General features: G+C 42.0%; 2 protein-coding genes across 6 annotated transcripts; one reads left to right on the top strand and one right to left on the bottom strand.

Moving 5' to 3' along the window:
* Positions 1–270: 270 nt before the first annotated feature.
* On the bottom strand, positions 271–2,866 carry LOC128888499 (insulin-like growth factor-binding protein complex acid labile subunit). The gene has a single exon (XM_054145395.1). It carries the CDS (start codon positions 1,929–1,931, stop codon positions 924–926), a length of 1,008 nt encoding a protein of 335 aa, XP_054001370.1. The 5' UTR covers positions 1,932–2,866; the 3' UTR covers positions 271–923.
* A 2,512-nt stretch (positions 2,867–5,378) lies between these two features.
* On the top strand, positions 5,379–34,980 carry LOC128888494 (uncharacterized). Of its 5 annotated transcripts, none has more exons than XM_054145384.1 (13): positions 5,379–5,789; positions 7,250–7,908; positions 8,453–8,648; positions 10,745–10,909; positions 21,647–21,774; positions 21,840–21,965; positions 23,086–23,440; positions 24,459–24,630; positions 24,704–24,803; positions 24,897–25,071; positions 25,135–25,290; positions 25,528–25,764; positions 26,545–34,980. In XM_054145384.1, exons 2-13 carry the CDS (start codon positions 7,525–7,527, stop codon positions 30,927–30,929), a joined length of 6,579 nt encoding a protein of 2,192 aa, XP_054001359.1. In that variant the 5' UTR covers positions 5,379–5,789; positions 7,250–7,524; the 3' UTR covers positions 30,930–34,980. The 5 variants fall into 5 exon arrangements, with proteins under 5 accessions (XP_054001359.1, XP_054001357.1, XP_054001361.1 ...); XM_054145382.1 differs by having other exon boundaries at positions 7,461–7,908; positions 26,545–34,968; XM_054145386.1 differs by having other exon boundaries at positions 5,379–7,908; positions 25,591–25,764; positions 26,545–34,968.
* Positions 34,981–60,948: the final 25,968 nt, after the last annotated feature.

The raw sequence follows: 60,948 nt of genomic DNA, 5'->3' as shown, positions 1-60,948 counted from the left end.
TTTGAATCGAGGGATAACGAAATTAGTTTTGGATGGATTATTGTTAAACTATGCTTTTGTCCAGTTCCGTGTTCAAGGAGCGATTTCGATACATTCCGCCGCGCGCCTGATTTTCACTGAAAGAAGTACTTCGTGGATAATATCTCGTTGGTACGGTGTGGATTGTCGGTGCGTACCATCCGTAATCCATGGACGTGCTCCTGTAACAGGGATGCGGATGTGGACTCTCGTCCTGGCCATATCCCATGAAGACCCCTGGAAAAACAACTTCTATCGGATAAAATATCCTTCGTCTCTCCACGGTATGAATCCTATAAATTCATCTACGGATTCGACGAATAGTATATTTTTCAGAGACTCAACACTCTACATGAATAAATGACATTATTTTTCGGTTCCCTAATAAAATCATAAAATTAGTGTCGTCGATTAAAAATCTCACATCAAACGTAGTATTTTAAGTAAAGTAGTAAGTCGTTTATTCCGATGTAAAAATAAGTGTTTCTTATATTATAATTAGAAATTCATCGTCAGTCATACGAGTCCAGATACGCAAGTTTAATGTAGTATCAGAAGCCAATAGCTAATTAATAATTAACACTCTCTGCATATTCGTACATATTTTTCTCAAACACACGTCGAAAACTCTGAACGATTTGCTATATTCGATCAAAACACGTATTTTGCAGCACACCAAAAAATTAGCATAAACTTTCATAACTCTACGCCAAACTATAAAAATACATGATCAGAAACCAAAGCTAATTAATAATTAACACTCTCTGCCTATTCGCACATATTTTTCTCAAATACAACGTCGGAATACTTCGCTATATTCGATCAAAACAGTCGTATTTTGCAGCACACCGCAAATTTTGCATAAACTTTCATAACTCTATGCAAAACTATAAAAATCTCCGATTCTATTTGATCTCCGCGCACTGATAAGGCAACTCGTACGCGATGTCCCTGCACCGAAATCGTCCGCGCACTTTGTGAACCTTCTCCACGATTGATCCCCGAATGTTGAAGCCAGGTTCAACCGTGACGTTCTTCATCCTGGCAAAAACCGACATATCCACGAAACTGAGCTCGTTGATGTTCAGAAACAGTAGCAACAGATTGTCCAATCCGTCGAAGGCGCCAGGCCGCAGGGCGGCGATTTGATTCCCATTCAGCCACAAGGAGTTCAGGTCCTTCTGGTATCGAAACGTCCCGACAGTTATCGTCCTCAGCCGGTTCTTGCTGAGATCCAGCTCGTTTATCGCGCTTAGACCGCGAAAACACTCGGGATGGAGATTGGAAATCTTGTTCTTGGCCAGATAGAGGAGATCTATGTGAGGCAGGCCATTGAACGCGCCGATCGGCACCTCGGTGATGTTGTTCGAGTCCAACGCCAGCGTCTCCAGGTTTCTGAGACCTCTAAACATGTTTTTACTCAGGGCAATGTTGTTGTACGTGGCATACAGCTCGTGAAGATCGGCCAGCCCTTTCCAAACGCCTGGTCTAAACGTGGTAATATTATTGCAGTCTAATACCAAGGTCTCCAGGCTTTGGAGTTTGGCAAACGCGCCATCCTCGATGTTCTTGATGGTGTTGTTCTTGAGGTCCAGGTACGTCAGCTGGTCCAGGTGGGAGAAATAGTGTCTCGATATCGTAGACAGCTCGTTGTCGCGTATGTAGAGCGCCGACGAATTGGCCACTTCGAGGAACGCGTCCTTGGCTATGTCCGCGATCCCAAGGCTCTCCAAGTGCAATTCTATGTCTTCGATGGTCTGTACAGCGTTGACATCCTCGTAAGCGACGCTATGCAACACGCCGTTGGCCATACAGACGTAAAGATGGTTGTAAACTTGGCAGTCCACTTCCTCCACGCTAACGTCTCGAGCGGCTACCGATAAGACGTGATAAACTAGCAAGAGGAAGCACATGGTACGCTCAGATGCTGGATGTGCACTGAACGCGTGAGAGAGCAACGTTTCCACGTTCAGCCGAGGGCATAAACCGACGGTTACCGTTCAAGAGATACCATTGGATACGCACCGGGTATCAGCTACAATGTCCGCGCTGTAAACTCGTCTCCAGCCAAGTCCAGTTTCGTGGAAATTAGATGTTTTATTCATTTTCAAACGCGCTCGTCGGTCGCTTGACTTTATTAAAACTTCTGTATCTCTTTCTCGATGAGTTTGCGTAACGGCGGTTCGTCTTGAAATTCAATTTCATTGAAATCGGGTCTCACACGCTCTTCAAAGTAGCGGTTTTCGTGGCTTTATTGAAATTCACCTGTTCACGCGAGCCTCCCACGATCTCCGGCGACAGAATTTTCCCTACGAATATTTCGCGGAAATTTTCATCGACTCGAGTTTCATATTTTCCAACCGACTCCTGGATCGTTCTTTATTATTCTTTGACAGCTCGCGCCGTCGGTATTCAAAGCGAAATTTTAGACTGCGAGTACTCCCTTTGTTTTCCCGTGGGGGCATTTTTTATCGTATCAAAACATTGTTGCGTCGAGACGGTGGAATTTCAAATGTTATTCTTGCGGAGCTGATGTCTTCGGAGATGAATGCTTAGCTTCGGATCCGTTTCAAAATGTAATACACTCGCGGGAAATTATTTCTTGTCATCTCTGTGCAACCAATTTTATAAGTGATAACGAATGAACGAATGAACAAAATGAAGGAATTCAGTTCTTCTTGTTTAAGCATATAAAACTTTCTTCAATTTACAAAAAAAAAATATTATTCCTACGTGCTTAAAGAAAGGAATCACATTTTTTTTGCTAAAATTTGGGAATAAAAGTAGTACACTTACAGAATGAAATTTAATAAATCAAATATTTTTCCACGAATTAATTTTTGTCCTCTTTTACGAAGAATCCGCTAACGAAAGAGGCGTGTTGAAAGAGAGGAATTGTATACATTCCTAACAATGCTTATTTTGTGAAGGGTTGATGTGACATATGCAAAAATGTCTGCATTACCGATAAGCCTCGACGAGAATACCGATCGTCAGCGCCGACTTATTAATAGCAGAATGTTATCGTTTTAGCACGAAGAAGCTTCTTGGCGCGGAGACTACCGAGAAATGTGTTACTCTGACGACAAGGAAAGTCAATTCTCGAGGAAATTCAACGAACTGGATGAGCATATTCCCTTAGCAGCATGAATCGAAGCGTTGTGAATTAATTTGATTAATTACAACGATTAATGCTTGAATAATTTGAACTCACGTGGGTACAGGAATCGTTTTGGGAGGTTACATGTTCGATAAACGTCATCGGTGCGTGGACCGAAAGAACTCTCATTTTCCTGCTCCTCCGTCTTCCTTTCCACGCACACACACGGCGTTTCTACCATTTTCGGATTACGAGCGGATCAATCGAACCGTAAATGAATCGCGTTCCCCGAATCGTGAGGCAAAATCTTCGTTGTGCACCATGCAATCACGTTTTATTTTCTGTCGACCATAAATGTTTGGTTCCTATAGCGACAATACCTTGTACACGAGGAGGAAATCGATCAAGCAGGGTGTGCTTTACTGACAGATAGATTTCCCTGCGAAATTGAGAAAGTCAAAGCTCGAGCATTTACATTCCAAAATAGACCACTACATCCATGTGCAATACTTGGTGATACGATTTAGTGTATGACAAACTTCAAGTTGATTAATGGTTTGAAGTCCTTCAATCTTGGTTACATTGATAATTCTTATCGTTACAACAATATGAATTGCCATAAAGTTTGTTTAAATTTTTCAACGTTTCCACCACGCAATAAGTCCACTTCAGATTTTAATTGGCTCGATAAGATTAAACCTTCAATAACAAATATTAATCTTGCAGACCAGTGAATTTGTACAATTTTCTAAGCTTGACCCTATAAGCAAATTAATTGAATACATTTCCATTCAAATATATATTCAAATTCCTGATTAAAAGTTCCCATTGAAATGCATTTTATAATATTTCATCTCGATTGAATTATGATTGAATGGAGCTTGAGAAATAAATTGGATTCTAAAAGAGATTCGACGACTTTCCGTAATTATCATATCGTATATCGTAGCGTTTGTTGTTTATTTTACATAGATTGCTTCGCCTGGATTTAAGAAATAATTGGATTCGCGGACAAAAGGATAGGGGCAGTGTCTCCTCCGAGCACTTTTTCGCGAGGAAAAGGGTTATTGAACCAGCCCAGGTGAACGACTACCGCGCACCCACCGAGCATTTAAAATTCTAGCTGAGTTTGCACTACATTACATCGGTCGCGCTATCAGCGACACCGATAACAGTGGCGCTTTCGTTGACCGGCTTAAAATCGCACTTCCTACCAGGGGATTATACGAAAAGTGTGGGAATGCAACGTGACCGGTAAGTACTCATTGTTTTTCGAAAATTGTCGGGATCTAGAATCTAAAAAAATACAAAGACAAAAGAAAGTTACACTCTAATCTAAAAACTTCAAATTTACATAAACATTTTGAACATAATTTTAATAGGTCTGAGTTAGGCTTGGGTTAAAGCGATCTAAAAAAATACAAAGAAAAAAGAAAGTTACGTCAAATTTTCATATAAATATTTTGAACACAATTTTACTAGGTCTCAACATTGTACTTTAGTTATGAATGACTATTTTAGTTTAAATGCAAAAAACCTGATACATTTTTAGAGTTATCTATCATGAAGTATACCTACGACATTGGCATTAAATATACATAATAGTTTTAAAGATATAGACTGTTTGTGCAACCGTCATTACACAGAACTATTTATAGAAAAGAATGAATAATTATCCAAGTAGCAGCTTTTTGAAAACGTGTTAGTCAAGTTCAAAAATTAAATAATATAATTTGAAGTTTCTAGTACCATATGACCTTTCGTTAAATGTTTTAATATTTTCCATTTGTATGTCAAGGTATCTACATATTTGGTGTTCCATGAATACACAAGTTTCTCCACTGATTTAATAATATCTTTTTGCATTTTAGAATTTCATCCCTGCTTTTAATCTATACTTAACATTCAGGTCTTCACAATATAGTTCAACATTTAACAAAGCTTATAAAGCCTTAGTGTTGCCACCTGTGATGTACCTATAATTGACACCTGCAAGACATACATAGTTCCATTGTTTCTAAAAATTTTTTTAAATTCTTCAGAAGCCTATCTTTATGACTCTAAGCTTTTAATAAACGCAAAGGAAGGTAATTTCTCAATCGTCCTGAACTAGAATACCTCTTTAGTTAAACGACAGCTAGTACGCGTTTGCATTCTTAAATATACGTGAAACTTGCCGCATTTTCACTGGACACGTGACGATTCCATTATATAACAGCTGTTTCATTTGCTGTGCACCACCTCTGCCAACGTACTCAACGACAACGTGAGCGTAGGTATGGACTTAATGAAACGATTATCATCGCCGGCACTTCCAGTTGCGGTCTGGCCACCAGAAGTGTATTACTGGCCGCCTGATAAGGGTTACGACGCATGGAGAATGCAATGGAAAATGTTAAAAATATTTTTTACCGTAAACGACGACTTCTAAATCCGTACATTAACAATGAACGCTAACCGTAAAAAACAGTACAATAAAATTGTTAAGTGATTGTGTGTAACGAATCTAAAATAGCGAAGTGTCAGTGAACATATTTACACTTGTGACAAGCAACGTGTGGCATTTAAGTTTTCATAAAAATTGTTTTGTGACCGTTCTAGTTGTACATTATAAATATAGTATGTGATATTTCTTAATTCTTCGCAAGGAAGCGCGATACAAGCGACTACAGTATGATGCAATTTCCTTTTTATTACATTTCAATGTGTATCAAATAATTTCTGATTTATTTAGAATTTAATAACACTTTCATTGTTTGTGAAGTAATTTTCAACTATTAACATTTATTTAGTTTCAAACTGCTGATGTTTTGGGACAATTCATAGGCCTCTTCCGGTGTAAAGCAATATTTTAAAATTAATAGAAAGTACAATGATACATTTTTTTATATAATCTTGTGGTGAAAATCACTATTATTATTAACAGTGCGTTAATCTGCGTCGAATCATCGATATTTTCCGTTTAAAACGTATCGATAGGGAAAATAAAGATCTATACTTCCATTTGCCGTTTGACACAGTCGTAATTGCATTACCATCGTATCACTTGCAAGTATTGTCAGCTAATTTACAACGTACGTGCTGCTTGCTTCAATAACCATTTAATTTTTCAAGAACAACAACGACACATGTTCAGACGATACTTCCCAAACCTTGATTTTCGTATTGGTGGTAGTACTATGTGTGTAGCTGTTAAATGTTAGATAATTACAATTGCGAAGAAGGCCGTTCTTTATCTCTATCCGCGTATAAATGTCAGAGAAGTATCGTCCAACAATTTATCTGCCAGACTAACGACGGACAGGGCAAGGAAAATATTGTTTAATTATGGTCATTTTCATTGCCCTCTTTATATCTGTCCTCGCCGACTTCTGAATTTACGGAAACTACTGGGTACTTATCTTTAGTTAAATTTATACCACTTGTGGTATCGCACAAGACTTATCCGCTCTCACTTATTAAGTCATTAGTGCATAAAACAGTAGATAATACTGAGTTTTCTGTACCATTCGTAGAATTAAATCAAAACTTTCCAAGGCTTTTTAAAATGTCACTCACTAACACCACTATGCTGATTTTATGTTTATGCTATTTACCAATTCGACTGGCTTGTTTGAAATAATAAATTCAGTTTGCTAAGAATGCAAAAATAGGATCCGTTAATGAAACTTTGAAAAGCAACGTTAAAATTACTGCGCGTTTAGAACTGTCTCGCATTTTCTGTCTCGAACTTTCTAATTTTTCGCGTTGAAGTTGTTCAATGATGCGAATTTTGCGACTCAAGTGTAATAACCAACAACCGCTAATAGCTATCGCCCTGTCGCATTGACGCGTCAACATAACGTGAAAAGTGTTGCTCGCGAGACAGATAACATTATCGTAAGTGGATAATGTGAAAACGTTCGACGAACGATGAAACCTTTCGCCAAGAAGAATTAAACTATTGCATAGTCGATTTTAGCTTGACTACCTCCTTGTCCTTGTGAACCTCAACATATCGATTACAAATTTCTCCCACTATCGCTTCGAAGGACAAACAAATTTTAACTCGTTCGTAACAACCTTCATATTATTTTCTTATTTGTATAATAGAATCTTCCAATCGACTAATTTCACTCTTCCTCGAAAAAGGAAGGTACTTTCAATTCCAATCACGAATTAAAACTCTTACACATCTGAAGGCGACCAGTAAATCAGTCCCAAGCATCTATGCTTTAATGACAGCTACCAAACATTCACGAATAAATTTCGTTTGCTCGGAAAACCCACTTGTTATCGATTGGTTTCAATCACGAGCAAGCAAGTTTATTCTTAATTGATATAATCTCGGTTACGTGATCAGTATCGAGACGACTGGCCGTGACTTTTCGTCGAATTCAAGAGCCAGTTAACGACACCGATGGAACATGAGTTGCAACGTGACGCCTCTGAAAAAGTACGCGGAAATCAGTTACCGCGTGAAATGCGTGTCAGTGGAGAACGAGAAGGTGTTCGGTGACGTTTACGTCACCCAGCAGACGAGGAATCTCCTCTACTGTGCTGACGGGTATCAGTTTCCCGCCCTATACAGGAGACGAAGATACAATCTGACACTGAAGAACTGGAAGGGCCCCGATTTTATGGAGATAAACAAGAAGAAACCGATCAGGAGGGCCAGCGAGGCGCAGGTCAAAGTAGCGAAGAAATGTTTCAAGAGATCGAAGTCGTTTGGGGATGCGAAGAAGGAAGTCGAGCACGATTGCAACAGCATCAAGAGCATGAAGACCGAGGCCGATATCAGGTTCCCAAAGGTAACTTAAAAATACGCAATTATTCGTGTGAAAATTTTGATTCTTTAATCTCTTCAAGAATGATTTTTCTTCTCGCTTTTCTTGTATCTCTAACTGTACATCGGAAATAATTATCAGTGGAGTGAAATCATAAAATTTTTACTCCTCTTGTTGAGGGGATTCTGTAATAAATAGGTTATTATCAAGTGTTGTTCTTTTTATTATTGATAGTAATTATAAAGATTAAAAATGAAACCATGTGGCCAAGCGCGTAAAGAGGTTAAATACGATTATAGTACTTTGAGAATTTTCTATCTATATTAGGTGGACTGAAAAGTAATGTCGTAATTTTCACATTAGATGGCAAAAGGCTGTTGATAACGAGGGTGATTACATAATTGATTAAAGATAGAAATTTATTAAAAATTTGTTTAAATTTAATGTAAAAAAAAAACAACATTGTTATAATAAGCCAACTGCAGTTTTTAATCGTGAAGACATAATAATTTTCCGTGTGCATTCAATTTTCGATGGAACGCAACACTAGCAATAATTTTATTTTCAGACTTATCCACCGCCTCTACCCGTCTCACTCGAGAGAAAAGAAGGAACAATTTCCTCGTTGGTGGATCAGTTGCTGCAAGATATCTACGGTTTGCCAGACGGCGACAGGGGACGATCGGAAAGCGACTCGACAGCTTCATCCCCGAAGACGCGTCCGCATCATCAGCATCTGCAAAAGGCGCGTCTGTTATGGAAAAGTAAGTGTAATTCAATAAGAGACAGAAACGTCCATAACACGGAAAAGAGGAAGGAACGAATGTGGGCGTCTGATAAATACGTTTAGCTCGAGGACGTTTATTGTGGATGCACGGAGAACGATCGTTTAATAGTTAGAAATTCAGAACAACGAGAGAATGCCGGTACTTGTTTTCTGACAATTGTGCAATTTTCACGCAGAAACAACTGAATGTAACGTTAACAATTGTAACAACAATATGACTTTGCTTTCTATACAAACATTAATGAAAAAACTGACCGTGACAAAAAAATAAATGACGCAAATGGGAAGGTGCAAATGCACGTCGCGTTTTCGAGTAAAATGTTCGCCCCATTGGCACGTGTAACGTCCGCGGGAACAGTGTCGCAACTTTATTCGCGTTATCAGATTTATACTGTCGCGCAGAATTCGAAATCCGGTCGAATTAGGCGAAGACACTTCGGCAGGAGCTGACGAGACAAGAGGTCGTAGTGCCGAGACAGACAAGCGACCTCGTTGACTTCGAGGCAAGAAGGTTCTTTGACTTGGAGTGCTGCTTTTCCTTCCTTTTTTTTCAAGGGGGAACCACTTCTTTTATCTCTATACACGATGCTACTTCGTTTCGCCTCGTTGAACATGCATAGGGAAAAACAGGGGTGAGATCCTCGCGGACTTAAAAAACCCATGAGGAAATGCCGTTTTATTTCGTATAAATCAACCCCGCCAACGGAATTTAAATTTCGTTTTCATTACGGCTACCTCGACGTTGAAGATAACTACAAAAGTAATTATACTGAGTCAAAAATTGAAATTGATTAACCCTTTAAAATTATTTAAAAATATGTGTTTGAAATTATGGGAAGGGGGGTCTTGATTATCCTCCAGGACATACGTAACACATCTTCCACTATTGTTTTGTCCAGAAACCAGTAGGCATTTAAAAAGTTAATTTTAAATTTATGGCTAGCAGTAGTAATCAGTTGCCTTGAAAGAGTGGAAATTACAGAAGGTCATGTTTTATTTAAATATATTGGAATCGATAACAATAAATTCAGTTAATGAGACCAATAGCATTTGAAACATATTTTTGATTTTGATAATGTGACAAACTACTTGATTTTGTTTAAGTTCGATTGTATTCTATCAGATTTTAATAAATGCACCCTCATACTCAAAATTAAATAAAAAATACACAGAGCCTCCCATGTTGGTAGACTGTATTAGAATCTCGATACCCCGAGGGATAAATTCGCAAGACGTTACGCTAACCTCTGACGATCATACGATCAGGATCACGCGATGTTGAGGAGACGTGAGCGAGGTATAAATACGCGTAACGTAATCCCGACCAAGGATAGACTTCTTTCTCAACATTTTACATCCAGGATGGAGAAGCGTTTCAGGAACTTCCCCAATTTAAATTTTAACGCGAAAGTTAACGCGGTTAACTCAGTTAAAGAGGGCTGTACGCGGACTTTCTCAGGACCGCGATTAAGAACATCTGAGCTCGTGATCGGAATGATCAAAGAAGATAGTCCTGGGCGAGATCGTTCCTCTTCTAGCGGGATCGAGGAACTCAGGGGGGCATAAGTAACAGCGGAAAGAGTTGGAAAACTGCAATCTTCGGCGAGTGTGTACCCAGGGAGAGCCCTTTCGGGCCGTTATCAAGATTGCGGCTTCAATTCAAAGCCTCCTCGACGGTGTCTCGTCTTGTCTCGCCCTAACCCAGACTGAAACAAACGCGCCCTCTTCAATTTGAAAATATCTCGTGCAATCTCGACTATCGTGCGTACTCGTTACATTTTAGATCTCGCAGGCTGCATTCGTTGCTTCCTGTTGGATGCAGACGCGTTCGGAGCTTTCATTCTTGAAAGATTGTAGCAACCTTTGGAACGGTTACCTTTTTCAGGTCGATTGTACATTTGAATTTGTATCGTTTTTAAAACTTTTCGATTTGAAAGACAATTTGTAAAGATCAAGGTCTTGAAGAAAATTATGTGTATTCCATTTATATTATTATTCAACCGCAAATAAATGAAGACAATTGAAGATTTCGTTTTACGTTTACTATTTATTGATTTGTTTTGAACTTTTCAGACAAAACCGAGCTTCAAGTTCTGGTAATGAACTTGCAAGATCACATCAATCATACCGGTGCTATACTTATCCGACAGCTGCGTCGAAAGGATTATCTCAGCATCAAACGCGAAAAACAGTGGGATATTATTACAGCCTACCTTCAAGCCCACAGTCAGAAGCGTGGTAAGTATTTTCTTATGGACTACTTCTCCATAATTAAATTATCCCTTTTTGTGCCGAGAATTTTTTCAACATAAGCAACTGGCAACTACAAAACATTTTTACGATTTTATTCCTAAAAATTTGATGTTCCTATGACCAAATTGATCAACGATCGTATTTTAAATTTGAGTTCTACTTAAAAAGAAACGCATGAGGTTTATAATTTATCAGTCTAGACAGAATTCTCGAACAATACATTTTTGTTTTCTGTCTACCTTTCTCACACAATTCTGAGACACCCTCTAATTCGTCACTTCCGTTTAACGAGAAGCTACTAGTGTCATTGCACGATTTGCTCTTGACATTTACACGAGTAGTTTATACTAGCGGCGTAGGGAAAAACGGTTAACAAACAGCGGCGTTCTATCCACGACAATGGCGCCCGCTGAATAAACAATAGGCCGTCGCATAATACGGAAACAGAACTGTTCGTGTGGACTCGCTTGCTGAAACTTCGCGTTCACGTTTTCAACAATAAAACCGTCGTTTCACAAAAGCGATCTTCGTCCCGTCCGACGTTAAAAACAACGACGCGATTTATGCCGACTTCCCCGTTACCGCTGGCAGCTTATTATTTATCTTATCGCTCCTCCGCATTTATAAATATGGAACAGCCGAAGCGGTAATTTACCTGGCTGTAAGTACCGAAACGAACGTACGCCACGCAAGAAAGAAACACAAAAGTGGCCGTAACATTGAGAATGCGTCAGGCTATAAAGCTAAAAATTCCTATGCCTTGTTTTTTAAAAATCTTGTTTAAGGTGGTATTGAGAGTGCGTCAAGCAATAAAGTTTTAAAAATTCCTATGTCTTGATTTTGAAAAATAAACTAAAGTAACTATAATATTGCAAGAAGATCAAAGTATATTATTATAATCTTAAATAAAGTGATGCTTGAATTTTCGAATATTTAAATCACCAAAAAGTTTAGGATATTTAAATGGAGAAAATTTCGATTTTCCGTTTCGAGTTGAAAAGAATAAAAACAACCTGTACATCTCCACCTGCGCATGCTTAAAAATTCAAAGTCGTCTTCCAATTATAACCATCATTCCTACGTCTGGGCGCATTTACATAATTTCTCCAAAATAGCTCCACTTTAAAAACGGCGTACGTGACCAGTTGACGCGAAATTTCACGCTAATACGCGACGGCGCGATCTACAATCCATGGTAATTCAGCCAATGGGGTTGGCGCATCCAGTTGGTGGCACTTGAAAGCGACCACTTCAGGTAACGTGTTATCGATACTTTTAGCGCGGTATCAGCATCGCAAACACACGGGGCGCGTGAGTCGTTCCCAGTACTTCCGGAAAACGGAAAAGAAGGCCCCTCTTTTACGCGTCCATAGCCAGCTGATCAATAATTAGACTTTGCCGCGCCGCGTGCCGCGGGGAACACGCATGCGTGCGGTAAGCGCGGCTAGGACCTCCGACGTGCCGTCATTGATAAAGTTTTAATGATGTCACGCCTGCGAAACGGAAATGCGGAACTTTCCTCGGTCTTCGACCAACTTCGGGGTCTGCACTTAGCGCGATGAACTCGACGCATCAAGGAGAATGACGCGTTCCGACGCTGAGGAAGCCTGGCGGCGACGAGGGAACTTGTATCATGGAATTCTTGTTGTATTTAAATTAATAAAAATGATTGGGTTGCAATCGACACATTCGCGGCCGCTGACGTGACTTTACGTCACTTCAAATTCTATTCCTTATAAATTAAAGAGAGAATTAAAAACGAAGCAAAAGTTATTGGAGAAAAGATGAAAATAGAAAGAGAGACTTGATGGTGAATGTAAATTAATTGCAAATTTCATGTAGGTATACATATCGTACTTCATCTTTTCTAAATCACCACCTAGCCAGAGTCTCTATAAATCGATGGTTGATTTGTGTTCCTTCCGAAGCTCCTCTTTTTCCTCGAGGCAGTCTTTTCGAAGTCTTCCTGCGGTTAAAGCGTCGGGGATATTTTTGAGGTGATTTTTCATTCTTAGCACCCAGAAACTTATTGACCTCGCGCAATTTTTCAAACGCTGCTAAACTCCTCTCTGGCGGAGTGCTTCTATAGTTCACTCGAGCGTTGAAAATATTAAGTAACTGTTTCCGAGCCATTACCCCTGTGTGCTTAGACGGACGATACAAAAACATGGTTTGGCGAAATGAGCGTATCTGCTGAATACATATGCGAGGATTATGCGTTGATGATTACATCGATTTTCCCGAGGACCTCGGCTTACGTACCATCGGCGAATTCATTTTTTAGTAGACAGTGGATATGAATACAATGGTTACTCACGTCCAACGTTCTCGCTCGCGTCGTTCTTTATTTATGATCAATTTTTAAGGAAAGCAATTTTTTAGTAAAATGGTTCCAATACCAGCGAATCCCGAAGTTAAACTTTTATCGCAGCAAACGAGAAAATAAAAGGCTGATGAAGAAGAATTGGGATTACGAGAATCCCATACTCGGTGTATCGGTCCAATGGGAAATACCCATGTTGATCATTGTGTATTGAAACACGAGCGCACTGACCGCCAGCTGTGCGCGGAATCTGAAAATAATCGATCGCGTGAATTTCCTCCTAGATCAAATTGAACCGAATTGGATCGGATCTCGCAAAGAGGGTAGGCGTCCCTCTGCTCGGGCGCAGATATGCAATTTAGCTCTGTTGACAGCGAAAAAGGTAATTCTATCCGCAAACGAATAGCCTTTCCTCGTCGTTAATCAATATTCAACTAGATTTCCTTACTTTGAGATTGAACCTGGCAAGATGGAAAACGTCGATAACGCGGGATTTTTATTTTCGTCGTTCCACGAATCGCCTTCAAGAGCGAGAGACGTATCGTCGATCTCTTGGCAGAACTCCTAATTATTTCCGCCACCTAACCACGCGAACGATAACGTCCCGGTGCTTGGGTTATCGTGGCTCCTAATCGGTGGAAAATGTAACGATATCGTTCGACTGCGTTCTCCTGTGTTTATTTTAAGAGAACGTTCGTTTGATCCGGTGTCTCCGAGCATTTAACCCTTCAACGACTTCTGACAATTTTGGAGGAGATCTTCTGGGGACACTTCAAACGCCCACGATCTTGGATTCTGTCCAGCTTCGACGGAATAGACTCATGCATATTATAGTATTCACTGGCAGCTGGAAAGGTACACTTTTTGTTCGATTTGAGAGGCTGTTTTTGGTGATTGTAAATAGGGTAGTATCACATGTCCTCCTTGAGCTTGATCAATTGTACTACTACAAGCTCTATTCTCACATTTCTGCTTACATATGAAATTTTGGAAAGCTGAAATATAAAAAAAAAAATTCCAAGGAAGGATTTGCATGCTGCTGGTGAGCTAAGTTCATGATCTTGAGTGAAGTGAACTTTCTCTTCAGGGTTAACTATTTACGTACCGAGTGGCCTTCGTATACTCGTGGCATAATAATTGCCAAGCAGGCAGGGTGGTTAATAACAGCAGAACACAGAATGTATTACAAGTAATCTAGGACCAACCGAGAGCCCTGGATGCCTTGCAGAGTTTAATATTTATATAGATCGTTGATAGCTCGTTATTTAAATCGATAATGGGCTATCTGGGGCCATTATCGCTTTTTAGCGATAAATCAATTTTAAGAGATTAATGGCCGAAGGATGATTTTACATTGGGTACACGATTGCCCTGGGAAAAATTCTGGAAGCTCAATTATTCTCAATTATAGTTCGAACATCCGCTTAAAAGTTCATATTGGATCTTTTTCTACAACGTGGGACATCTGAAAGATAGATAGATTCTAACAGATAGAAATTTTTGAATAAACAATCATGAGACCATATTGAACGAAATAGAGTACATTTATTATTTCTGTTCAGAGAATTTTCCTCTGCACTCGACGGGAAGGGTGCGCGGATACACGCTATATCCACGAATGTATCTGATGGCCTTAGTCTCTGCCGTGTTGCTACTGACTCTGACGACATTTCCGACTGACCCATAAAGGGACCGAGTCGATAAGTTCATCGATCCATAGTACGTGGCTTTATTATGAACGCGGATTAAAATCGACTGCTGCACCACGATGGCGGCACGATACAATCTTCTGCGTATGCGATACTGGCGTACATACTCGCTGCATAAATAAAAGCAACCATGGTTAAAAAAAAAAAAACAGCAACCATGGTTACATCTTTATCCAAGCAAAATAAAAATTCTTAAAATCAAAAGTTGGCCTTAAAATATTCGTGCCAATATATCTGTGAAAGAATCCATGCATCGTCTAATGGCAAAGCACTCACCCTGTACATGATACGGTACCTACGTGGATCAAAAGATTGTTCACCCCAAGAAGACCGAGGAAAGGGAAGGGAAGATCATAGCAAACCGTGGGTATCACTCAGACACCCACCAACAAAAGGAATGCTCCTGTTTGCGATGTGATGGAAATTGCACTTGAAGGAACTATTATGTTTTTTATTAGTTGAACAATCTAAACGTATTCTTCTTTGTTTTCGAACCATGTCGTCAATGATACAACTTTTGATCGATCCAATAACAAAAATAATTGAGGTGGACAGGTCATCTTCAACCTGTGTACGTCGTGGCAACTGGAGCGTAAAACACTTCTTTACATGACCTTGATGATAATACTTGGTAAGACGTAACAGTGATGTTCATTTTTTATTAACCAATTGAATCAATATTTGAATTGCTGCTTCTTTATATATTAAAAAATAGACTTCACTATTCCTACGATTGCATGGACTAAAAGATAGTTACCTTCGATAAAAGAAGCGAATAAAAACAATTATAAATAAAACGTTTCGAAAGCCATCCTTAATTTAATTGTTTTCAGTAATCAACTCTTAAAAATTGCAACTTAAATTTGACTTCTAAAATACTATTTCCACAACGATTACCTGGACCGAAAGTTCGTTCACCCTAACGACCAGAAAAGAGGGTTAAAAAGAGTCCGGGGTGAAAACTGTGAATTTCGTTCCAGACACCCGTCAACAAAAAAAGGAGCCCCACCCCCCTTCTCTCGCGATTTCTGCGGTACAATGCAAATTGCAACCAGGAAGGAACGAGACACCGCGGTCGCGATGAAAAAAGTCAACAGAACTGGATTCGAACCACCCCTGCGGAGGCAGCCGCGGTGTTCCTGTCGGCCACCGCGAAGACGAGGCGCACGCGAGCAACCCCCCAAATGGATACAAATTCCTCTCGGTGGGGTGGTGCGCGGCGTGGGCGTCCACGCATGCGCCAACGACACGAGCGTACGGATCGCTAAGGCAGCTGGTGGTGACGGTTCGTGGAACGGCTTCAGTGCCTATTGCAGGGTTCCAACGGGACGGCTACCCCTCCCCGGTAAGCGTCCCTGTCCTACGTTATTATTACGGTGGACGCACGCGCGCACCAAGTCTCTCCTACCGTCGGCGTAGTGGTGTCGTTCAGCTGACTCGACGTGTGCCTGTTTCTCGACGAAGGGGTCGTCCAGCTTCGCGACCCTCACAACAGCTGCCGAGAAACGCGGATAAAGGCACGATCTGGCTCATCCCCCTTCGGTGTTTCTGCGCGTGTTGGTTCGATCGTCTCGCGTCGTCTTCTCCGACCAGTGCGTGCATGGAGACGAGCGCGTGAACCGAGTACGCGTCGCAGGGGTTGCAGCTAGGGGATGTGCTTCTGGCGAGCCATCGCGAACAGTGCGCTAGCCACGATGACGGATGCGTAGTCCGAAGTGCGGTTACCCTGGGGACACGGCGTCAGCATCGTTTGCACGACGTCGTTTCGCTCGCTGAACATGGTAAGACGACTGCGGGGGCTGGCTCGCTTGGGGGATGTGTTTTGATAGCTCCCACGGCCAGCATTGACGTTTCGTCGATGGAACCGCTGCTCTCTTCTGCAGTCTTCAGTGTCAAAAGACTCGTAGAATTCTTGAAGCTTCGTTGATAAGCTTGTCAGGGGTGTCGGAACTCTTCTTCCAGTTTTGGAATGTTCTATTTCGTCGCAGAAACATACCTAAGCGAGAAGTTGAGAAATCAATGCTTCACTCGAATAGAATTAGATAAATCAAAACGTTCGATCCGGGCTCGGCTGACGTTAATGGTTTCTTTCGTGATAACGTTGCGATTGGTGTTGAGTGTGTGTACGTGTGTGTGTTAACCGTGTTGTGTATCCGTGCTCGCGACTGTGGAGAGGCCAGCAACCATATGCAACCCTCTCGACTATGTACTTTTTAAATAGAATCTGCACGATGTTTGTCACCCTGTACCAATGTTCGTTCTCTTATTCGCCCTTACTCCAATTTAGGAAAATATTATTTACTTCTAGTTACTGACTGGTGTGCACTTGATAAGTGTTGTGTAACGATGCGGAATAAAGTAATTTACAAAGAACGCCTAAGTGGTTTGTCAATTTTAAAGCCACTGTTCGTACGCACAAAATCTTCACCAGACTGTGGTTTAGGGGTTAGTTTTGGGCTATGATTATTTTAAGAAATTGATGCTCCTATGATTTGTTCATCTCTTTCATGACGATCCATCTTAGGCTTAATTATGTACAAATGTGTGGTTTGAATAGATTCATTCGTGAGATCTTTTTTTTATACGTTGGGAGTTTTGCCCTGTTGTACGTTACGCTCCGTGCGTCACACACTTTCAATTGAGCCGCCGATAAAACCGATCGATTAATTTCGCTATCGCGAACGCGGATTTCTTTGCAAAATCGACCGACGCACCACCTCCACATTACATGCCTCGTAACAGGTGGTACGTCTCCACAGACACGGTTAAGGAAAAGTGCAGCGGGAACGGTGGTGTCGTTTGTTGCTAAAAGCCTGGAACGAGCTCTTTAATATCGTAAGTGTGCTGCCTCCCACCTGAGAAATTAATACTTCAAAAGGAGCCGGTCCAATGCACCGTGAACGATTTAATACCGTCATTGTCGTCTTCGAAACGGAGCATCTGTTACAAAATGCACGGCTTCGCAACAGTGCAATCGCTAATACGAGTAGTGTACATCAGTGTCTCTCAACCTTTCTCTGGACTTCTTAAATTTATTTATCTTTGTGTGCTTCTTCTTATTCACGATAGTCTGTATGTATGATTCGAACGAAGATGGAGTGAATGGATCGTTTTATAATTATTCCTTATCGACTTGTGAAACAGAAATATTCCAAGACGCAAACAATGAAACTTAGAACAGTTTCTATAGATAGACCTTCTACGTTCGATTTCCACGTATAGTCCTCTAAATATTAAACCAAACTTCACCAATTTCGTGTACTACTAATCTCGCGTTAATGTAGAAGCTGGTAACAGAGTAAAATTTCATTAAAACTCTGTCATCTTGTTTAGATAAACATATTATACTTGTGCTTCAAAAATTACTATATAAACGTGAAATTAATTCCATTCCATTTTACACCAATATTTAAATACACAACAAGTCTGGAGAAGTTAACTTACATGTGACTGTGTAGATAAAAATAAACCTTCGCAAGATAACTGAAAATGTTTATATTCAAGTACTTACGTAAAAATTTCTTCTATAGCTTGAGAATGGAAACTATAGCCGTTGAGATATGATGCTAGCGTTATTATTTTTGAATGTAAATGCCTGTACATAAATATTTATAACACACTTGGAGAGGTTTGTCTCTCGCATCAACGCATTTACATGTAAGTTGAATCTCCAGTGACCAATATGTTCGTCCACGATGCCAGAATCTATAATTGCAATCTGTTTCATAGCCGTAGTCGTCGCTAAATAAACATGGAAGACGAAAATAAGAGAGATAAAATTGTTCTTCAGAGCAATAAACAAAGGGTAACTTTATTAATATTGCGAACGACGGCGTTTCGTCCAATTGAATTCTGGTCCTATTTAGGTCAAGCTTAAATACTTCGAAATCAACGAATAATACCAGAAATTTAAAGAAAAAAGGAATTTCATAAATATTATTACTTACAATAGAATACTCCAGTGCACCGGCACAAAAGCATTGAATTTATGAACACGATTAAATTTATGATAAGCGTGGTTTACGCATCTCTATGCTTATGGATTATTAATAAACGTGGAATATAAATTTTAATGCGATACCAGGATCGGAATTGCCATGTGTTCGCCATCGTATTATACACGGTGAACCACATGAACTGTCCAACCTTATTGTTAGTTTTTGTAAACGACCAAAATTTGTACGTTAAAATATGGATGGGCTGTAATTTATTTTTTAATGGAAGAAATAACAATGCCGTTGAGATAGAGACACTCTCTCCGTGACCAGGGTTCTCATTTTTTAGACGAACATTCGCGATTTACCTTCCACCGACCAACGCAGCGCTCGGGGTTTCAGAAACGCGATAAAAATGCTCCCCGCAAGGAAGAAGCTTCCCAACGCGCAACGGTCGAGCACAACTTCGAGAAAATGAACGCGACGGCGACGGATGATGAATCACGAAAACGGTTGAAAGGCGGCCGCACGCAGTACAACAAGAGGCAGGAGAGGTGAAAGTGACGATGAAGAAGAAAGAGTGGCGTTCCTAATTGGAGAATGAGCGGATTTTTCAACTCCCTCAAAAACTTCGCGTCAGGAGCCGCGTACGCCGGCAGCTCTGCCTCCAAGTACGAAGAACTGGAAGGTGAACAATTCTTTTACAATGCACGTGGAACGTTGCCTGCTCGGATCGTCGTTCGATTCTCTTTCGTTTGCACGAAATTATTTGCCACGTTCTTTATTGTTTCCTGGGAGCAATTCAGCTGATCGTTTTTGTGCTCGATGTGTACGTCTTCATGCTTGAGAGGCTTCACACAACCCTCTAATTTCCAGCACGAATTGTAATTCGACGAGAACGATTTTGGTAACTCATATATATATATTTGTGATGTTTGAAAAAACATATGAACGCTGTAAGGTTTGAATTTTTTATTTCTAATAAGAGATAAGAGATATGGTCTCTATGGAAACTAAAGGGTTAGGGGTAGTCCGTTATAAAGAAGAATTTAACCACCCAATTCTTAGCTGGTTAATATAATGAAACATTAATAGACTAATTAATTTTTGAGTTTACGTATTTATTTACGTATCTTTCAATATTGTTAATTTCTCCAAGCATTGATTATTTATTCCTGAACTACGTGTTATTGATATTTAAGATTTTTTTTTGAAGAGACAAGTTAGGAAAGGTTGATGGACAGTCGTCTACAATGTTCATCGAATCGAATAAAGCTCCATTAAATGATCATCATACCAGAATCTTAGTACTCGAATGAAGATTAGGTTACTTGCTCTGGTAACTGAAGATAGGGCATTCGAGTAACGTATCCTCGGACAACAAAAGGATAATGGAAATCAATTTACGTGTATTTGTAATGCACTCCAACAGACGGGGTCGCGAGTTTGCGTTATTCCGGTAGAGTTGTAAAATTTATGACGGGACAAGTGCGCGCCTCAGCTCGCTGATGCGAAATAGTACCGTGGGTAATGAACTCGTAGTATACGGTTAACTTACAGTTGAATGCCGAGCATTTGAAAAGAAATTACACGATAATTGTGCACCACTCCAACTACATCTGGCCGTGTTCTTCCCGAGAAACGGACATTACCATTTTAATCAGTTAATATTTCCTCGTGAAATTACTAATCTCGCAGATCTCGAGACAAAAGTAAGATAAGGGAGCAAGTAAGGTATAATTTCATAGCTATTCATTTATTATGCACGGTTCTTTATGCTACTAGTATGTTTGGTTAATTCTTCAGAAGCTGCTGCGAATTATAGTAGAAATACATCTGCTTACTTTTATTTAAGAAAAGGGTATTCTGCAAAGGAAAAATGACTGCATGTGTATGAAAAATGTTGGTCGTTCTCAGAGTAACTATTTATATGAATTTTGGTATTTTCGATAAACGCATGAACGAACTTTCGTTCAGTGAACATCTAATCATTTGTTTTTATTTAACCGTGGGTACCTTTTGCTATCCATCAGGTGCGTCATTAAGTGGAACAGCTAACTATAAAACTTTGACATTTCAATCGAGCTAGACGATACAGTTTCCGTTTGTTTAACGCAATTGAAACGACTGCAGGCGTTTAACAAGTGTCGCTTTAACTATTTACGTTCTTCCACGTCGTTCTACTCTCTGACATTTCGTAGAATGAAGTTTTTAGCAAACACGATTAAATACTCCCACTGCGTTTCGAGTCCACGAACAATTTTCTTCTTACCTCTTAATACCTCCCAACCCTTCGCGTTGTCCATTACGTTTCATCTGCAGGAACGAGAAGATCGGTCGAGTACTTTCAACCCTTAAAAGCTTCGAATGAAAAAGTTCGCCAAGAGTAAAAACTAACCTCGTGTAACTTGCCTGGAACATTTACTTAATAATTAATTTAAGGAATAGCATGAACGAGTACCTTGCAAAAACCTATCCTTAGAATGAGTCGACTGTCTCTAAAATGCCCAGACCTCGGGAACTATTTGAACTATTTAAATCAAATGATATGAGTTGATTAGAAATTGATTGAGCTTGCAGAAACATATCCTAAGAATGAGTTGACTGTTTCTAAAATGCTGAGACCATGTGAACTATTCGAACTATTTAAAACAAATTATGTGAACTAAGAAATTTATTGAGCTACTTTGTGATACGTGTTAGTTTCCATGTGAATATTTCCTTGAGACATTTGTTGAATTTATGAAATTTTCAGTCGAAGACACGAAAATGAGATTTAGCCTGAAGCCGCAGCCAGGGGAAAGCGGTTTCGTGCAATGGCTGGACGCGATGAAAATGGTCGCCAGGTTGCAGGGAGGAATACCACCGAAATTTCGAAAGGAGGTGGGTCGGTACGCGAAATTTTCGTTTGTTTTAAAACGTTATCCTCATTTTGGAATGTTTCGCAGTTATGGCTGACGCTGGCAGAACGTCATCTGGAGCAGCGCGGTGTAGATTGGAAGCAGGCTGAAAAGGTCTGCTTCAACGAGTGGAGCAATCCTGACGATGAAGAGCTCGGTATACAAATCGTTAAAGTAAGACTGTAAAACGTACATCCTTTTCACGATTGTTTTTCGCGAGCAGCGACGTCCTCGCGAATTTTTCATTCGTCCCGCTTCAATTTCTGCGTCGCTGCTTTTCTTCTTAATGTCGTGAGTAATAGGATTTTTCGTGAGGGTGGTCGATACAATTGAACTTGAGAGGTGTTAATCATTTTGAAATGCTTCTCGAGTCGCATGTCAGGGATAAATTGCGTCGTGGAAAATTTTACTCGAATACGTTCTATTTCTACTCGAAATTCTATATGAAACAGTGTTTACAGTCAATCCCGTAAATATTCGTACCCTTATGTCTATTGAAGATGTTTTACTAAATTAAATAATAGTTTTGATATTACCAAATGAATTTTTCATTGTAAATATGAATAAGAATAAGCATATGCATGTATATCATAATGTATCATCATTATGTATAATCATAAAGTGTACGAATATTCATGGGACTGATTGTATATACTCTTTCAACCGAGTACAAATCATTTACGTAGAAGTAAGAAATAAAATTGGCGCATTTGCATAAAATTTGCACGAAATTTCGAAGTGAGTGAATATATTAATCGAGGCAAGTGGAATATTTAATACTCCAGAAATACTCATCTAGCAGACTATACGTGTAGCTATCCCAGACAGCGCCAAATTATTCGACCAATTTCCAAGTACAGGACGAGCGATGCTCGGCAGAATTGGTGGGGTAAAGGGGATCTGAAAATGTCCTCATTCTTTCAAAGAAGTCGATTAAAGTTACTGCCTTCGTCTTGCATAATAACTCGTTGGCAAAAATGATCCGTGTGACGCAATCTCGGCTCCGCGACGATATCGCTCCTGGAACGGTCTCCGTTCGGTGTATAATTACGCGCAATTAAATTTGGATCATTAATCACTTCGACGCCAGGGCAATTAAGTGTCGCCGATGAGCCTTCCAATTAGATCCCTAACGCCCGCGCGCCTCGGCAAAGAAAGTGACCTTTAACGATACCCGCGGAGTCGCTTGAACCTCCCTGCTCTACTCGCCTAACCGTTTGCTACGTTCGCGGAGCGTAATTCAAGCGATGGCTCGCCGTGGCAAAATCCGATATCGTTGCTCTGGCCCTTTCAGGATTTACACAGGACAGGCTGCAGTCTATTTTGCGGCGCAGCTGGCAGAGACAATCAGGCGGTGCTTCGTCGGGTTCTACTTGGCTTCGCTCGATGGAACAAGTCCGTCGGCTATTGCCAAGGCCTGAACGTGCTGGCCGCTCTCGTTCTGCAAGTTATGGATCGCGCCGAGTCCGCCGCGGTGAAGGTGATGATCTACTTGATAGAAGGTGTCCTGCCCGAAGGTTATTTCGCAGACAATCTACGCGGCCTCTCCGTGGACATGGCGGTGTTTCGCGATCTCCTGCGCTCCAAACTGCCCAAGCTCTCGAAACACCTCAAGGCGCTGCAGAACGACGCGAAGGACAAAGCCACAGGTCATTCTTTCGCGAAAACCATTATTCTCGACGCGTCCACTCGAGCATTTTACCCTCGACGCCTGCTGTCGTCCAGCGCTGACGTTGGATATCCTTTAGGCATCGAAAAGCCGTGTGATATTTAGAGAATTTATCCTCGCGCTGTCGTTAGGGATTAGGTTTATCTTTAACTCTTTGATTGTCAAGAAGCGATATATCGCTGCTCGAAACTGTAAGTGCTGTAAGTCGTTAAAAAATCAATTTTGCTTTACGAAAATGACGTCAATATCCAATGCACATAAATTTATTTGTGCACTTCAAAAAATAACTGAAAAGATTCATTTTAACAGACAATAAATTACGTTTATTTACAAACAAAAATTCAAGTTCAAGTTTTTGTGAAAATATCTTCATTATGTAAAAATTTCATGAACCTTAAAATAAAATCGATCGAAATATATATTTTCGTTTACAATCATGCATCTTTGCTTAAAATTGTCTGGCATTTCTCGGATATGTATGAAAATTTCCTCTGGAAGAAAAGCACAAGGTAATCATAATACGGAGAATGGGATCTGTCTGAAAGATCTCTCGAAGCTGATAGCGATTGTCGAGAGTAAATCTTTCGAGTGGACACGTAGCATTAGCCTCGCTTTAAGTTTAGTAATCTTACGGATTTTTCGAATGGACGCATCGTTGCGTATCCAAGGTCTAAATAGTTAGGTATGAAGGAATCAAGGAAAGAATCGACTTGTGAGAGTTCCAGCCAGTTGGCCTCTGGAGAGGAATACTCCCTCCCTTACCGCCGTTGCTGATAAGTTGGATGCTTGGACTTCGACGGCAGACGTGAAAGTAGCGATGGGATGGAGCGTACTTTGAGCAGCCAGTTAATTTAACGCTAAAATAATAACCCTATAATTTACCCATCCATTCACTAACCTACACGAGTACTGTCAAACGTATCTCTAGAACTTGATACTCGACCAAATTATTTCTAATTCCGTCCAATTGTCCCTATCCAACTTTTGTTCTTGTTTAGGCAGCAGCTACGAGCCACCTCTGACGAATGTGTTCACGATGCAATGGTTTCTCACTCTCTTCTGTCACTGTTTACCCCAGGACGCGGTGCTCCGTGTCTGGGACTTGATATTCCTCGAGGGAGACGAGATCCTCCTCAGAACCGCTCTGACCATCTGGGAAGGGCTATCGGAGTAAGTAAACGATCGTGGGGGGTTTCGTAGGTTGCTTGGATTTGTTTTGCTAAAACGTCGTATCTTGCTTTAGCCGTATCATGACCGTGACGTCCGCAGACGAGTTTTATAGCATAATGGGAGTCCTGTCGAGGGAGATGCTGGAATTCACGGACACGAACAATCTCATAAAGGTTTGTCTGTTCCCTCGTTCGAGATAAATACCAGCTGACATGCTTGGCAGATCTGTACCGAGTGAAATTTTTACGTACGCGTTATTGCCGTAGAACATAGTCAGTATGGAACCATTGCATGGCGTGAAAGCTTTGAGAGAAAAGCACAGGTACAATATCACGCCGTGGGCTAGGAAGCTGAGCGACGACGACGACAGCGACACGGAAGAGGAGGAAAGGTTGGCCGTGGCCGCTGCCATGTTCAACATGGCACAAAGGCTGAAGAAAGGTAGGCATCAAAACATATGACAATGGAGGTTGTTGCGATTCTTATTTGTTTGCGTCACGAAAGACATGCTTGTAGATCGCATACCGCAAACGATTGGCGCCCTGCAGGCCATGGCGCCCAGCAGCGACCGAGAACGCCTCGCTCTGGACATTAGTATTTTGAAACAACAATACGCCAAACTGCGCGAACGTCAACACCAGGCTCACATTATACTTTCCGGTAAATGTTGATTGTAATAATAAGGTTAAACGTAATCGCTAAATTCGAAGGTACGGTAAATCACTGGACCTTCTCGAGTACGCTTCGTTGACTCGCGAACGACTATGAAAGCTTCGCGCATACTGTAAATCTTTCTATTCTATAGGAGTCGGGGAACTAGAATAAGAATTGTGAAAATATATTTGCTTGCTTGGAATAGAATGAGTGCAAAAATGCATAAATTCTTTCTTGACGCAGCCGCATGTGCAAGGCAGACCATGGTACCACCTCCTACTTCTCAGGCCATGAATCATCTTTTAGTGGGCAAAAATGCGCTCGTGAGCGGGAAGAATCGACCTCTGAGTCTACCTTCTGGCACCTCAGCGGCGAAGACACGACCTACACCTTTAAGTCAGAATCGTAAGGACAGGCAAGGCGTCACGCTCCATTGGAAGGACACGAAGAAATCGAAGCAGAAATCTTTAAATTCACCAGGTACAGACAAACTGTTGCAACCTGCCGTGGGTCTAAAGATCATGTACATTCGAAACGTACCGGGAAACGAAATCCAAACTTTATTTTAAACAAAGTGGTGTTCGCAAAAACAGGTCAAAAGTGTCCATCCTTGAGCGTCAAAGAATTATGATGAAATTTACAGGAGTTGAAGATTCGTATATTGAAATTTAAATGTTAATATATTAAGTTATGTTACTGTATTTCTATCCAGCACATATGGTAACAGTAGAATTCGTTTTGCACTGACTGTTGGTAAGAAAGTTGTATTGAATGCTGGTAAGACAGCGCGCTACCTACAGTCAGTAAACACATATCGTTCACTGGTATAGGAGAGTACCTACCTTACCAGATAAACTATGTTACCAATAGGAGCTCAAGAGATATAACTCTGAGCAAACACCTTGCTTGCATGAAACCACTTTCTAAACTCTACCGCTCGTTTCTAAAATTATATCAGCCGCACATTGCACCAATCGATTAACTCCATAAAACAGAAAGTTGAGAAATGTGGCGAAATAATGTACATTGTTTTTTAAAATTTCCTTTATATAAATTTAAAATAAATGTAAATTCAGTTAGTAATGTTACAATTTTTATGTAACAGGTGAATCGATTTGTGTAGTGAACTGCTCAAATATAAACCCAAGTCTCTTCGGAACAGTAGATTGAAATTAATTTGGAACCTCTATAATTTCACCAAAAAAGTTTCCACATTCCGAGAATGTCTATTCATTGATTTTCTATTCCAATTTGCCGTAGAAGCGGCAGAAGCCACCGTGGCACCGGTGCAATCCTCGGAAGCTGACCTAGCATCTCCAAAGCGCAGCAACGGTGACAGCGACAGCGACAGCACGTCGACGGAATTGTGCGACGAACCTGATCGTCTCAGCGACGTTGACAGCGAAGACCTCACGTCAGCGTCCGAGTCCTACGCCATGGCGACGGACGAGGACAGAAATTTTCGAGTAGGGAGTTCCCCGTTACCTGAGAAGACACTCGATCGTGCGTTGCCCGAAGACAAGAGTAACGCCGAAATATCACAGGACTTAAAGTCACCGGAGGAAAATTTGAGGGATATATCGATCTCCAAAATCACTGATCAGATACGAAGACTGTCGGCGGAGGATGACAATAATTCGATGGTTCCTCAGAAATTCAGTTTACAAAACAAAGAGACAGACTTGTCGACGAAAACGTCCCCTTTGAAGAAGGAGAAGTCCATACCTGATCTTGCTGTTGAATACACCTCGACTGTTGAAACTGTCAGGAAGTCCTTGGTCCTGGATGAGTTCGATTATCTGAGCTTCAGCAGCAGCAAGCTCACCTTGAAAGAAGAGGAAGTGTTGGTGCACGAAACGCATCGACCCAAGGAAATCGTAAAAGAAACAGCGATCTCGCCTCGCGACGATGCTGCGACGAATCAGGAGGATCGAATCGAAGATATCCCTTCCACGGTTATCCGACTAGACACTTCCACTGTGTTTCCAGAGTACTCGACAACGTTGGACGCGAAGTACGATAAAGTACCAGACAGGGTTACTCATGATTTAGAAACGGACAGTGAGGACCGTTACAAAACGTCCTTCAGTTACTCCAGCAGACTATCTTTGGACCCGAAGACGTACGACAGCTCAAAGATGGACATTTTGATTAGAGACGCGACGACGGTGGACATCGAGAAGAAACCCTACTGCAAAATGTACGTGGGTCATCTTCCAATCTCGCCCATAACAGTTGACCAGAAGCTGAGTCAAGTGACGCCAACTATTCACAGAACGAACAGTATCGTGGGATCGATAGCAGACGTCGATAAGGATGCTGAGATGTCGTTGGAGAACATGTACTTCAGTGAGAGGTCGCAGCCAGCGCAGACGAAGATGTATTCAGACTTGAAGAAGAGTCCCAAGACACCCGAGAGCAACAAGTCTTGCAGCTCTGGCGAGACCATGGGCCCCGACTCGAAGCCTTCCAGTTTAACGGTGAGCCCTAGGTCTCCTGCCAGGTCCGACTCGCGAGACCTGTTGATGGACAAATCGGTGTGTTCCTCGGTCAGTTCCGACTCGAAGACCCTGGTCTTCCGTTCCATGGACTCTGATGTCGCCAAAGATGGCGCGAGGAAGGCATACGAGAAATCTGGCTCCTCGACGCCCATCAGCATGGACTCGCTGAGGATCAAGTCGGAGGCGAGCCCTAAACTGGTGGTGAGCAGCTCCAGCGACTCATGCAGCCCAGGTAAACAAAAGTCTTCCGAGAGGTCGTTCAGTTCGGACCTTCAATCGCCAATAAGTGCCAACTCCATAAAATATACCTCGAATTACAATCGACGGGGCCAAGACGACGTGTCTGGCTCGTCGATCGACACAGCCACGTCGCCATTCTACCCGATCTCGAATCCCAATCAAAAGACTCCATCTCCGTACAGCGTCTCCAGGCGAAGGTCAAGCATAGACAGCACGGAAACGTCGCCTGAACAGAAGTCGACGAGCTCCTCGAAAGAGTCGACCAAGTATCTAGGCTACCAGTCCAAGTATGACTCCTCGTTGAAGTCTTCGGATGCCAAAGACACGGATGCCATCGCACTGAAAACAGAGAGCTACGTTAGTCGTGAATTTACAGCGAAGAAAGAGGAGTCTAGTCTGACGGAGAGGAGAAACGGTGACGATATTAGCTTCTATCAGCCGTCTGGTAGCGATTACTATCGCAAAGACAAGGATATCATCGACGACGGAACTGACGATCCTCTGTCGGAAAAGGACGTGGTACCCTCGCTGCCGCAGGAGAAACTGGACAAGCACTACCTGACCTACAATTATCGACACAGAGACCGGTCGAAAGTCTTGGAGAGGAGTTCCAGCAGTCTGGATAGCAGAAGATTCGGTGACTTGAAGTCGTCGTTGTCAACAGACGAGTTCAACACTTCCGTCGCTAAGAAGAGGTCCAGCGACATCCTGGAGGACATAAAGCACCTGGAGGCCAAGGCGAACGACGTATCCTCCGACAGTGGAATGTTAACGAAGAAGAGTAGCTACATCTGGGAGGACCTGAAGAGCCTGGAGGCCAGGAGGCAGGACACGTTCAGTAACTCCGCGAGCAACTTCTCCAAGCGTCGTCTGGAGATACCCGACATAAACGTGAGTGGCGAAGGCATGAAGTCCTACGGGATTCATCCTAAAATCAATATCGACGAGGACAGCGACAGTATCCTGAAGACCGTGGCACGCAGCCAGAACAACGGCGACTCGGATGATGGAAGAGAGTCGAAGTTGGGGGTGTGGACGAAGGTGAAGCCTCGCAAGAAGGGTAACAACGGACGCAGGAACAGCGACAGAGCATTGAAGATCATCCAGGAGAATTCTGCCATACTTCAGAAGATCCTCGCTTGTCAAGCCAAAAAACGATTGCCAGATCTCGAAGAGATATCAAAGGAGATCACCATAAGCCCCATAAACGAGGAGATCTCGAAGATCTTCAGTCCCATACTGGAGAAAATGGGACTCAACGAGCACGAAATCAACGAGGAACTGGCGAGAATCAATTTCAAGGACTTGGACAACATGACCGCTACCAGCGTGTCCGAGTTCGACGCGAAGATCAACGAGGAACTGTCGAAGCTCTCGCTGATCGACGAGACGGAACAGATAGACCATTTTGTCCTGGATGAAGGCATATCTCACGAATACTTAGACACCAGGGAAGCTCTCATAGACCGCAAGATAAACGAGGAGCTATCGAAACTGTTATTGAATTACGATGATCGTTCGCCAGCTAGCATCTCGAACTTGGACAAGGGATCCAGTCAGAACGTCAGCGAAATCGACGGACTCGAGTTGTCCAGCATCTCTACGAACGTGTTCTCTTACCAGTCGTCGAACGATTCCATCGATACTAGGAGCGAGCTGGGATCCACGCAGGAACCAACGATCTCAGGCGACAAGTTTTCCCAATACACCAACAAGATGTTGCCCTACACAGTGTCCAAGTACAGAGACGACGACTCGTCACCAAAGAGCGACATCGATATCTACAGGGAGCTAGAGAAGCTGGACAAGATCTCCTCTGCTCACGTCCTACCAGACGACCCCGCTCTCGATCTTCCTCAGAAGGAACTGACCTCCATTCCCTACGTCCCCAACACGTCACCTTTCAAGGACATATCACCGTTAAGGTACGCCGCTAAGCCAATCCCATACGAAACCTCGCCTATGAAAAGCTCTTACGATCCCTACAAACCCTTCAAGCCCAAACTGTCGCCCAAACACGGATCGACCAACCCGTTCGTGGCAGTCTCCTACGAAAAGCCCATCATAGACCCTACTTACGAGTACATCAACCACAAGCCGGATGTCTCGATCAACGCTTACGATATGCACTTGAAGAGCCCAATGATGACGAAGGAGTCGCTGGAATTCCGCGTGAGATACGACAACGAGTCTAACAGAGAAGTCAGCGCCGACTATATGTCCCTCCAGCCAGACAGGTCGATGACCAGCTCGAACAAGTCTCCTTATTATAGCAATGGTAACAGCGAGCCACTAACGCCGACTAAGTACATACCCAAGGAGGAGAGGTGCCTGGACACCAGCTCCTTCTTGGAGTACTCCACCGAATCTTCGGAACTCTTTCGTCGCAAATACGAAGCACTGTCGCCCAAAGAATATTCTCACGAGAGCATAGACTACGATCGACGCTTAAGCACGTTGCCTTCGCTGGACCAAGGTTCAGAAATAGGCTCGTATTTGCCAACGAAGCGCCTGGACTACCTGCCTTTGTCACCCAGTCGTCAGTTCACCGAGCAATCTTTCCCATCTGCTACGAACCACTACGCCTCGAAGCTGTCTCCGGCCATGTCTGACGAGACCAAGCGACCCGTCTCGCATCCGGAGTTCCCTGGCAAGCTGACAGTGGGCAAGTACACGGAGCTAGATAAAGAAAGCTCCAGTTACCAGAAGTCCTCTTTGAGTCTAGGTAACATCGGACATTCGAGCAAGGGTGGGGAGAACAATTATAACCCCCTGACCAGCCCCAAGTCGCAGTTCAGCCCGTTCCCGATCAGGAACGCTCCTAGGAAACCCAAGGAGCTCACGCTCAAGCTGGGCCTCTACTCGCCGAAGGATCCTGACGCGGGACAGCTGAAGAGGTCATAGTGCAAGACGACAAGAACGATCCGTATCGAGTTCATCCTGTTGGTTCGTTTCTTTTGAAGGAACAAACGTAAGGGTTAATGTTGATTCCAGTATTAACGAAACGGGCCTAAGTCGTCGTTTCTAATCCGTGAAGCCCGACGTTGCTACCAGTCGAACCTAACGCTAGAATTGTAAGACGTACAGTGATAGCGGATGACTTGATATCGACCGTGGTAGCTACGAATGCGTTTTCGTCTCGCACAAGCAGAGGAAAATGTCTGAGTGCTTCTGTTCGCGTGAATCTTTCCGGTGGCAGAATTATTTGCAAAATTTTGTTAACAGTGCACAGGCTGAAAGTAAGAGAATATTTTATGGAAACGTGAGAACGTTTTCGATACGTAGGAAGACTTTGGAAACGTCGCGACGGAAACATCGCTCAACAAGATCAACGTTAAAGACGATTCTCACGTACTATATCGCATACTTCCCCCTCGTCCCAACTAGCGTTAATCATTATCTCCGTTTTTCCGAATGTTTATAGTCTATGAACGTTGACTAATTACGAACGTTTTTTACGAGCTCTGCTTGAAACGGCTTCGAAACTCCCTCGCGCACGAGTGAGAGAAAGAAACTGCTTACGGAAATAATAGCATTTAAATATTAAAGATCCTGCGCGAAACGTACACACACATACACACACGCGCGCGCGCGCGTGCACATACTTGCAATTTCTAATGCGATGCCTTCAATCTCCCTCCAATCTCGCAAAAGGAAACCTCGTTATCGCGTCTCGATTGTTCGGTAAGTTGCGATAAGTAGCCTCGATGCGCTCGCGAAGCCTAGACGACGAAGCGAAGAAAAGTCAAGACAAGTCATTACAAAATGCCTTTCGTTCCGCGGTTCGCTTTGCCACGGTTATCTCGCGTGCGACCGTAAATCACGACACTTGGATCGCGAGACCACCGCAACGTGAAATTTCCATCGAAGAGACACGTTCTGTCAGGCCAGTCTCCAAAGAATTTAATGATGCAATCGTTGGGTGTAGACATTTTATTGCTTTAACTCTTTGAAGTTAGGTGAATTAAAAACTATCTCACTTTTTGCTTACCTTTACTATTTTTCTTTTGTAATCGCGTGCCTCAAAGAATTAATGAATGGTAGGGCATTTCATTCTACAGGAAAAAATTCAATGAGGGATGCGATGAGAGAAGCTGCGGAGGGTGTGTTTTCAGTTTAGTTCAAAGTTTTTAACTTTACTATAATAAGTGAGTTAAAATTTCCAATACTCCTGATTTCTGTATCATTCTTAAGTCGGCGTTTAATCTCTGGAGACTGGCCTGTACCGCGGGCGATTGTACGAAATTATAGAAGTTGTTGCATGTAGCAGAGTCGCGATAGAGTTTAATTTGTTCGTACGTTTGCGCAAACATAATCGCGCAGAGGTCTGCAACCGTTCGAAGGGGGGCAAATGACGTGCCATTACGCGGCGCGTGCACGAAAGGGGAGTGACAGACAAACAAAAATTGTAAATAACTATAGACGTTAATTGTATATTAACAAAACCAAAAACTTAAGAGTCGCTCGAGATCTTTTTATATAAAATAAAAGTAGTATTTTTAGATGTTTCTAATAAGAAGATAATCCTCGTGTTATCATCGTCATTACACGTGTACGAGCTTAGCCAAGCTATGCTTATCGTAAGAACGTCGTTCTTCTCGCAGATCTCTTCATTCCTGATCGAAGATGATCGAAAGTGTCACGCGATCGAGAAAAATGATAAGAATTTGCAGCAATCGTGATTAATTGCGATGACTAATACGTTGGTATGCGCCGAAGACACGAACTTGAGGAAACTGTATCGTATCGTTTATCTTGTTTCAGCATCGCATTTGCATAGAGATGAATTGTTTCATAGCACTGAAGATAATCGATAATCTGCATTCGGAATACATTGATCATTGGAACGATTAAATTCTTCAAATCAAAGAAGAATCGAATATAAAAATTAACTTACTTATTTTTAATGAGTACTATATATCATTCGAAGATTCTATCACGAATCACGTAGCAGTTTTTACATACTATTGGTTCATTCAACTTCAAGATCTTTGTTAGAGAAAAGCACAGAAATTGACAGAGTTTAAATTTCTAATAAATTTCAACGAAATTATAGAGATTGCATTCCACATAGATCATCCGTAACTTATCTCCATTGGCTTGCATAGCAAATCAGGCGTCAGAAGATCGTTACGTCCAATTTACCCAGCGGCAGATGGATTCGTCAATTCGTCACCGAGTGCATGCAGATTTTTATAAGTCCCGTTTAGGCTCGAGCCAGTCCACTTGTTCCGTAGGAGAATACAAGAAAACGACGAAAAAATTTCCGAAGTAGCTGCGTTTAATGTGCCTCTAATACCACCCTCTATCAAGATGAAATTCGATGAAATTGCAACGACGTTCGGGTATTCTCAGCCAGAATTGCGCTACGGTTCGATGAAAATCAACTGGCCAATTCCCTTTTCAAAGGAGACGTCGTCAACTACCTCTTGTTTTCTTTGTTGGACGGGTACGTTCGGCATCATTGTTCTAGGTGAGATTTTTTGCGCGTGTACACTGGCTTATGCGCAAATTCCCAACTCACCGCGATGAAATATCAGAGAATACAGTTTCCATGAACATCGAATACGTAGAATCCCGCACGCGAAGCTTCTGCAGCAATTTTGCATTCGTCTGAACGATCTACCTTCTCTCCCGCGTATGAAATCGTCAAATAGTACATGAACTAGGTACAGTGAGCAACGAAAATATTCGCATAGTGCATACAATCCGATTCCTCGTTTTGAAACGTTGTCATTGAACATATAAATAGCATTCCATCTTGTCTCGTACGCTGAATTTAATTCAGAATTTTTTACAAAAATATTTGAACAATCAAAATGGAGTTATGATATCGAAAGGAATGTCCTGGGGATGAATGGAAAGGCAAGGCCTAATTTATTTGAAACATGTGACTTTTGTATTTTTTCTTCCGTCATGAAACGACGGTTCCAAACGTTACTGTAAGAATATTTCCGTTGCTCTCATTGTTTACGACTTCTGGCAAGATATTTTCGTGGAAACGAGACGAAAATGCGAGGAATCGCCGCGGACTCGCCGTCACGTTCTTCCAGTGACGCGCGGCCAAATTCAGTGAACCGGATCATAGGTTCGGAAGCCTGTGAGGAATAGAAAGTATTCGTAAAAGGTGCTTTAACGAGGCAATGGCGCGTTCCACCCGAACAAAGGTGAAACTACCTAGACGTAGGCTAGCTGATAAGGAATCGACGATAGCGTTTGTTCGTTGTGTGTCGTAAATGGATCGTTTTTGAAAACCAGCATGAACGAATCGTCAATGAAGATCTCCGCTTTCGGTTCACGAAACGTTCATTAATTCGGTTCGATTCGGTTCCAGGCAACTTCCCCATCATGGTCGGACAATACATTAATATATTCTCCGTTCGTTTTCGTTTCCTTTAATTTTCTTGGTCTTCAACCGTATACCTAACGCGGGGGGACGAGAGTGTTTTCTACAGGGATAATCGAAGACGAGGGGGGACGAGTCGCAATAATTTAAGGGAAAACGAGAGCGTCGAGTGCGCGTCGTCGTGACGAGGGCACACGCGAATCCTATTAAAGAAGTCATTTATAAAGAAACGTTATATTTACAAAAGTGTGTGTATGAAGTTGTTACGTGACGTTTTTGTGAGAGTTGTTGTAAATACCTGTCGGTACGAGTCATGCCAGATATAAGACTGTATATTTGAAGAACATAGAAGTATAAGTCGTTACGAATAAATAAACTGAATAAATATATTGGGAGAGAAAGGGTTGCTTCAATCATTCCCCCAGTCCTGGAAGGGTTCTCTGATTCATGATTTAGTAAAGTTCGAGGGATCCAATATTCAGTAAGATTCAGATATTTCAAACTTCGATTATATCGCTAAAAAAATTCGGTAAATATTAAATATCTATCCTAAAGTTCATCAGCAGTCTAAAATCGGCCGTTGAGATAGAGTAAACACTTCTACAGCCAAGGAAAGATCGATAAAATAATAAAATCAATCAGCGGTTGTCGCAAAAATTCCAGAGTCCTCATTTTCGCGAGAGCCTCGATATCTTGTGCTCGAGTGGACATTTCATTTCGTTAACACGATTACGCGTATTCGCGCGATGTGGATTGCGAACTCATTTTAATTGGGATTACATTTCAATTAAAACTCCGTTCCCATTAGGCGGAAGCGTTGAGTTTTGGAGAATAATTGATACGAACAACACGTTATCCGATTGCGAGGCTGGATAAAATATGCATATTTGCCAATCAAAAGGTGTCCAGGTTACACACCTGCCCTGTCCTCTGTCACTCTGTATAAATATGGGATTAACCGGCGCCCCAACAGTGTTACGTATGTGCAATTGTGCACACGTCTGGCACGCGAGACGTAACTGGCAAACACCGATACCTTTGAGTCGCTACACGATGAAATTTTAATGATCTGCAAAATCGGAAGCGCTATCACCTCTGACCCGTCCCTTGAGCTCCCTTCATTATTACTTTGTTTAAACTTTGTTTGCTTCCGAATGAGTATCTGTTGCTACAGCCTTATGTAACGCCACGTTTTCCAACATTTATCCAGAACTTCTTTCATAATCAACCGGACAATTCGACCGGCATAAATTAAACGTCTTTCGTGGAATGTTACGGTTGCAAATAACATTTTGATAATAAGCTTACTACAAATGTAAATCTGAATATTAACTCTCTATATTGTCCTTGTCTCGGTGTCATAGGTCTTACCTTTACTGTATTTCTATTCTTTTAGACGTATACGTTTTAATTATATAATGTCTCTGATAACCAATAACAATATCGATAACGATTAGCAACGCCATCAATCTAGAATATCAAAATGATTGCCTTGCAAGTTGTCTGCAGAAACAAAATTCGGTCCATAGAGAGTTAAAAGTGCAACTCGAACTGACTCCATGCATCTCGTTTTAATTACCCACCGACCACGAAGCGAACCAATTCCTAATCGTCGAAGTGCAACAAACACGTAGGTGCGGAATTCCGATGAATAAATAAAAGCGCCGCAAACGAGTCAACCGGTAGCATTTTTTTCTACGATCGTAGATTTGCATGGCAGAGTGTCGAACGCGTCCAAATCCGTTCCATTGAATTTATTTTTTTAACTGAATCCATGATCACCACGACCGCTTTGAGAATGTCGGGCTCGCTCTGACGCGGTCCCAGCAAAGGACACAGAAGTTTAATAAATCCATTCAGCGCGTTTAATACGTGCACCATATGCACCCGTCGCTTATTGCCGACGCAACATATTCAGCAATTTGTCCATTCGATGAGATATCCGGCCAGCAATTTATCCGTTTGGCAAAATGACAATTCGACAGTTTGTTCTGGCCGTCGATCCGGCATCGTCACATCCGAGCTTCGCGACTCTTTCGTTCGATATTTTTTACTCGCACACAAAGTGCTTTATATCACTTTCATATTTCTTTTTCCTCACATAAGGCATTCCAACCAATCGCGATAATAATCGACGAGATTATCGAACCACAGCTTAAGTACCCACTTGCAATGTACATTTCTCGAGTTCGGATTCATTAACTTCGGCCAGATGACGTAATTTCCAGGGGAACTCGACGGGAACAGCAGCTCGCTCCAAGAAAATTTGAAACGTCCTCGAGTTTGCTCGCGTCGCAAAGTCGGGGCTCCAACTTCGACTTCTATCTGGTTAAGAAGACAAAAGGAAGAACGCATGGTGTGGAACGGCGAAGCAAGAAGTCCGAGAGTCGGGAAGTAATGGTAAAATGGGAAAGATGGTAAATGGCGGCGGTAAGAAAAATAAGAGTGAGTTGCACGGAACGCCGCAAAGAATGAAGATATGAAAAGAGGGGTGGCTAAGACAAGAAGCAGAAAGCAGAGTCCACGGAAAGACGGTCACAGAAGACTGTGCACGGAAATGAAGGTACGTAGGGTAATATGTACCTATCCCGTTATGGAAATGAGCGCGACCCGAGGCGCGTGTGGGTGTGTTTGTGGACGCCCGCGCGCCCTACCTAGCTAGAGACATCCATTGCATCCGTAATGTCGCTGCCACGCTCTCGACTCTTACTTCTTGTCCTCATATTGCTTCCACTGACAATGCATCCTCCGAATCCCGCGTTACACCTAAGAATCTTATCACGAAATCGGAATAATCGAACGAGACGTGATAGTTCTTGTCGCGGGGAATCCGTGATTTCAGATTCAGGCTGCGGTTAGATCGAAAGAACTTAATGGCGCGTCTTTGTCACGTTTGATTTACTACCAAAAGATTTCAAAACCTTTCCTGTATTCTGGAACGTGACGTTGCAACAAGAAAACTATCAAGAATTTTGCTTATCGAAAGATAAAGTAACATCGATTCGCGAGTATTTTCAACGTTGCCTTCTATGAACAAAATAAATTGTTTTCCTCGTCGAAACGTTCCGATAAAAGAACCGGATTTCAAAGAATTCCACTTAATCGATTTTAAAAGATTTTGAAATGTACATATTCGAAAAATTTGTAAACGCAGTATTTCCAAGGTTTGCAGTGCAAAATATTTATTGAAATTTAAAATATAACAAGCATCTAACAGGGGAGATTATTACAATAAATGTTTGAAATTGTTTAACCTGGTTGTGGGTAAATCCCTTCAGTCTCGAGCTTTGCATTTCATTTGTTACACTTTTAATTTTTATGAAACTGTTGATTAAACCTACGAATACCGAAAGTCACGTGCTTTTTTCGAAGCAACCGATCGATAAATCCGTGTGATATAAAAAATAAAAAAGTGTAGGAGAACGAATATCGACGCAGCGGTTTCGAAACTGATGAATAACAGATTTCTGGGAAATTCCCTGTCGAAATTATATGGTTACAAAGGGATGCGATTTTCTCGTCACGGGGACTCGAATGGTTTGCGAGATTGACTGTTTGTAACAATGGCGTCGATTTTTCTGGTGACAAATCGAAGAAAATTACCGGTCCGACGCAGGACGCGCGTGTGGGTGCGCATTGAAATTCCAGCAATCCTGTAAAAATCGGGTTTGCAGAGACGACCAGACTCTGGGAGCCGGAATGCGATTGATCTGCATTGTAATGGGAAAATTTGGAAGTGCGCGTACTTTGGTCTTCCCTCGAATTACCAAACCATTTTCGAGGAAATTTCGAACAGAAAAATGCGGTTTGCCGAATGAAGGGAACGCGTCGATCTGCATTTTAATTCGAAAATACACATGGGAGACCATCAGCAATGTTGCAACGGAATGGATGAAATGGTTTCACTTGCGATGGACGGTTGGGAAAAGTTGAGCATAGTTTTAGAAAAACTCCATCGACCATCGAAATTCATACCTCGCCGTCTCACGTGTCCGTGTAAATTTTCGATTCTATAATTAAGCACTTTAGTTCGGATGAAAAAATTTCTAATTACTCCAGTTCCGCCTCGCTCGCTCGAGAATCGACCATTAAAGTCGCATTACGTGCAATGTTATCTCGATCGGGGAATTACATTTTTCGAATAATTGTTACATTACTTTTTTAATTGGATGCACGCAGAAAATATCTCTGGCACTCTGCGAAACCGAAAAGCCTCGCATTATTTGGAATATTTTCTCACTGAACGCAGAATTACGTGCCGTGGATGATTTAATTACCATTTTCCTCGATTACATGAAAATTCACTGGTAACGCTATCTTTCGAGACGATAAAGATGGCGATATCAGTGAAGTTTTACTAGCAATTCTAGATATATAATATGAGAAAATATACTTTTAATACGTGTATAAAAAATTCTTCTTAGACGTCGTATATCAACAAAAAAATTTCCAAAGTGTGCTACATTTTTCCTTTCAAAATTGAATGAAAAAAAATTCGAATTTCGTAGACGAATTAAATTTTCTACATATAGTCAGTTTCCTAAATATTCGTACCCTCTACGTTTATTAAAAATGTTTATTTAAATTAAATAATAGGTTCTATGTTTTCAGATAAACTTTAAACTTGTATATATATACAGTGAACAATTTATTTGGAATAACAATTTTCATAAACACAGAGGGTACGAATGTTTATAGGATTGACTGTAACTGTTACATTATATTTTTAAATGTGCGTCCGAGACAAATAATACCCGGCACTGTACGTCAACCGAAATGTCTGGGGCTATTCAAAATATTTTCTCAGAGGTAGCAGAATAACGCTCAGCGAATGATTTTGTCCTATTCACGGAAACAGAAGCAGAGAACGTTACAATGGAGGCATGAAAGTTACAGGGGTATCGATCAAAATCAGGAACATCGCGTTCCATCCTGGCAATATCTACTCGTAATGAATTGATGTTGAATTTATGGCAACGAAGTATACACGACTGCGTGCGCGCGCGTTACACAGGTCGTGCCGTCGTCTAACTGGAATTATGCAATCAAATGACACAATGGTTCAACTATTATGTATCAGGCAAGCGACCAACTTCCCCGCAATGAATGCAACGGTGACAATACCAGACCTCGTCTCTTCTCCTGTCTGGCACAGCGGTGGAACGCTCGCGATCGTTGGTATCGCCCAATTCTCATGGATAATAATTGTCGCCCCGAAGGCATACGCTGTAATGGCGAACATTAAAAATCACCCTGACAATGAAACGTGTCCGACACACGCCTATCGCTTCTGGACTCGACTAGATTCCGATAACGAAGGTTTTTGGTTTGGTTTTAAGGAGATAGATACACGTAAAAGAGGATCAGAAAAATATGTAACATACCTGGATAAACATTTGGAATATAGTGCTGTCTATTTTAATACTTTGCTGAATAATTTTGAAGATTGTTGATCTAAACCTGCGAGCAGCTCTAGAGACCCCATTGGAGTGCAGAGGGTTAACATAGAACAGGGATCAACCATTTGGAATGTTGCAGCTAGGGATTCGAATAGGAATATTTCGTATTCCGCTCTAACTAAGCGTGCTATCTAAGCCATGGATGAATTCTGTCTCCCTAATCCTGAGGATCTGTTCCTACTGCCGCAACCATCAGCACGGTAGGCGTGGCGCGTCCACAAAGCTTGGAGATACTGGATTTGAGACTGCAAAAGGGAAGCACTCGAAACTAAACTTGAGAAAAATACTGAACCAAAAAGTCGTTCTCTCCTCTATTGGTATATATTAACACAATTAAAATGGGGCGAACGCGAATATTATAGTTTATGTCAGCTTCATTCTAAAATTACCAATACACACGAAGAAAACGTGTAAGAATTTGTTTACAGTCGTATAAATTTTATCACATAAATTATTATCGAGAAATACCTAAAAATCAGTACATCCGTCTGTAAGAGGGTTTAACAAATTTAAAGCTTCGTTTCGTGTGTAATAAAAAGCGAGTATCTTATTTACATCATAAAATTGGCAATAACTATTCCCAACCTCCTTATAATGTGATTCGGTAACGAGTCTGTTAAAGTAACGAGATATTATTTTTGACTTCGTTATCGATTAAATTAACGAGAAAGGCTCCCGTTTGGTCCTTTTGTTCCCTGAATGGAAAGAGAGGTGAAAGAGGGTGGGGAAGAATAGCGAGCGAGGCATGGAAGAAGCATTAGCTCGCGTCCCGTGATTAAAATCGTGGCTGCAATTATGCGCCTTCTGCTTCGTAGTTACGTTTCATTAAAGAATACGCGGGGAATTTTTATGAATGTTCCGAACGAAATCCTCCGCCGCGGGATGTGTAATGGGATGTTTAAATTTGCGAAGGTAATAATCGCTGGCGAGGCTTCAATTGAGATAAGAGCGAAAGCGAGAGTGCGCGCCTTTTGGCAAGAAGCATTAGCATTGAAACATCGGCGCTGAGGTTTCGCTGATGCGGAAATGAACTTTCACCGGGGCGGATAAAAAGTTGCGGACGATACGCGCCGTCTGCGCCGTTTTTTTTCATCCGCCAGAGTGGAATCGCCAACGCATCGCCATTATTGAAAGATGTAGGCTCGCCCGGGAACACAAGGAAGGAGATGCCGGACGCGCCGCTTGAAAAACTTTTCATTCGTTTGAATTACCAGCTCGATGAATACATAAAAAAAAGAGAGAGAGAAAGAGAAATAGGTAGGAAAAGGAGGAGGGATAGACAGATTGTGGGGAGGAGGGAGGAAGGGAAACGTACGTTGCTCCGCGCGTTTGCGTGATCTCGGAAATGGCAAATGAGAACGTGGAAAGAGATTAACATCGCGAAACGTTATCGCGTGCAAGAAGCGAACCTTTGAATCTATGTTTGATTAGCGGGAAAAGGTGATATATAGATATATTTATAAAAAAAAGAAACATGAAACGCGGTGAAATAATTGTGGAAACAAATGATACGCTGTACGAGTTGATGAAGAAAGTCATCAGTCTCTGAGGTAGCAGGTGACACTTACAGGATTGGGTTACTGTGGAGGCTGAAGAGAGTAAAGTTTGGAATTTTTTTGTGGAAACAATATCCACTGCAATTAAATTTTGCTTGAACGCCTTAATACGTTTATGTTAAACTGTCAAACGCAAAAAGAAGCACCGCAAAATTGTATTTCGTTCGAGAAATATTAGTCACCGAATAAGAGCTCTAAAGGGTGGACTACCTCCATAATGGCTTAACTGAAACGAAGAAGCCAAACATATTTTTACATGCATCGTGATAACGCATGGTCAAGCGAGGCACGTGACTCAAGGTATCATGTTGTGAAGACGCCAACAGGTTCTTTTATAAGTCCGCTCCAAAAGAAAGAAAGGAGTTGTGTCATTAAATCCTTAGCAGCGAGTAGGGGATCCCTTGAATTATGTGAAGGATGATCGATATCTTTGTGCCTGCCGGACAACCGATGATATATCTATAAATGGTTGAACAGATTCGATCGAGACAACGATGAGTCAACAGATGTTCACCAATGAGAATGATCGGCACAGCTTCGACTTTGTAAGCTACCGAGAAATGGCTTATTGCTAAAGGGTAGGACAGCTGATGAAGCGATGAAGCAGATATTATATTAGAGTGTAAGATGTTCGACGATATCACAAGTAGGTATCTATGTCATTAGGGACTTGTGACGGATTGTACTTTGACGGGGTTCTGGACAGAATAGAAATTGGGGACTTACCTAAAGAAAAAAGTAACAAGGAAAATTTTACATCTCAATCTCATTTAATCGAGGTAATAAAACCACCACATAAAATATTTCATTTCGGTTCTTATACATCAAAACTCGATATTCTCGTTACTTTTATTTACCAAAACCCAGCAAGTTCCACCTAGTCTGCATCGTAGACCTCCTGACACAAACACGACATCGAACACAGCACATATTACGACACGTTGAACTTTGGCTGGCATCCATTAACCTAAGAACCGAAAAACAGCGATGTTTTCGGGCAGCGTTGACCAGTTTCCAGGAAAGCGTTTCAACTCGATTCCGTGAGTTTCTTGCTGGATCAGCTGCGGCCGAGGGTTTCCTCGTCTCCGTAATTATGGAAACACCGAACCGGACAAGTGCCGCGTCATCAGGGTAACCGTGTTATTACCCCTAATCGATTTCCTATTCGTCGAATCGAAAGAATGATAACACGTCCAGGACGACGGACATCTGAAACGTCCCCTAGGGGGCGTACGTAAAGACTTGATGTCCGTTTTTATAGGTCGATCGAAGCTGAGTCTAATGGCGGTCGGTCTGGAGCTCGACGTTCTGTCTCCAGAACTCTTCTCCTGCACCTGCCAGCGGTGATTACGGATCATCGCCGGCTGCATCCGTCAAGACTGTCCTGTTCACGTGTACGTGTCTCGATAATAATGCAAATTCGTGGGACGCGCGTCGTGCATTCGCAAGGTTCGAGACATTACAGTGGCTCCAGAAAGTTTCCGTACAATGTACGACGATTGGAATAATAACCATAAAATTAAATAATTCGTTCATAGACAAATTAAATATAAAATATACAAAATTAGCGTCATGAAGTCTCGCCACGTTAGAACATAAAATAACTATTAGGTCGTCCTAAAAAAGTGTTATTAAAAAGAAAGGTGATCTTTCTCGTTTTACAATATTTTATCGTCTTTCTGGCATAGTCATTACACCGTCGCTATAATATTCTTGTTGTTGTTTTATTAAATATTGACACTGTCTGCAGCACGAACTTACAGCATGACCTAATACAATAAACTCGTTTTCTTATTTTTAGCGGTCATACTCAATTTCATTTTCGTGAGAAACTAACAAGAAGACCTCCGAAGATCAAAAATATTTTATGAATACTGTATTATCAGTATCGTTTCTCGAATGGCTAAACATGAAAGAATTCTTAATGCAGCGTTCGAAAACTTTTAGGAGCCACTGTATATGAAAGGTGGACCTTGCGAGCTGATTATCTCGTCTATAACCTGTATCTCCGTTCGACGGGCGACGTGACTGCGTTACGTGTCGTACAATCGCGGTTACTCTCGAATTTTAATCGAGTACTCGCACCTTCCTGATGGCGTACAAGGGCAGACGCGTTACGGGATTCGCCGCGCTAATGGCGAGATAAGTGCGCTGTAAGATTCAATCGTCGACGCTTGGAATTTACCGACGTCGTAAAGCATCCGGGGTGTCGACCTGGAGCATTAACCTCGGGATGACTTCTGCAGAATTCGAGGTCTGAAGTCATTCGAGAACATCCTGAAACTCATATTTACGAAAGTTGGTGAATTTCGAGAAGGATTATGCTCCCTGCAAAAAGTGTTGGTATGTCATTTCAAACCTGGTGCTTGAGAGTATATACTTTAATTTTGTGCATAGATAAACATAACTATCATCGTGTTAATATCAGAGTTTTACATCTCCGATGCATGTGTAAGCAATTTTTGCTGTAGTCATGGCCGATGTGCTCCATCGAGCAACTTTTTTCCAGAAGTTGTACCTGTTTCATCGCCTGATGTAAGCTCTTCTAAAAATGAAGGAGCTGGAGACCCTATAGGTGAGGTGCTTCAAAAGTTACGTCATAGTTTCAACTCATTCCAATCTTGCTGAAAATGTGGTAGAAACGCACTGAGTCTGGATTTATTGAATGTTTTCTTTTCTGTAGTATGTATATAAAACACATACAACATACTTACTCCAAACTTAATAAACCCATATACTTTTAACAATAATATGGGATGTAGTCCAGTCTCCATGCACTAAGATCCAAATGTAACAGATGGCTAAGAACGCGAATTCCCACCCAACAGACATCCAAATATATGGTAATGTAACCCCCAAAGTTACACAGAGTTACAAAGCGAATTACTTTGGCAGTGATCGAGTTATGGACTCCGCGCAAGACGCGGTACGAAGTAAGTTTAGATGCTTTCCATTCGTTCATTAATAACAAGGGATTGAACGAATGAGGCCGGGAATGTCTGACCTCATCGCGACAAAAGGATTCTGGAAAATTAAACGAATAGTTCAGCCGTCACCGACGCGTCCACCGCGTTTCGCGGATTTTCACGTGGATTTAATATTCCGCTGGAGACGGCACGCTTTCGCCACGGAACTCCTTTAAGAATCCCTGGCCCGTTTCACCAATGAACTTCATCTCGAAGTTTTCGACGCGAAATTGGCTTCGCTGACAAGTGCTCGGAACTGAAAGAGCCTCGGAAGTATCCGAAAATTATACCTTAACCGGTCAAAGCGAACTTCCACGGCGATTCTTTACACGGAGTGGGCCGCAGAACCACTCAAACCTGAAAGGTACGGCTGCGACCGGGGACAAAAGAACCTGTACGAAACAGTTTCCGTCTCGCCTGGTCCTCTATCGGGGAAATGGACTGGGAAGGGCAAGGGGAGGAAAAAGTACAAGAAGTCACGCGTGCATCACGCGTTCGTCCCTTCGTCGTGATTGCGAAGTTTCTCGCGGGAAACTTGTCCTCCCCCGACTATTTGCTTGGAACATTTCAGGAAGAGCATGCCGGGGAAATCCTTTTATACCGGGCGAGTCCGACTCGGGATTATCTTTCTTTTATCCCGCTTTTTCGACATCCACCGGATACTCGTAATGTAATATCCGTTCCCCGAATCATGGGAATTATTAGGAGCGAGGACTGAGTTTCGTTATTGGAACCGCGACTTGTGCTTGGAAATGTAGCGACGAAGCTGTAGCGAATATTGATTGGCGCGTGACTCCATTTGCGCGGATGTGTTGTCTTTTCGCGAAGCGATTAGCGTTTCGTTGCGTTTACAGAGTGAGTACTGGAAAACCGGGTCTTCGGCACGAAATAGCTAAACTGCATTCGATTCCCGGTTTATTAGAGATTTAACCCTTCCAGGCCTGAATTATTTTTTTTCTCGTATTAATGTAAATTAATTTTTAGGATTAACTTGAGCAAAAATTAGTAGGGAAAAAATAAAAAAATCCTAATAGTGTAGTTTTCAAGGAAAACTGGTTTTTCTTCATGCGCAGAAATAAGGACATTTGTCCTAATGTCGGAAATTTTTAAATTTTGTGTCCTTCATTATGAACTCCAGTTCTGAAAGGGTTAACTTCCCTATAAAAAAGTTTCCTCAAAATGTACTCAAAACAGTCTAAAAAATCTTGTTTCCTTAACCACTATCGAGACCAAAATGGCCCCCTATTCGACTCTTTTTACGCCAGTTACGTAAAGCCGGACTCGTCTACAAAAACATACATTACGCCAATTTCGCAATATTAAACCTGGCGTAGGAACATCATTTTGGCGTATTTCTCCGTAACTGCACTTCCCCAGTTTCATTTGAACGGGAACAACGATACTTCCACAGAGAGGGTGGGAGGACGAGAGATACGGGAAGTACCGGGAACACAATTTACAAGTACAATAGCGAGTTGCAAACTGTCTTACTATTTCCGTAAGAAAGAAACCACGGTACGGGGCGCGGATAGCGTTTCAATACACTCGAACACCGCGGCGCGCACGACAGACTGAAATTCCATATCGAACTAACAAAAGAACGTCAACTCGCCGCGAGATTCGCATTCACAGGCGTGTAAAGGGCGTCGGAACAGAAAGAAAACCGCACGTGTTTCCGCAGGAAAGCAACCTGCAGATATATATTCTCACGGGGAGAGCACCGAGCCCGGGCTTCGGCGAATAAATTGCGTGCCGTTTTATTTACGTCTTCACGCAAGCTGGATACAAAGGCGAGCACAGAGGGAGCGGCGCGTCGCGGATGCGGCGGATGCACGCCGAAAGAAACGTCTCCGATGCTCTTTCCTGGAACACGCATGGACACTTTTACTTACTTTTCAACGTGTTCGCTGGCCGCATTCATCTTCTGTGCTCATTCGAACGGCGCCTCGCGGCAGGAAGCTCTACAGGCAATTTAAAGGGGTATTTAGATACCTACCGTGTGTTTTATATCGACATTTTTACGCTGGCTCCGCAAATATCCATTCAACGGATTCGCGCGTCGTTTGCGATGGGATGGCCGGCACTTTGATACGACACACGTCCGCGTTTATAAATTGGCTGGCTCTGGGAGCGGTAATGAATGCGTGGGGAGGTCAGTATGCAAGATATTTTGTTGGTGGAAGGGTTGAAATGAAATATTTTCTTACGGAAAAGTTTGCGCTAAGAAAGGAGTAAAATAATATGCCTGGTATCTAATATATGATTATTATAAATAACATATTCTATGGAATTTAATTTATAGGTAGAAACAAGAATAAAATAGTATTGTGTCAAATATTACGAGTGCTCTAGAAAATGGTTTTCCAATGATCGACAGCATTACAGAGGTTTTCAATTTATACTCAACCTTCCACAACATTTCAGTGACATTACACGTCGACCGACACACGTTCCAGCGCTGTTGGACTAATGAGTTTTCCTGGAAACGCAGAAAACGTGCTGATAAATCGGACACTAACGACTTATCTGGTCGTGTCATGCACAGTCGGTGACGATCGAACGAGGTCAGGAACGGCGTACCATCAATCGCTAAACGTGAAATTTATCGATGTTTGCTATCGGTCTTCTTGAAAATGCGAACTCGGTTTAGTAAATACGATTGGCTCGCTTGGAATGGATGACGGTGCGTGTTTTTCTGTTGCCTTCACTATCGTCAACATTCATCCCTTTGAAATAAATCAGATTAAACATTTTCTGCACATCTGTTTGAATTATGCTGTATAAATTATGTCGTATAAAATATTAAAAATTAGTTTTAACGGACATTCTATCGTGCCATCTGCGTTGCTTCTACATAGTAGATTATAATGGCGTGCAGAACCGAAATGCGGTAAATTACTTTAACACACCCCGTCAAGGCATTCTTTTCTCTTCGTAGAAGGCGATGACACGTCGGAGAGTGACACGCGAGCTGGATGAAAAGATTCTAACCGCATAACTTCGTGGAGAACAACAGCCCTTAGAAAGTCTAACATCTGGCTGAACCATCACGTGCACGAAACTATTCTCGCTTATTCCAATTTGGAGGGAACAAATCACAGAATGAAAGCACAGGGACCCAAATTAGTTTGCGGAATCTGAAGATTCGACGACAGTTTCCACCTGAAGAGGGGTTTGAATCCAATTTTAAAACTCTTTTTATCCTCATAGTTTCAAATGATTGAATTCGGGTTTAAAACACTTTTTATGTTCATTGTTTCAAATCCATACATTAAAATTTAAACTAGGGTGAAGGATCTCAAATACTGTAACGCATTCAATAACCTGAAGAAAGCAGAACATCTCCCTACGCAATTTCTACAAGCCACCAGTGCAAAATACTCAAATATATGTATATTCACCTCAAAATAAATACGTAGCTCTAAACTTCACGCTTACCTCAAGCGTCAAAATAGCACAGCCTTCTCTACGAGTAAGTGTAAACCCAGCGCAAAGAGAATGAATGACTCCTTTTCCGCAAATGCCCCCCAGCGCGCTTATTACCAACAAAAATGCACATAGACCTTTCTTATTCGTACATCGATCCTCCAAGTACGTATCTCGTGCCAGGAGCGAATTACATTGTCACCCTTTCTTCCCCATTCACATCGCCTTTCCTTTCCGCGGCGGTGACACGCGGACCAAAGACGTCGACCACGCGAGTCGAACATCCTGTGATGTTCTATATACATATATATAGACGGAGATCCAGCGGCTCTTTTTGCGCGTCAGCCATGTTGACGTACCCTTTGGGTCGCTCGAAGACACTAATTTAAAGGCGTGTCGGCATTTAGAATGCATCGGGTCGGGCGACGTCATCATTAGAGAAGCTGGATTCGTTCGCTGAGGATTGGCCACGAAAGGGGCGTCTCGCGGGCCTCTGGTGTCTCGCGTCTCCGACTGACACTCTGGGAGATACGGCGCTTATGTTAATGCGAAGGGAACCGTGTACCGCGTTGGAACGGGCAACGACTGACACACAATGCCGCGATACCCGTGCAGCCCAGAGGCCATTAATAACGGGCGAGACGAACTCAATGAATCACGGCCTCGGTGTCCCATTATAATGCAAATATTCGACGCTGTTTAATGATGGTGTAACGCTATCTTAGGAGCACGTCGCTGGAATGTTAAGTGTACGCGTTGCTGGACCCTCGCCCCCCCCCCCTACCTTTGTCGCTACCGAAGTGGACCTGGTCCAGAGGGGCCTCAGACTTTCTGGAACTGGCGCTTATCGGGGGACACCGAGTTTGACACTGGACAACGTTTAGTTTCGGATGGTAAAAAATGATCGTCGTCATGGGAGGAAGCAGCTCAGTTGCTGTTTGAAAAATAGAGTTTTCTTTAGTAATTTGTAAATGTAGGTGAGAATGTTTTATTCTTTTAAATTAAAGTTTAGATGTTTGAAATAGGGATTTTTGGGATTAATGGTTCTCTTTCATGTGTATGGCAAATGATATAGGTATAGTAGAGGGTTGGTTACTATATGAAATCATAGCTGAGAAATTGTGTAGCAATTAGAGCAACCGATCCAATAAGATTATCTACATGTATAGGCTTTACCATTTGATACTGTTGATTAATCATTATCTGTACAGTAGCAGAAGAATATGAATTTGAAACTGAGAACTCCAGAAATTTTTCAGAAACGCTGAACGAATTCTTTCTCGTGAATCTAATATTGCTGACGCTTAATGAATACGATCTACGCAGAATTAACGAGAAAGCCAGGGTTGTGTACTGAATAATGAACACCATCGATTACACGCGCTTCGGGTTTCGAACGGATCAATCTGAAAAATACACGAGTATAGCGGGCGAACGCGTGAAACTGCAGTTGTCGTACGTTCGACCTTTTGACCTGTATTTTCGAATGCACCGTTAAATACATAAGGGCTCTTTTAGCGCGGGCTCTCGTCGCTATTACCATACAACGGGCTCGTCATTAAAAAATTGTCTAACAATTCCAGTTGTTAATAGTGGCGTCTCGAAACGCGATGGACACATAGTGTACTCGAATTAAGAGAGAGTTTGTATTCTTAATCGCGTGTTCTAAATGCGGCCTCCTTAATTCGATAACGTTCAAATTACATTCAAAAGCAGACCTCTCGTGCGAATCAATTTAACCGACGAAATCCGAACTCGTCGGATTGACGTTTCTATATTTGAGCTGAAAAAAAGTTTGAGTTGAGAGCATCGTTGCAGTAATGTAATTCTGTTCAAGTATACCGACAAGTACCTGTGTACTCTACTCAAAGATACCAATGAGCAAGCAATGAAAAAGTAATGGTTGCTTACTTTTATACGAGCAATTAAACTGATCAGATCCCAAGAAAAAAGCAGGCGAACATTCCTTGTACAATTCGCCAATTTAGATTGTTAAAACTGACCTCCGAGTTCCCGTGGGTTTCCATTCATGGTAATCCCGCTGGTATAACGATTTAAACGTTCTCTCTCGCATTCGCGAGGTCGTACGTTCTGGGATGGCTATGTATTCCGTGTGCTTACCGATGCTCCTTGTTCGAAAGTTTCCGTCCGTGTTTCAAAGGTGGATTAGGATCAGCATAAAATACGACAGAATGTCTCATATCGCAGATATCTCGGAGATCTGCTTCGTCTAGACGTTTACTTTGCTCGGGTTACTGGAAGATAAACCGAACTTCCCGCGATGAGATAAGTTGGTGAAGAATTAATACAGCCACCCGCGCACCGCTGCGAGCGGAACCGTGAATATTCCGGCCGCGCCGGTAATTATCAAAATTTCGTTCCCTTACACGAGGCTGCGCGATTCCACGTCTCGGTCAGTAGTTACGAAAGTTGAGTAACGCCGTATTAACCCTCGAGCTCGTCGGGAACATTGCGTGCCACCCTTTTCGTTCCAATTCCCAGCTGTGAACCAGTTACAACCGAAACGTCGAACTTATTAATTCGTGGGAAACAATCCGGGGAGGAGTTTTCGTTCGACGCATGACTACTCGCAATGAGCGTTACTTAACGGACGAAGTTTCGCTGATAACGCTTCGACTGCCACGCCGGTTCCAAAGAAAATTCGGTCAGGCGAGACGGCTAGGCGTGAGCTGTCTAAAATATATCACGTTTGATTGCTTGCGTTGAACTGGTTTGGTTTTTCATTTTATTCTAATTGTAAAATGATGTGGACACTAAGAAACAGATAATATAAAGCCATATATTAGTTGACACATTCGCACTTCAAATTCCAGGTTATGAAAAAATTATGAAAATCTTTTTATTTTATACACTACATATTTACAACATTGATATTTCAAAACATATTTTCTAATTTTTATCTTCGTCTTAACGATATAAATTTGCGATGTCTAGCTTCAGAATTTTATTATTTTTGTCAGTACTCGGTATTAGAAACGTAAAATATACTGCTGGTTGGGAATGTGTTAATAAGGGACCTATCTTTGTATATACAAAATCCCTCTAAAGTCCTCTTCTGTAATTAATAAAGACTTTCACCTATCAACATTCTCCTTCACTATCCTAGCTTGCCAACTGTTAACATTTAATTGCGGATATCCAGAATGTCCATCAGCGTTGATAAACCAAAGTTCGCATTAATATCAAATACCTCGGCTCCAATAACATTTCTAACGTCACATTAGACACGCGTTACGAATAATTACCGTTTCATGGGAACTTTGGATTAACAGGCGGTCCGCGCATTAATATTCATTTAACCAGCTTCTGTCTACACTAATAAGATTCAAGACGTCGAGGAGCTGACCTATGTACAGACACGAGTTAAAGGTTGATTATCGACGTGATCGTCGATCGTCGACATTTGTTCGCATATCTTTGCGCAGGCCGCCGCGTGGATTTCGATAATTTGCGTGACAACCCCGGGATGCCATTGAAGTTGTTAGCTACAATAGCTTCGCGTCTATCTGGCTGGAACTAGCCGAATGTCAGGACGTCGAGGAACTCATGAATTTGCATGGACCAAGCCAAATATAATCTTAGTGCACACAGACGGTTCTCTCCCGGGCTATAGGTGCTCTCCGCCCGAGGACCCGGCTCATTCTCGCCGTTCATGTGACGTCCTGGATAGGAAGTGCAGATTGCCCTGTTTAATTACTGGTGAGGGATGGACGAAGGACTCCGAGGGCAATCAGCTTATTTGTATTTGCTTGCAGATTTACAACGGCTTCGATCGGCCAGTGACTTTCGAATTCCACGATATACTTGTCACGACTTCTTTTGCTCTCTTAGGGTTCGCGTGGATCGTAGAAATTAACGTAGAGTCGACTGAATTTCTTATGAATTGGATATTTAGCAGGAACGGTGTACTATAGCTGACGCTATAAATTCCCACAACTTGGATCTAACAGAGAACACTATCATAAGGACTATCATAAGAACTCCCTTATCCTTGAACACGAGAAATAAATTACCTGCATCATCAGAACGCACAGATTACTGGTACCTCGTATCATTACCATAAGTTGCACTTGCGAATGCGCTTATTTTATTAATGACGCTACGGGAACCAGCACGGTTCTACGAAATTTCCAAATCTTAATCTTTCATAGGACCTAATCTCTCAGGTGATTAACGATAGCATTCCATATGCAGTTGAGTACGTTGTCGGATTCGTCATATAAAATTTAATAGAGGCTCTGCAATGGCTGTGCTCGCTCACTGGAAAATTATGTACGATTACCTAGACGGTATGTACGTACATACATGTTTGGCAAAGTATACACGAACTAGTTGCTCTAGTTCGACATACTGTAGTGCTCCCGTTACACTTGAACGGAGTTAATGCTGCTCGTGGATGCAAATTTCTTGGCAGATTATCCCTGGGCTCTTTAAAGGTTGTCGTACGACCAATGGTTTCGTTGGAAGTTTTGTACTACAGGACACACCGTGAATTTTTTTCAAAAGTTGTCAGTTCCTTTATTTGAACTAGTCAATATTCGAGACAATTCATAAGTAACGTTAGGATAGTTTCTACAAATTCTAATTATTAGGACTAGAACAAACAGAACTAGCAGAAACATTCTTCAAAGCATCTACAATAAATACACTTGTAAATATTTACGTTACACCACTCAGCACTGCCAGAAAAAGTTCCCAATCATCAGGATATCTTCAGTCCTGCAAAAACAGTATTTTCCTTCAACAGCGGTCATCAATTTCAGGCTGAATTAAATTGAAACCGAAACAGCTGTTTTGCAGGCGAAGCAGGGCGAGCTTTTCGTATCTCTTCGTCGGTTCCTGGCGCAGAAGAAGCTGGATCTATTTATCTGTTGGCTTAAGACGCGCTGGAATCGATTCGCGTTTAATGTTTCGCTATGCCGCGCACGCAAACCCGCGTCCCAAGGAAATCCCCGTTTGCCCGCGGAGAGCGATTTCCATGGAAACACCTGCGTATTCCTAAAGCAAACAGCCGATAACGCGTAACGCAAATCAGTTTCACGACGACGACGGTGGTCCCGAGAAAGAAGCGCGTTGAATTAATCGCGTTTCGTCTTTTGTGCGAGAGACAGAAATTGAAAGGCAGCTCTTCCAACGGCCAGCGGAGTGGGAGGGACGGTTCACGATCTTTCATTCTGCACGCAACGCACGTGAACGGGGTACGTAAATACAAATCGGAGACGGTCCAGAAACGGGGCGGAGATCTCTCTTCGTGGCCTCTTCTTTTACGTTCCAGGCACGCGACGGCCTTCGTCTTCATTAGCGCACTCCATTATGTGCACATACCTTTTAATAAACCCGTGATACTGGGCAACGTGTTTCAATTCCCCCCCATTGAAAGGACATTTATTCGGTGAAGTCGCGTTCATTCTCCTTTACGTGAAAGGCTCGAATTACCTCGCGTGGCTGCGACTCCGGTAATAACAAGAGATTTTAATTACTCGATTTTCAGTGGAACAGAATTACGTCTTTTCGACGAGGGTGCACGGATCGTGGCGTTGGTTGAATGATATTACATAGGGGAAAATCGAGATGATGCGAGATAATACTCGTCGTTGACACGGTTTCGATGTTCACGACATAGGGTAGTATTGAGTAATAACCGAGGAAAGACTGTTGTGATATGAAATATAATAACTGTTCTAATTTCTTCCTTTCGAGTATTTTCAATTCTCGGTGTCTACAGATTCAAATAATTCATTGCATAGTTTGTGTGGATGTGAACCTTTCTTATATCGAGTTGTTTTGAATCAATCAAGTACATGAGCTTCACTGAATGTCCTTGTAAACTCTGAATCTTACATCAATAAAATGTAAAGTCCTATAACAAGCTATATCTGAGAAGTAGTCTGCGATCTCGTCTAAAGAAGGAATAAACCCTACGTCTTGGTAATATTAATCCAGGAAAAGAAGAATATCCTCCAGACGGTCTCCTTTTGCGTTTGGGGCACGCGATGGCCTTCCTCTTAATTGGTGCGTTTCGCCATATCCGTTGTTTGGCGAATATCTCCGCGGACGAGCGTATTCGGTCCACGTCGTATCCCCGATACCCTAATGAAGCAAATTTGCATCCATACGCGACGCGAGTGAGCAAGTACAGAGATACAATAAAACTGATTTCGCGTCTCCCGCCGTGGATCCGGTAAGATGGATGCGTCTGCACGGCAGGTCGCTGTTGCGGGGGCTGGGAGTTGCATGATAATGATTCAAAGTGCTGGCTGCCGCTGCTAGGGACATCCCATCGGTCCTCTGTTCGATCCGCTGAATTCCTAGAGGATGGGACTCCTCGCGGTCTGGAATCTTGGAATCGTGGAATCGATCGGAATCCGCACGATTTTTGGGCACTCCTTGATCGTGGATGTCTGACGTCGCGTGCATGCTTTCGGTAGAACCACTCGAGACGTTCTTAAATTAATATCGTGGCTATGGTAGAAATGAGAATTGCTTACCAAGTGGATTTACCACCACAACGTTTCGCCTGATGCGTGTATATCATTGGGTATACATACTTATATGTATCAATCCTTTAAATAGTCCTTTGAACAAGATTAGATTTAATACGTTAAGAATACCAATACCTATTTTTTTATTTATTTTATTACTTCAAACCATAAATGGCTTATACAGCATACAATAGTTGTGATAATTACAATTTATTTACATCAAATTCTTATATTACAGTCTTTGAGAAAGCTATGAATAATTTTTATTCCTTTAATATCCGGTTCGCTCAAAAATGAGCTAAAGCAGTATGGAGGGCAATATGGAACAAAACCTCACTGATCGTTGTATTCCGGATCTGCCAAACAGTGTGGTCCAAATTTTGAGACTGCCCCCAATCACAATCGCCGTTTTAGATAAACTTAAGGATAATGAAGTAATCGCGATTCACATCGATGCAAGAGTGACTATTTATTAGCTTACCTATTTGGTAGCCATTAGACTATTATACAGTGGTGAGGCGGTGTTAGCGGTTCCGCTAAATAAGACTTAAACTTGCGAGCTTCTAGAGGGGAGCATTTCCGCGCTTCACGTGTCCAAACTCGACGCGATGTTAGAGTTAACTCTGTTATCCATACACTTGCGCCAGGAATCAGGAAAACTTTCCGATGTATAAAGCTTAGGTCTGCTGGCACAAAGGTACATGGGGAGTAGCGGTTGTTGAAAACAGGAGATTCACGGTCAGAGAGAGCGAGAGAATAGAACGTCAATACAGTCGCTCGTTACACCCTGATATGCCAGTGCCAACAAAACAGTTCTGGCCGTTGCTCGAATGCCCCGGCATAACTAACATAAGCACAGACTCTAACAGTCCAATCAGAGCGGCCCAACAAAGATATTGCCCTGTCTATTGTGCAAGCCCAACCATGCACGATAGCGTGCCGGTCTTTTCCACATCTGTAATCGAAACGTAATTTCAGCTACTTTGTCTGTGAATACGTAATTAGCGATGAACTGCGACCCAAATTACTCCACGTCTCTGCAGACACGTCCATGCTCATGAATCTAAATGTGAACTAAATGAAAATTATTCCATGTGTCTACAGAAATTTCTGTGAATGCATCTACATTTTTTGGTGGACTATTACTTTTATCCACTTACAAATATGACAATTCCTACATCACTGATGCACCTCCAGCAATCTATAAATGTTTACATTTTGCATTACTATAGTCAAAGAATTAACAATCTGCCAACGGAGATATCCTGGTAATTATAAAATGCCTCGATAAAAGAACAAAAAAAAAAAAATATGTTGTGGATCTTCTAGCGGATTAAGCTCGCTGCTCAGTTCCGTTTCCATACAAAGAACTTTAAATGAAGAAGCCAGGCGAAGAGCTCCGAGGCAGAATTAAAAGATTCATATTTTCATATTTTAAAACCCGTACACGTAAGCCTCAGTCAAACGGCGAAATAACCGTCTCGGACAATCTCGATCATCCGCCAGTAAAGGTAACCAAATTCCAACGTTGAAATTTCCCTTTTCGGGCCTCCTTTGCTCCGTTCATTTCCTCGAGATTCACCGAGCCGAACATCCTGAACGAATTGCGGGCAAGAGCCCAGCGGTAGTCATCTCGATCCCCGAAGTAAGGGAACGAACGTTATCCGACGCAGTTTAGCTTTCAGATAGAACGAGCCCCCGTCGAACGGTAGAATGGAGGAATCGACGATGAGAAAGAACGCTCTGAGAGGTGTAATTACAGGGCTGCGCGCGTACGTCGGTCAGTAGCGATGGGATCAAGTCCGATAGCCGAGGTTCGATTCATAGGTTTCGATACTACTCGCGAGAAATAAAATTTCAGTTGTATTTGTGAGGTATTAAATTTTTGTAAGCTGGTTTCAAGTCCTCGGATAAGTAACTGCAGATGATTCGATTATGTACTGTTAGAAAGAGAGTGCAGTACTAGATCTTACCCACAACATGTGCATTATATTCAAGAAGATACTCTTATCGCTTATTGTTCGGCACACTGTCTTGTTTCATACATACGTAAGTAAATAATACCAAATAAAAGTCCTTTTTTAATTTTAAATCCGCGATTTTGTTATGGAAATGTAAGCAATTGTTAGTAAAAATATAAAATACTTCTTGAAGATGGATACGTTGTGTCAATACGAATCGAAAAGTACTGTACCGTTTTTCAATCCGACTGTTCGTTATGAAAATATTCGCAGTTGAAGTTGCTGCGAGTTGGAATGCATTGACCATATAGAGAGCGCGTGAGCGCTGAACCCTGTACAGTCTCGTGACTGCGTGCTCGCGAGCGCTTATTCTCGTGACTCCGAGCGCGCGCGCGCATGCATCACGTGCGGAGCACGCGCGCACTACCCAAAAGGTAAACAAACCTCGGCTACGCACGGGGGCCGCATCGAAAGACCCAACGGTAATCTTTAATTGTAGATATCTCAGTAACGAATGATCGAATCGGAAAACGGTAAAGGACTTTTTAATTCCTTTGCTCGTAAGCTATTGATCTTGGGAGGTTTTATATTTTTATTATTACTTTATACAGTAAAATTAAGAGATTATTCTTTTATTTTTAGAAGTTTCGAAACAATATATATATTTTATTAAAGAAAAAAAATAGTGGTGTTAAGAACTGCATATCACAATACATTCACATGTAAATTTTAATCATACCTAGCGAATGCAAGGCACACTAAAAAAATGTCTTGTGGCTTATAAATATCTACAGCAAGTATGAGGGAAATCGACCCATAGATTTAGAAGTTGGACTTTAGAGCAAATGTAACTAAAGCGTTACACTTTACCCCGATAATATTATAATGCAAATTTGATCTCCAACCCATGGTCATTAACACTGCACCTTATGGACCATAATTGCGAATCATTTCCATGGTCCGGTTGTAAGGTGCTCGTTCCCATCGCTATCGGTCAGTCTCGCGACTCCAACGGGATGCGATGCGGAATTTACGAAGCAAATCATAGCGAGACGAGGAGGAAAACAATTAATCGTGTATGCAAACGCTCTTTTTATTCCGGTCGCGCGTCTCGATTCGCTCGTCGATCTACGCGCCGTCGAACGTTTCACGGAAGGATGGGACCAGCGGGATTGCACGTAAGCCATTTTCACTGGCATCAAATATTGAGCAGCTTTTAGTGGCGCAGCAACATGCGTGTCACGCGTTCCCGAAAATACACGCGGAGAAAAAAAGACCGATCGTTTCGCGAAGCAGAAAAATTTATGCGTTGCTACAGGAATGCATAAACGATGAACCGGTCGCTTCGACTGGGTTTGCCTGTAATTCCTGTCTAGACGCTTTCGGCTAAAATTATTGCAGTAATTCTGTCAGGTACAGAAAAGAGATCTGCGCTTCTTATAGCTGTGAGGAATATTGAGATCCGAATAGGTAATGGAGCAAATGAACCACAAATAGAAACTATGAAGTTGTAATTGAATGAGAATTTTATTTTGAGAATGCTATGACAGTCTAATTTGGCAGATTAGAAAGAAGGACGACCTGCAAAAATGCGAATTTGGCGTTTCGTCCAGGTAATGATGGTGAGCCAGCACGGCTGACTCAGCAATGTCCTTCGTCGCCTGAGCAATGTGTGGTCGAGCGTTGTTATGCAGCACTATGACCAGCGAATATCCTTGATCGCTAAACGGTCTCGTTCGTTTCAATTCAGCGCCCAAGTTGGTCGATTGGCATAGATAACGATCTGCTGTGTCTGTTTCGCTTGATTTGAGTAGCTGATAGCAGAACACACCTGTCTCACCTGTACTTATCGACTTACAGTCAAGTTCGATAAACTTTCGGGTAATAAAACCCGATATTCCGATATCACATTTATGAAATTAGATTTCCTTTACGTCCAAGACCATTAAATTGCAAGCCCCTTTATAATTCCATAAATACTTGGAAAGTTCCTAACAAAGGCAATATGTTACAGACAGAGAACAGTTTAACTAATTGTCTTTAATTAGACAGATACGTGCCTAGAGCCGGATCGACAGCTCGTTATCGCTCGATAACACATATAGGAATAAAAATTACGTTATCCCGTCCCTGCGTGCCGATTGCTCCGCGCAACCAGAGGATAATAATCGTATCCAACAGAAATTTTCATCGTCACTAGTTCCATTCATCGCAGCTCGTTTCGTATTCATTGTCTCGATCACGTAATAGACGCACAAAGGGACATTAACGCTGGCCAAGCCGTTAAAGGTGTTAACGGAATGTATGCATAAAGCACGTCGAGGGAAGTTTCAGGTACAGAAAGACGATGTCAATAAACCTCTCAGTAATTATCGATTCATTGGTAACGAGGGACATTTTAGTCCAACCCGCTATCCGATAAATTAATCGTACGCGAAGTTTCCGTGACCAAGCCTAGTAGACACCTTGTGGTCGCTCGTGAATGGAAACAGACAATGCGAGCATTCTTAGCCTTGAAATAGATGGCTTCATAAATTTCGCGATAACGGTGTCATGTGTTGTCAGAGTTTTCTGCGGCTTATCACTTTGTTTTTAGGTAGGACGATGCCCTCGGTCCGAGATCATAGAACACAGGGGTGAAATCTGAAGAGCTGGCGCCAATAAGATACAAGAGACACCATATATTCGTGAGTTACACTCTACTGTACTTCAGGTAACTGCTCAAGATAGCTATTTTAATATTAGGTTGTCCCAAAAGGGGCATACACAACACTTTTCTATGAAGTATTTATCTCACAATTGATATTTTTTTTATTTTTAGATTTTTTTAGAGGAATTGATATTTTTGTTTCTATTCACATAACCAACTAGGAAGAGGCTCTAGAACCCAATCGATTAGACCTGTGAACACTCTAATAGTACAATTAAAGTATCCTAGGTCCATCGTAACTCATTCTCCCACCACATTCAGAATCAACGTTTCTAACGATAGCGAGAACACACAGCTCGAGTGAAATAACGGGAGGATTCTCGTATCGCTTAATAACAACGAGAACAATTCACGAATGTTCACGGTCGTAGCCGTGACGCCTTGAACACCGACTTGGACGAACGTGCCTCGATCTGAATAAGAATCACGTCCTCCCGGTGGAATCTTGATAACAAGAATTGTCTCCACGGTGGCAACTTTGATTTCCTGTAACAAGGAAAACGGTGTTGCGACGAGAAGCAACGGTGGGGTAACTGCATTAATCCGCGAAGGAAACATATTACGGGCTATATTCTCCATCTTCTTCTCTCCCGTTCACTCACAGTTCCCGTCTCATCCCCCGTTTTCCTCGGTGACGTGGCCGGGTCTAACACAGAAGGACGGGGTAATTAAAATAAGAGCTCCCGAGTTTGCGTTGAATGCTATCTTAGCGTCGCGGTTAACCTCCCGGGATCCAAAGGTATTTCGACTCACCTACACTTTCACAATTGACAGGTATACCGGGTGCCTTGGATACGTACTTACCGGGGAATTCCTTCTGTGCTCGGCTGTCACCACATCGGGCTAACTTGCGGCAAGACTTTAGAGTTTAGTCACCGTGCGGACTCCGCATCTCATGTTAGTGTGATTACTCGGGGGCTAAAATGTGTGGCATGTCGCTTGTATCCAGATAACAACCGGCATGGAGAACCGTCGACGATAATAACGCATTTCTCCGCGGTAACTCTCCGATCCAATTAAGGATCCATGATTACCGGTGTAACGCGGTAACGATGATGAGGTGCAACTTCCTCCTGCGTTCGCGTGCGAGTCTTCGATCGCGGTCAATCAACGGACCGCGGGAACCGATCGATTACGATGATCATTCGTTCCAACTGTCTACTCGACGCCAATTAATCGCGCAACGAGTCTTCCAGATAAATCCGAATCTGTCAATCGCGAACGGAGAATTTTATTAAAGTGAATGGGATGGGATGAATTACATATAAAATGTACCAAAAACTTCTCCCAAATTACAGAAAGACCACCCTCGTCCTCATGAAAATTGTATATTACAGATGTATTAATAATTATTCAATTTATATATAGAATTACATATAAACTGTACAAAGAACTGTTCCCAAATCAGGAATTCCTCAGAAGAATTGTATATTCTAGAGGTACTGATAATTATACGATTTATCCTACCAAATCCATTAAGGTAAACGAAAAGCTCTTTTATTAAAATTGAAATTGTACACGGAGAATTATTTTCCTTTTCGTAGTTAATTTCTCCTCGAGCCAAGCAGTTTAGAGATAATAAATGTCATCGGATTACTTTTAATACTCGGCAACGTAAAACCAACTACAGACGTTGTTCCTACGCGAGGGGACGATTTAAGTCTGGATTTCTGTGTAAGTCAGTCCGCGGCCGTACTTCACTTTTTAACTTATCATCCGAAGTAAACGTCTGAAAACCTTTTCTTTGGTACACTCTTTCGCGTTTCCTGCATATTTGCGTTAAAAGCTTTTCTCAATTTTCGCTAAAGTTTCTGCGCCTTTCGAAGCAGGACTCGCGATTCGTTTCAACGGGTTAGAAATAATCAGTTTTTGGTACAATTAATAGTGCGTGAAACCTGTCTTCAATAAATTTATGTATATATTTATAATGAAAAATTTATTTGGAAACATGACATCTATCATTTAATTTAGACAAATCTTTTCAATGAACATTCCA

This window comes from Hylaeus anthracinus, unplaced genomic scaffold (assembly GCF_026225885.1).
Source record: "Hylaeus anthracinus isolate JK02 unplaced genomic scaffold, UHH_iyHylAnth1.0_haploid 11994, whole genome shotgun sequence".
NCBI classification, from domain to species: domain Eukaryota; kingdom Metazoa; phylum Arthropoda; class Insecta; order Hymenoptera; family Colletidae; genus Hylaeus; species Hylaeus anthracinus.
Note: the sequence above shows the minus strand (reverse complement) of the source record. Positions and strands in the feature narration are given on the sequence as shown.

What these genes read in the sequence shown, in the direction of transcription:
- LOC128888494 (XM_054145384.1), top strand. Translation starts at nt 7,525, where the DNA reads ATGAGTTGCAACGTGACGCCTCTGAAAAAGTACGCGGAAATCAGTTAC. An exon ending in GGCGCGTCTGTTATGGAAAA is followed by an intron (nt 8,649 to 10,744) that starts GTAAGTGTAATT and finishes TGAACTTTTCAG; the next exon opens with ACAAAACCGAGCTTCAAGTT. An exon ending in ATCTGGGAAGGGCTATCGGA is followed by an intron (nt 24,631 to 24,703) that starts GTAAGTAAACGA and finishes ATCTTGCTTTAG; the next exon opens with CCGTATCATGACCGTGACGT.
- LOC128888499 (XM_054145395.1), bottom strand. Translation starts at nt 1,931, where the DNA reads ATGTGCTTCCTCTTGCTAGTTTATCACGTCTTATCGGTAGCCGCTCGA.